Source organism: Patiria miniata, unplaced genomic scaffold, assembly GCF_015706575.1.
Source record: "Patiria miniata isolate m_02_andy unplaced genomic scaffold, ASM1570657v1 HiC_scaffold_20, whole genome shotgun sequence".
NCBI lineage: Eukaryota > Metazoa > Echinodermata > Asteroidea > Valvatida > Asterinidae > Patiria > Patiria miniata.
This window is the reverse complement of record NW_024037059.1, coordinates 11,587,331-11,659,419: the sequence shown is the minus strand read 5'-3', so window position 1 is coordinate 11,659,419 and position 72,089 is coordinate 11,587,331. Positions and strand designations below refer to the sequence as shown.

The 72,089-nt window shown below is 41.1% G+C and overlaps 2 protein-coding genes and 1 pseudogene across 2 annotated transcripts; 1 reads left to right on the top strand and 2 right to left on the bottom strand.

Annotated features, from left to right (window-relative positions):
* Window positions 1-10,345: 10,345 nt before the first annotated feature.
* On the top strand, window positions 10,346-26,872 carry LOC119727802. Its single transcript, XM_038199869.1, has 4 exons — window positions 10,346-10,451; window positions 13,089-13,377; window positions 14,699-14,826; window positions 26,794-26,872. Exons 2-4 carry the CDS (start codon window positions 13,201-13,203, stop codon window positions 26,870-26,872), a joined length of 384 nt encoding a protein of 127 aa, XP_038055797.1. The 5' UTR covers window positions 10,346-10,451; window positions 13,089-13,200.
* Window positions 21,037-21,970, bottom strand: LOC119729111 (annotated as a pseudogene).
* An 18,278-nt stretch (window positions 26,873-45,150) lies between the features above and the next one.
* Window positions 45,151-71,785, bottom strand: LOC119727801 (G-protein coupled receptor GRL101-like). Its single transcript, XM_038199867.1, has 3 exons — window positions 71,710-71,785; window positions 48,146-48,203; window positions 45,151-46,461 (listed from the first exon to the last, which is right to left on the bottom strand). The coding sequence occupies exons 1-3, from the start codon at window positions 71,783-71,785 to the stop codon at window positions 45,351-45,353; spliced, it is 1,245 nt and encodes a 414-aa protein (XP_038055795.1). The 3' UTR covers window positions 45,151-45,350.
* Between the last annotated feature and the right edge of the window lie 304 nt (window positions 71,786-72,089).

Below are 72,089 nucleotides of genomic sequence, written 5' to 3'. Positions count from 1 at the left end.
GAACAAAGAAACAAAGGGAGATGGCAAACCACAAGGGGTCTTGTGTAAACAGGGGAGGGACCAGAAAGGGGAAGGATCAAAGGTCACAGGGAGTGGGAACGGACAAAAGAGTGTGAGAGTGAAGGGATGATGTGGGGGGGGGGAACAGTATTGAGGTGGAAAGGGATGAAAGATGGGGGAAGATGGGTAAACACAAACAAGGAAGACCAGATGGATTATCTGTAACAGAAGACAATGGAGGAAGAAAAGGATTAGTCATTTCCAAGTTGGATGTTGAGACCATGTGGTTGAATAGTTCGAAGACGATTCATCCACACTTTCTCTCTGCTGAGGCGAACTGAGTCCTTGCGATGGCCAAGAGATTCAATGCCCCTGCAAAATCATATCAGAAATGGAGTGGTTAGGCAGGTTGAAGTGATGACCAACAGGGGTGTCTAGTTTCTTGGTGTTGACCGTTGACCGGTGGGAATAGAAACGCTTCTTGAGCGTATTCTTAGTCTCACCTACATACTGCACTCCACAGACCCTGCAAGAAATGAGATATATGACATTAGAGGTGTTACAAGTGATGTTACCAATGGTTCTGTGGGTAGTGACAGAAGAGTGGCCAGAAAAGGAGTCAGACTCCTGGATATGAATCTGGCAGTCAACACATCTGGAACTTCAGCTCGAACAATCAAGTCCCGTAGATTTCGAGGACGCCTGTAAGCCAATGTGGGGCCGTTGGGGATGGCGCGGGCAAGGCGATCTGAAGTATGGAGGATATGATGATTGGTATTAGTGATTTTGTGAAGGGGAGGGAGATTGGGGTGAAACGTGGTAACCAAGGGAATCATGGGTTTGGCCATGGCATCAGGGGCCTTTCCCGTCAGAGCTAGATTTCTGGGGATAGCTTTAGCTCTGGCAATGGCACGATGAACTTGGCGAGAGCTGTGACCTCTGGCCACCAAGTTGTTCCTCAGTATCTGTGTATGGCGGGAGAAATCGGAATCATCAGAACAAATTCTTCTGAGTCTGAGTGCCTGGCTACACGCTATGCCAGTTTTGCAGTGCCTGGGGTGACAGCTGGAGGAGTGGAGGTACTGGTGGGTGTCTGTGGGTTTGGAATACAGGTCAGTGGTTAGTGAGTTGCCTTGCTTGCGGACGGTGACATCCAGAAAGTGGGTTTGGTGAGCCGAGAACTCTGATGTGAATTTGATGGTTCGGTGGAAGGAATTGATGTGGTTAGTGAAGGTCAAGAGACTGTCCTCATCACTGGTCCAGATGAAAAAAACATCATCAATATATCTCCACCAGATCCAAGGGCGACATGGGGCCGAGGCAAGAATGCGTTCTTCGAGGTCGCCCATGAAGAGGCAAGCCATCGACGGGGCCATGCGAGTGCCCATTGCAGTGCCGTGTACCTGTAGATAGTGTTCACCAAGGAAGGAAAAATTGTTCTTCGTTAGTATAAGTCTCATGAGGGTGCCAACATCACTAATGGGAGGAGTCGTGTGTCCTGCCTTGGCCAGAGCCAAGGAGCAAGCACGAACACCCTCCTCATGTGGGATGTTGGTGTACAGAGATGAAACGTCGAAAGTCCCAATGATGGCTGTGCTGGGAATGTGGTCCTTGATTCCTTCAAGCTTGCGTAGAAAGTCTGGGGTGTCGTGAATGTATGACGAAATCTGTGGTACAAGGGGTTTGAGAAAACTGTCAATGAACAGGGAGATGCGTTCCGTGGGTGAGCCATTACTGGAGATGATGGGTCTACCGGGGTTGCCAGCCTTGTGAATCTTGGGTAGAAGGTAAAATCTGGCAGTCCTACAATCACAGGGAGAAAGAAATTTGTGAGCTTTCTTGGACAACTGGTCACGTGATCGCATATCGTCAAGTACCTGTTGTATATCTTGACAGAAAGTGCCTGTGGGGTCAGAGTCAAGGCGGGTATAGTTAGTGCGATTATCCAACTGGCGATGGGCCTCATCAATGTATTGCTGACGATCCATGATGACCACAGCTGAACCTTTATCTGCTGGCTTGATGATGATGTCGGTGCGAGAGCGCAAGGAGTTGAGAGCCAGGCGCTCCTCTCTGTGGAGATTATCATGAGTCCTGTGGGGGAAGTTGTCCGGGTTAGTGACTTGGGAATTGATAACTTGAACGTATGTCTCTATGGCTGGCACACGATTCTTGGGGGGTACCCATGAACTCTTGACTCGAAAAGGCTCTGGCTCGCACGGTTCACTGTCCAGAAAAAAACTCACGCAGACGGATTCTACGGTAGTATTCCGTGAGATCTTGGCTGAGCTGAACCTGGTTCACAGATCGGGGAGAGGGACAAAAATTGAGGCCCTTGGAGAGAAGTTTGTGCTCTGCGTCAGATATTGATGAGGAAGAAAGATTAACTACAGTGTTGACAGGGGGTTCTGGAGGTGGCGTGGTAGATGGGGACCTAGGACGTCTGAAACGTCTGTGTCTGCGTTGCTGTTGCTTGGCAAGCAAGCCACCAATCTTCTTGTTTCTCCTGTTGAGTAGGACAGAGTCAAGGTTAGACAAACCCCTTTCAATCTCATCATGGAGATTCCTGTACGTGGAGTCAGAACAACTGGATTTGAGTTGGGAGTCAAGGTGGGAAATGTTCTGATGGAGGTCCTCACGTGTAAATTGACACTGCTGAGAGAGAATATTGATGAGTTTAATAGAGGCACCATGTATAACTTGATTCCATCTCCTTTGAAGGTGTGGTGGGAGGTTTCCTAAGCAGGGAGTGTGAGACAGTTGCAAACCTTTGGGCATAAATCGAGAGAGGGAGTAAAAACTGTAGTTATCCTGATGGTAGGAAAAGCGTAAGGCCCTTTCCTTTGCCTTTCTGAGCTGTTGGAAAGTGTAAATGGTGTCACTCATATCTGTAGAAAGGGAGAGAATAAATGGTTAATACAATAAATCAGTGGAGGAACACGAAGACAAAAGGTACAAGTCAAATGGAGTTGCTCATGCCTTTTGAAGGGACAGAGCAAAACAAAATTGTAGGTACCTGTAGTGTGGAGAGAACAGTTTGATTAGTACATGATATAAAACGATCAAAAGAAGGAACAAAACAAAACACAATGAAACTTACATTATTTAAATATTACGAAACAAACTGATGGTAGGCCCTAAGTTGGACACGGTCCCCTATATATGAGGTGAGTTAAAACCAACGACCATTCTCAAGATGAGGATCTACGAAAATCTGAGCTAAAAAGAGAAGTATAAACAGAGGAGGTTATTTCTGTTGACCTTGTTTATCAATGGAGGTGCAGTATAAGCAGTGGGAAAGCACGATATTTGCAGTAACGCACTGAGCACGGGCGGGGGAAGAGTACACGCTTATCGGCATACAGGATCAGTCTACCTTTCATGCATTTCGTTCGTTTCCAATAGTAACACCGCTCAAAACCCAACGAAGACTGTTCCAAACCTAATCTGTTGAAGTTTCATCTCAGTGGAGATTCAGCTTTTTGAGACAACAGTGAAACTCCCCGCCTGCACAACCCTGATCACAAAATCGCGTCCACAGCATGCGCTCCGTGTTTCCAATAATCAGTCAATATTGAGTAATCGTTGGAATACATTGAGCCAAGCGGAATCATTTCACGGGGTGTTCAGTGCCAGTAGGATCTTTAATCCAAGTAAACCTTTGGATAATACATGTAATTCGGTAGATGGCTTTTACAGATAAATGCAAAGGATAACAGGATCAACTGTGTAAACACCTTCACTTCATCGCGGACTCCCTATTGTCCCTCTTTTGTTTATACTTATTTGGATGAAGATACCCCGTAAGATTTGTACACACACATCAAACGTGGACCTTCGGTCAACCCTATAGTCCTCTATTGTTCAAGGTCCACAATTTCAATGTGTATACATTATGTACACACCCACACACGTTTATATTACATACCCTATGTGGACATTCCTTTGTTTTCGCACAGTTAAGGAAAACCGGGGACAACCAATTTTTACTCACACTGTGAAAACTCTCTCAAACCATTTTTTTTTATCCTGATTTCCTTTGGTGTTCCTCTTTAATTTGCGACAAATGACCCTAACCCCAAAATACCTCTAAACCTGTTTTCCAGAGAGAGCAAATCCTTATGTGGACCTGGCTTAGTCCACATAGCATTCACACAACCTGCATTATGTGGACCTGTTTTGTTGTCAGGTCCACAAAGATGGTAAGGTTGGTACACCACCACTCCTCCATAAAAAAGTGACCAAAAAACAAACTGTAGTGTAAAAACAGAATCCCCCAAAAGTTGTTTTTGAATCCGCCGACGGTGCTCGCTCAGACAACGTAGTGCTGAACACAATAATAGGCCTTGTACGTGCCTATTTATGGGCCTTTCTAAAGTTCACTTTGAAGCTCATTTTTCACGTTTATTTTGCGGACAGGACTGGGCCTAAGTTTCCAACGCTTCAATCGTTCTCAGAAGAAAGAAAACAAGTTCACACACTGTTCAATTCAAGGCCCTCGATCAGTTCTTACAGTTTATGAGAAGCTCCTCTTAGGATCCCAATTGCTCCAAAACACGCAAATACCGATCCCTAAGTCGAGAGTAAGTCAAAAAGAAAGCTTAAAAGATGTCAAAAGGTTGAAAAAACTTTAGTCCTCCGCACGTCCTATCACTTGCCATCCCATAATATTAACAACAAACTTTTCTGTCAACAGAGGGCGCTAAAACTCTCTCAAGCGGTGAATTTGGCACTATTAAGCCTAGTGTGTGTTTTCCCCCATGATCCGAAACAGCTCTTTTTGTAAATTACAATCGATTCACCATGTGTTTGAAATATATAGATTGTGCAGCGTGGAAAGGCCTTCATCAAATTACATTCAATTCACTTATCCATGTTTCATAAGTTATATCACAAGTCAAAATACAACAGGTGTTTTCTCTCTTTCATACAATCTCTTTCATACAAAAGGCTCAGACCACGCTTTGTAAAATTGTAGGCCCTTTGGAAAGGTTAAATTTGTAAAGCTCATCCAAGGTCTTTTAATCCTGCAGTCATTCGCGTATATCAGTGGCGAGACGAAGGAAATCCAGCACCTAACACCCACACGTTACATGTTAACGCCCCCCGCCCCGAAAAAAAAATACAGAAAAAAAACACCAACAATCAAGATGTGCTACCTCTTCGGGAACATTTTGCCCCCCCCCCCCGACCCATATACCTGCAATCGGCCTTTAGCAAATTTCTCCATCACCTCTTCAGATAAAAGAAAACAGTTGGGGTTCATACCGATGTTCCCCAATACCGATGTTCCCGAAATCCTTAACCTAACCCTAACCCTAACCCAACCCTAACCCTAATCCTAAGGATTTCGGGGAACATCGGTGTTGGGGAACATAGGTATTGGGGAACATCGGGTAGAGTTGTAAAGGCCGTCAAAGATTTGAGTGACTGCATGATGCTGAAAATACAGGCCGATAGTGAGTATGGAACATTTATGGCTAAGTGGATTATTCTAATGCTGACTTTTGCCATGCTCAACCAATTTTGGTCACAAAAATGACAAATTCGTGCATGCTGAGTTAACCCATTAAACCTAGATACAGCGCTTGTGCTAATTCGGGCGATTCACAATGCAGTGCACCACCAAGAGTTTGCCCAGAGAGTTCATTTTTCCTCGTATGGTCGACAAATTCGCAGCGCGGGACATTTGAAATTGTTCGTTTTTCCGGTTAGTAGTTTCGTTAGCGTATAATTATGATTCGAGTATCTGTTTGCCCTTTTTCTTTTCTTTTATCAATATGGTGTTTCTTGTAAAGCAGCAGAACGCTATGCCCCAGTCTGTCACAATTAAGCTCAAGTTGTCTACTGACACTCATTCAAATGGGCCACGTTTTGTCGACCGTCGTAAACTTGAAAAAATGGATTCTCCATGGCAAACTCTTGGTGGCGCACTGCATTGTGAATCGCCCGAATTTCAACCTCGTCCCCAGGGTGTCGAGCAGTACGCGCCCACCACTACCTGCTCTCTCACCCTGGTATTGGATCATTTGCATGTGCAACATTTTTGCACACGTATGCAAATGAGGAACAGTCTGGTGCCTGGATATTATTATTATTATTATTTATTCATGCCAATTCTATTTCATCACATACAAGATGGGCATAGGAGAGGCAAAAGCGATAACAATCACTGTGGTCAAAGACCTGCCACTCCTCATCAAGTTATGTACAGAGTAAAAATATATATATAAAAATACTAATATAAAAAGGATATGCGTTACACATTAGCGTTTGTTTTTGTATGCGGTGTCTGGGGTAAAAACAGAGTCAATTCGTAGCAGCGCGAGCACGGCGTGAGTTACGAAAACACGATTTTTGAAATCAAACTGTTACGATCTTATCGAGACAACATGCAGTATCATATTTCATATTAATATGAGCAAATTAGAAAGGAAATTAGTATTTTCGAGAAGACGTGGACGAATGATCGCGAAAACACGTACTGCACGTTGTGAATAATAGCACTTGCAAGTACACGATAAAAATCCATAACTAGCCAATTGCGGTATCCAATCAGGATACAGGAAGAAAGTTTCCTATCCAGGGTTTACTATTGGAAACCGTGTTGGAAATAAAGTAAGCACTGGGGACGAGGTTGCCCGAATTTGCCAATAACGCGTGCGCGCCGTGCAAGCGCACCTTTCATAGAAAATGTAACAAGGGGCGATTTCTGCCCCCCCCCCAAACCCGGCCTTTTTAGGGTTAATGGGGTTCAAAACTGATCGGTCGGAACTGAGAACCACAAAAATAAAAAGGAGTGCCCAAAAAGGAAGTCAGGTTCATGTCACAGTGGATTCACATTTGACTTTTGTCGATATATTTTTCAGACGAACATAATTATGTTCGTCTGAAAAATATTGTTTTTCATAAGAAACACGGAAAATGAGCGGGAAAAAAGTGTACAAACAAGTTTGTAGATCATAACAAAAATATGTACACCGTGTAATCACGGTTATCATGGATTATATCAAGTATATTTCAGTGTTTAAATAGTAAAATTAACAATTGAAATAATTAAAAACTAACAACTAAAATTGATGCTGAGATCAGACCGTTCCTTTTGACAGATCGAGTATGGACAAAAGAAGTGATATCCAAAATATCAAAAATAGTTCAGTCGGAAAAGGGGGGTATCGTGCACCCTCGGAAATCAATTTCTAATCAACGTGTCTAGGTCAGAAAAAATGCGTAGAAAACGATTTGCTATGTTAAAAAATTCAAAAAATGTCCCACGTATTGTTTTTATGCAAATTAGTGCCGCCATTACCGAAAAATCTATTTTTAATTATATCTCAGCCAATATTGCTGATAACTGAACGAACTAGGTGTCTAAACCCATGTTTTCAAGGTCAGAGATCACAATAAAACTATTCTGGAAGTGACCACATGTGTCTGTGGCATAGGAATATGCAAATTAGTGCCGCAAATACCGGAAAGTCATGTTTTTGGCATATCTCGGCCAATATAGCACATAACTACACCAGTAAGGTGTCTAAACCCATGTTTTGAGGGTCAAGTATAATTAGAAGACCATTCACGAAGTAACAATGTGTGTCTTTGGCATGAAAATATGTAAATTATAAAGTGTCGGTTTATCCGATATTTGATTTTTAGCCAATATATCGGCCAATATTTCACATAACTACACAAATAAGGTGTCTAAACCCATGTTTTGAGGGTCAGGTATCATTAGAAGACCATTCACGAAGTAACTATGCGTGTCCTTGGCAGGTAAATATGTAAATTCAAAAGTGTCGATTTATCGTAAATTTGATTTTTAGCCAATATCTCGGCCAATATTGCAGCTAATGTTGACAGAAGGGTTTTTGATAAGCAATAATGATCAAAGTTTATTTTAAGCCATCATATTTAAAATAAACTGTACTATTGGCTGAAATTGAATATAATATTGGCTAAAAATCAATTTTTTGATAAACCGGCAAATTAGAATTTACATATTTTCATGCCAAAGACACACATAGTTACTTCGTAAATGGTCTTCTAATGATACCTGACCCTCAAAACATGGGTTTAGACACCTTATTGGTGTAGTTATGTGCAATATTGGCCGAGATATTGGCTAAAAATCAAATATCTGATAAACCGACACTTAATATTTTACATATTTTCATGCCAAAGACACACATAGTTACTTCGTGAATGGTCTTCTAATGATACTTGACCATCAAAACATGGGTTTAGACACCTTACTGGTGTAGTTATGTTCTATATTGGCCGAGATATGCCAAAAACATGATGTTCCGGTATTAGCGGCACTAATTTGCATATTCCTATGCCACAGACACATGTGGTGACTTCCAAAATAGTTTTATTGTGATCTCTGACCTTGAAAACATGGGTTTAGACACCTAGTTCGTTCAGTTATCTGCAATATTGGCTGAGATATAATTAAAAATAGATTTTTCGGTAATGGCGGCACTAATTTGCATAAAAACAATACGTGGGACATTTTTTGAATTTTTTAACATAGCAAATCGTTTTCTACGCATTTTTTCTGACCTAGACACGTTGATTAGAAATTGATTTCCGAGGGTGCACGATACCCCCCTTTTCCGACTAAACTAAAAGAGATGAAAGTGAATTATGGGGACGTCCCCTAGTCCGACGGCCATATTGGTCTCAGGCCCTGCGTCCCATTGGTCAATACGTCCCATTGGGCCGCCGACGTCCCATTGGTCCGACGGTTAGGGTTTGTGTTAGGTTTAGGGTTAGGGTCAGTCAACCTGAACCAGTCGACGTCGGACCAATGAGATGTCGGATTATAGAAACGTAACCATTATTAATTATTGGTTTATTAAAATTTCATGTGTGGTGGCCAAAATATTACCCTAAATTAAAATGTGGAATTTGCGCTGTCAACTTGAAGCGGTTTCAATCCTCTGGACTCGGGCTGGTAAATCATGTAAAAGATGGCGACCGTAGACTACTATACGTACTGATAGTGTAGTACATTTCTAATCGGTGTATCACGTGAGGACAGCTAATGTAATTAAAAACAGAACGGATACTGCACTAACCGATAATGTATATAAAAGGGGAAAAGGTGCAGATATTAATGTTCAAAGTGGCTTTATTTACATCACATTGCAATGAGCAACGACGTTGCAAGGGCGGACCCGGGGGGGATGCCCCCCCCCCCCCAATAAAGGCAGGCAATGAGTACACCACCATCTCCCCCCCCCCCCCCCCAAAAAAAAATTGCCTCAGATCGCACCACCGAGCATCTAGAATCCGGGGTCCGCTCATAAGTCCGACGCCTCATAGGTCCGACGCCTCATAAGTCCGACACCTCATAGCTCCGACGCCTCGTAAGTCCGACGCCTCGTAAGTCCGACAAATTAAACGCCTCGTTTTTCTGTTGTCGGACCTATGAGGCGTCGGACTTATGATACGGCCCCTTGAATCCAAACAAAATTCGGGGCCCTTAAGCGGGCCCCGAACCCCACGCCGTAATGTTTTTGACACACTATTTGGGGATCACAATTTTGTTTGCCCCCCAAAAATTGTGTTCTGGATCCAACCTTGCGACGTTGCTGCTCAAAATGGAACTTGACAAGCTTGGCTGGAAATTAATGAATGATTTTAGGGGTTGATGTAATGTTGACAATTCTGTTTATGTTTACACCATCATACACGGATACAATCCCAACCAAGATTATGTTCAGTATTGTTACCAGCTGAAAAGTTTTTAAAAACAATGTGCGTACAAATTTCTTGGTCAAGTGGTGGCGCTGTTGAAAGTTACTGGTTACTTTTTGTAAACAACCGCAGTCGAGACTCGAGAGTCCAGCTAGTTCGCGTGTGGCGGTACGGTGGTATGCGGCTCGAGTCCATGAAACCATGATGAAACTTATGTTCGTAAAATTCCTTCATGGTAAAATCGGAATTCGTTTGGTTTTCTTCCGTGGTTTTCCGATGCAGTTGCACATCTTGCGTTTGTGAGGTTTTCAGCGATGCCTTCTCGTAGATGTTCAAGATGTTCACTGTAGTGTGTACTCCTAGAACTATGAGGCTCCGCGTGAGCGGAGCCTCATAGTTCTAGGAGTATGTAGTGTGTAACTAGACCCGTGAACGTGGCGTTTTCACGGGTCTATAAAAGTTAACTAACTAATGTCGATACTAATGATCATGTTTCCCGACGAGCATGCATGATCGCTGCACGTGCCGTGTAGCTCCATTCTGTACATGGGCACGCACTGCAGCTGCAGAGAATGGGACACCCTGCCGTAGAGTGCTGGTCCAAGGAATCGACGCCATGTAATGCTGACTTGACTGTTGACGTCTAGGCCTGTGACCTTTCAGACTCTTGTCAGACAAATGCGGTCAAATGCGGGGTTCCCAAGCATCACTACCATGACTACTTTACAGTGAGATTCCCAAAACTGAAGGTGTGTGGTCTAATTTTTGAGTGTCGTGAATGGCAGATTCAGGCTTGTCAAAGGTGACTGTCTTTGAGGTTTACTCAGCTGGGGAGGGGGGTGGGGGAGGGGGGTGGGGGCTTGGATAGTCCCATAAATGTGACTGAAATGCTATTTAGCAGTCATACTAAAGCTGGGTTGATTTTCTGCTGACAAAATAATTTCGATCTTTAATTAATTTTCGGCTCCCCTAGCAACGGGAGGCTCCGCTCACAGGCCGTACGTGGCTCTGTGACTGATACACGGAGGTAATCCAGTATTTCAGTCACATTTATGGGACTAGGGCTTGGAAAGAATGCTGGATCCTGGTGCAACTTTTTTTTTTTTCATTGGTGAAGGTCAGTCGGGAGAGAATTCCATACACGGCCTCTACTCAGACCTCCTGCACAAAGTTTATGGGCCATGACAGAAAAAGTTAGCATAAAGTATTAATTATCAAAAGTATCACCTAATTTGGTGTTTCTTCATCAGATTTTCACTTTTTGGTACTTGTCATATTAAAGAATATGAGTGTAGAATCCCGGGACATACAGTTATTTCGTTTTACCGTTTTGGATTTTCTCAAAAACAAAAAACAGTAAACGAACCATTGACCGTTGTGTCATTTTACAGTTTTGTAAAACGGTCAAACGGTATTAAGATAAATACGGTTATTTCATTTTATCAGTTTAGTAAAATTTAATACAGCATAACGATCAGTGATTTTTGTTTTTCAGTTTTACACAAAAACTGCATAACGGTCAGTATTGAATACCTGTAGACGGTTTTTATTTTTTATTTCAGTGTCATAGTTAACAGTCCGTGGTGCATTTTGTGGTGGTGGGCAAGGGGGGAGGGTGGATGGGGACCATGCCGTGCACGAAGAAGTGTTATCTCGGCATAATTAATGCGTGGTGTGATTCCTGGCGTAACCCTGACCCCCATCTACATGTACTGACATTTTTGGCGGGGCTTAGAGAGTTGCAAGCAAAAATGGCGCTGGAAAATTTCAAGGAGGAAATTTCAGAAAGGATACAGGGTGGTAAGACGTATGAAGAAGTTGCAGATATTTTGAAGGAAATTGGAGTTTGGCGCGGCTCTTCAATAGCCAATATTCGCAAATTCTGTCGTGAGAACGACATAATTGTAAGAAGGGCAACTTCCCAGGCAGTGAATCGATCACAAGGACACATTAACATTCCAAGGTGCATTGCTTAATTGCCAAACCTGAATCCAAAAATGGTCGACAAGACTATTGACTGTTTTGTCATTGTCATGTTTTTGTAAAACAACACTCTAAAAGTAAAGCAACTAACTGTTTATCGCTTTTTACAATTTAAAAAATAACAAAAAGGTCATTGTTTTTTGTGACTTAATACCGTTTGACCGTTTAACAAAACTGTAAAACGACAAAAGAGTCAATGGTTCGTTAACTGTGTTTTTTTTGGAGAAAATCTAAAACGGTAAAACGAACTAACGGTATACATGTACCGGGTTTGTGTAGGCCGTGTATGGAATTCTTTCCGGCAGTCATTGCAAACATGTTGAAAAGACATGATCTGGGACTGAGAAACAATTGTTTGTTAGGAAATACTTTCAGAATGTTCTTGACTCTCCATAGACTTAATTTGTACACGGCGCTGCAGTGGCGTCTGGGTGGAGCTAAGGCAAAAAAAATAATATTTCTGCTTCCGGTTTCCCTACCTACCCTATTCTGACAGCCCCTACACTAATTTTTTACATGGGAAAAATGACAGGAAAAAACACCCAAAACTGTCAATTTCTACCGTTGACCCTTGACTATCACGCAGACGTCTCCATATGATTGTACACACCAAAAAATCCCTACCTACCTATTTTCGAATGCCATGTAATCGGAAGCAGAACTATTTTTTTTTTTTTTTGTGGCCTAATTGCAGCTTGTAACTTTTCGGGTATGATTCTGAGATGGAATGTTGAAGTATGTACCAGTATGTAATGAAATTTGAAAAAAATTCCGTACTGGCCACAAAGTTGCATTGCCGAGGTTTCCTGGATTCATCTTGGTTGAAATCACAAGGTAAGGTAAAAATTGGTGTGTTTGGCAGCAGGTTAGTGGTGGCCCAGTATGGAATTTTTTCCCCATCCGAGGTGGCAAGTTCAAACGTTTCTATCAGTGACCCGCACTTATATCTATATTCCAAAATAACCACATCAATGATATAGTCCTACCTCTCTAAGATTTTTCACAAGAGGGTTTCTATAATCTAGTGTGGAGAACTGGAGGTAAGCAATTCGCTATATTTCTACCTCATGCTGAAAGGTTGCAAGATTTTGCATAAAAAAGGCCTTCTGGAAAAGCTTTAAAACCCTAGATTTTGATTTTCAAACCTTTTTAAAAAACCTGTATTGATGAAGAGGGGCACTGTGAAGCCTGCATAGGGTTTAAGGTATAAAAGGGTACCTGCTTTCAAAAATATATTACTCACTACGAAAGGCTATCATTTTATTTTGACTTATGGTGATAAAACAAATAATTTCCCACCAATTGCATTTGTAAGTTTTGCCACCTCAGATGGTACTGACATTTGGTCTGGACCATGGACTATTTATTTGATTTAAACTCGGACTTTGTCATTTAATTTGCAGCTTTGAAGCCAGTGTTTTACAGGTCTCATTTCTGTTAGGACACCAGGCTTGAAGGCTAGATGCTCCCCTGCTCTATGATGAGATATGACACGCAACACGCCTCAGTTTGTCAATGCCTAGCCATGCACTCTCCAAGCCAGTCCCCAGGACCTACTCCACCGGCAGAACCTTCATCCACACTGCAGTCCATGTCTGGAACAGTCTCCCAGATTGTGAAGTGGGAGAGATGAAAGACAGTGGTGCTCCTTCAAACGTAGGGTGCATCAACATCTCCTGTCAACACATTGATGTGAGGCAAGCTCCTTGTTACCCTTCTAAGCTGCTGGGAACTAATATTGTGCATCGGGTCCGGTTGACCAGGCCAAACCGACCCGAAACATTGTAGAGATAAACAGAATCTGAACCGAAACTGATCTGAACTCCTCTAAACCGACGCGACCCGACCTGACAAAAATTCAAGCAAAAACTGACCTGAATTGACCCAAACTGAACCATCCCTGAAAACCCCCCAAATATCTGGCTTGGGCAACGTGTCCACTGTTCAGTTAAGGAGAACACACAAGAAAGTGTGGATTCGTAATTTAAGAATTCACGAGGTGCGAAGCGCCGAGTGAATTCGTAAATTAAGAATCTACACTTTCGAGTGTATTCTTCGACTTAAACCATTGCGTCAAAAGAAGTATTGGCATTAACAGTAAGTGGGGATGAAAAGACTTGGGAAAAATGTTGCAACCTGACGCCACTTCCGCGATTGTGTACAAAGTCTATGGAGAGTCAAGAAAAGGTATTTCCTGACAAAATTGGAAATATTTCTCAGTCCCAGATTCATGTCTTATCGTCATTTTTGCAATGAATGACCATCATTGAGATGACAAATGAAGAAAAAAGTGGCATCAGGTTGCAATATTTTTCCCGGCTCCTTCCATCGACATGTGGATAGTTCAGACGATGATTTCTTTCTGACTCGAAGTACGTTTTGCAGTGATCGACGGCAGAGAATCTGACAGTGAAGATGCATTGGTAATTTTGGAAGGAACGTTTTCACGCATATGGTCCTATTAATGCTCATTATGGAGAACAATTGTCAGACGTGTTCAAAGTGTGGATTCGTAATTCCGAATCCACACTTTACTGAAGATTCTGCATTCCAAATCCACACTTTTTGACCAGCGTAACAGATTTGTAGTTCCGAATCCACACTTTTAACAATAGTACATGTTATAGACTACGTGAAAAACTATAAATGTACATGAAACACGCTTACATGTAAGTTATGTGTGTTTTCCTTTGGTCCATGAACTTTAAGCTTCCAAATGCAAGTATGGCAAGGGACATTCCTGTTTAGGACTTGTGATGTTGCATCTTGGCCTATGTTTGCATGTTGTTCCTTCAATGCACGGCAGCTGATATCAGCTCACATTCAGTCCTCTACCCTCACAGGTATACCCATTCATACTGGGTGGACAGAGACAATTGTAGTTTAGTGTCTTGCCCATGGGCAGAAGCACCATTTTCCTGTTTAAGTAATTCTGTTCTTTACCTGTGTTAATTTTTTATGATGTTTAATTTGTTTGTTTGTTATCCCCTTCTTTTTTCAACATGTATTTCAGTTGCTGCATGCAAGTCCCTACATCTATCCAGTTCCTGTTCTGATGAAGCAGCTTTCCCAGCCCATGACTCTGTTCAGGTTTGGTGCATGTAACTCAGCCCTATCCCCTGTTTCCTTGCTTCAAGGCAGGTAAGTCTTGTTTGGAACTTGTAGTAGATGGTGATCTTTCAACTGAAAATTTACAAGCTTGCCCACAGTCATAGGAAAATAACACATCATTATTCGGTAAGACTTAGTTCTCCTAGTTCTCTTAGTTCATTCAACCCCCTCCCCCTCAAAAAAAAAGTGTTTGTCATAAAATTGTAATACTTTTGCGAATAGTTGAGCATGCATACAGGTATGTTACCATTATTCAAGCCCTTGATTTTTTGATGAGGCAACTTTATTGCAGTTTATTCTGAAACTACATTGTGTATTGTATGCAAATTAGCAAAGTACATGTACATGCATAGCTTCTTCGAGATGGGAACTGTGACTGAGTCTGCAGCACTTCTTGAATTAAGCTAACCTTAACCCTGCTGAATCCAACAGGATCCAACTTTACTCGATGGAGCCTGTTGGATTGAGCAGTAAACCCCTTGTGTACATTCCCCATGCAAAATGTTGGATTCAGCAGGCAACTGAATGGCATTAAAACGCCATGTTGGACTCCGTTGGATTCAGCAGACAACTGAAAATGAGGCACAGTGGATTGAGCAGGAAAGTCCGGTTGGACTCTGTTGGATTTAGCAGGATACCGGTAGTCCTGAGGAACTACTAGGGGGTTAGGGTTCGGAAGTTGATTACAGTGTTTCTGCATGGTCAATCTTGACTGGTAGTACCCCTGATAGTACTAGACATGTATTTCACACTATGACCTGACTTAGGATTCGCCCCTTTGTTCTGTGATTTACTTTGGGCATGCCTTTGATAATTCAAAATTCAAAATAAGATGATGTCCCTCATGTTATCATTTGAAATTTCTACAGTGCTTACCAGTCCCATAAAAGTTAGTGGGGGAATGTCTTGATACAGCTGTTGGGGCTACTTGGTTGGAGCATCAGTTACTGGCTCATTATGATGTTGGGGTTGTTCAGTTGAACCATTGGCTACTGACTGGTTGGGCTGACTCTGTTCGGCTGACCGTCATATCCAAGAACCCTAAGCATAATTAAAAGTTTTGAACATTTGCTCATCGCATCACTGGGTGTACACGCTCAGTATGGGTGCGCGTGCGTCGTTGAGAGACCAAAACAGGCATATCTTAAAAAATAGGCAACGTACAAATCTGGGGTGATCAGAACATGAAAGAAGACATCTTCAGCTTTCTATAGAGATGAAATTTGTCATTGACAGTGCTCGGCCAATAACGACCATTTTAGTTTGAAAAAACACATCCATGCTTTGTGCTCCTATTCAGTAGTGCACATCCACGAAGTGTAAACTAGTTTCTTAGCACCCATGTTCAGGCGTTTTTTACTACAGCGTCAAAACGAAAAGTTCAACAAGCTTGGGCTGACGACATTCATAAAGTTGATAAATTTCTTTAAACGCTGATCCTAATATAAGAAACAAAAATTCCGACGACCATTTTGGCTTGTAAAAAATATAGCCCGTCAGTGTTTGATTAGTTATTATGTACATTGTATATAAATGCGCGCCATTGTATATAGGCCTAAATGTGTGTAACGTGTGTTCTGTAGTGTGTGTATGCAGCGCCCCACGTACTTGAGCTTATGTTCGTTTGCCTATATCAACTTTTCATTATGAAAATACCCTGTACTTCTAGCAATTTTTTTTCCCGCTGTTGTTACTTACTGAAAGCCCCAATACTTTCGTCGGAGTCGTTTCCAGCCGCATGTGTCTTTGGTGAAGGGAGCTTCTTTGCTCTCGGGGTGCTTCCACTTCTGTTATAATCCCTTACGGGAGGCTGTTGGGAATCTTGTGCCATCCAGTCAGAATTCAGAATTCATGGATGGACAAGGGGCCGGGCGCATTGATCGCGTGCATTTACCTCGCTTATGGAATTCAATATGCAGCGATTGACAACACCGTTCAACATGTGGGCTGCCATTTAACTAACTTGAAAGTGTGTGTCTTCTCTGCAATAGCGATGGGCAGGAACTGAAGAACATTCCTTTTCCAAGTGTGTGTTAAGTTGGTGCAACTCCTGACCCAAGGATCTCAAGACTTTAAAACGTGCCGCTTGTTTTCTATGAAACTTGCCTCCTGTGTTATGATTGGTTGATCTGTCACATGATTGAAACTTATTTGAGACCGTCTTATAAGATTGAGCCGATCCCACTCTTTCAAAGCCTTTGAGCCTGTTGCACTCTTTTCTGAACTGCCTTCAAGTTCTGATTGGCTGAACCCTAGAATGTGCTTGCTTGGTTAATCTTTGTGATCATATGCCAACCGTTTACTTAAAGTCTTATGAACGACTTTTATTTGTGGTCAACCTTAAGTTTTCAACAAATAAATCACTTAGAAAATAATGCAAAACTTTAGTGAATTTTCTCTTACTTCTGCATCGTTTGTTTCTTTTTTCCCTTCAAGGTGACATGAGGTGGCATGATTTTTCAGAAAAACTGATTCTAGCATGTTCAGAAAAACAGAAACCTTTTCCATTCTGTAACGTGTTATGAAGTTGGCGGGTTTGTGTTCACCTTTAATATGTAACCATTACTTATGTTGGCCTACATGTATAAGATTTTCCCTGTTGAACTAACCTTGATCAAATTTGCTCGAATGTCAGCTTCACCTATTGTATGTCAGCTGGGTCAACGTTTTTGCCCGTCGTGGCGGCAAAAACAGAAGGACCATGTAACAAACTGCCCACCCGTCTTATATGGCTGCTCCTTAACCCTAAAGGGGCCGGGTTATTTTGACCATCTCTCAGCCGGGGGGGGGGCGGATTCGGCCCCCCCTAAGATCTCGGCCATCGAGTGACGAAAAATTTTGAAACTCGATACATGCATAGAGCAACTCTTCCTTGACATACCCAAGAAATGTCATGACTATAGGTCTAAGGGTTTTGGAATTATGGCTAATTAATTATTCATATGTACGAATGGCAATTCTGCTCTGTGTACACGACGTATATGCGAAAATTCAGTTTTCACGGCGCGTAGCGCCGGAAAATTTTTCGCTACGCGGCAACCCGTGGTCCGATTTTTATGTGTTTGGTATCAAAAGATGCGCAAAGCTCGAGGCTAAAAAGTCATAACAGCTCGGGTCGTGAAAAAATTTTTTTTAGAGGCTATCACGGAAAATGTTGAGGGGGGGGCGGATCCCCCCGGCCCTTTTAGGGTTAAGACGGTTCAAGTTGATTGTGAAGGTCATCCCCAATTTCACACCCTGGAAAACTCCCCCTGTAATCTTGACGTACTTCCAAGTCCTTCTATTCAAGATAGGATCTGACCCATTAATTAATGCATTCGTTGTAAGCATCCAGAAGAGAGCCGACACTTAACCATACATGTAGCAAGAAGTCTAAAGGAGTGATAGTCATACTTTGATACCCTGCAAACTTGAAGTAATCATTGACTTGTACAAAAGATTCTGTCGCTTTTTCCAAAATCACTGGCATGTTCAAAATCTCTTAAGAGTAAACGTGTACTCAATGTAGCGCAACTAGAATTGAAGAAAATGTCTTGACCCGTGCAAGATTGATGTTGGAGGCTGTGTGTTATTCTGCTTGTGGTTGCTTTAATCTCTGTTGTCGGACATACATGCACTCTCCCTGGCAAAGCGGGCAGTTTTTGTAGGCTTGCTGTAATCTGGTCCTTGGTAGATGGCAAACTTGGCTACGATATGCTTTAGCTGTTCCTTAACATACTGTGTAGGCTCCACAGTGTTAAGAGGGAAGAAGAAAAGTCTAACCTTTTGGAACAAGATCATGTTGCACTATCACTTGCTTCACATACTCTCTCCGAGTCAGTTGTCTCTTGAGGGATCTGATACTACAAAATAATACTACAAAGGGCTGAAGGCTATGAGGGTTGCCGCTGTTAGTGGTGATATTTACTTTCTTTTAGGAAGAGGGGTTGAATCTATTGTGTAACCACCATCATCTCGGTTTTACTTCCAAATGTTCCCTCGTTTAGAGACCTTAGTACATTTGTACATGACGATGCAACATGCAATGCCAACATATTGTGGCTGAACTGTTCAACGGTGGGATTGTCCCAGGATTCCCACGATCCCCCCTGCTTGCTGTTAGTACTCCTCCAGAGGATCTTGGTTCAGCTTCTCACTCAGCAGAAACTTGATGTTTGTGGATGACAGTAAGATGTTGGCAAGTTCTACGAAGAAGTGAACTATAGAGAGGAAAAGAAATTAAAGAGGAGGTTACAAACATAAAAGTTTAAGGCATGCAACTTCTCGTTGGACCAAAAAATTTGCCAGTTTTGTCGTTTTGACATACATGTGCCTAAAAAAAAATCTAGTTGGATACATGTGTGTCCTTGTCTGTCTCAAAAATGGGGAGTTACCAACATTTTTCTTTCAGCCAACATTCTTTCTGGGTATTTGACAACATTCAGTTCAAGTTCTAGCATGCGTGAAAAGGTGACATGCCTTTCTTTTGTGACTACCCCAAAACACAGATACTTTGTCAGAATAGGCCTCTTCCCATCAACACAGTGACAACACTGGGCCAAAAGAGGGCATTAAGAGGGGGAAATCGGAGGCATTATTTACCTGTTATGGTAAGACCATCCAAGGTTTCGGTACTCAGGCACATTTTTTTGCGTGTGATGTCATCTAGAATACATGTAGATCAGGAAGAGCTTTAACTTCATTCTGCCACTCCATCAGGAATCCAAGGAAGTCGTCCTTCAGCAACTGAAATGGTCATAAAAAAATACAGGTCAACAACAGTAGAGGGAGTAAATTATAAAATGTTTGATTTTGAAAAACAAAAACTTCCAACTTGGCTGTCCTACTGGTATTCTTATTCTTCAAATTCAAACACACCTGTCATCAAAATAAAATATTTTGAAACCCAATGTCATCATGTTGCAAACTTTTACATTCTGAAAGAAGTAAAAGACAGCATTATAATGCACAATTTCCTAACAAACTTGACTGTACAATATAACCAAATTTATAGCTCCATGACATTACCGAGACCAATTAATCTTTAAAATATTATCCAACATGTGAGCAGTGTAGAGTAAAACTCATCTTGACATGCCAATCATCCACACTTGTGTACGGTGCCAAAGCGGGCTTCCTGGTGCGCCTTCCCTGATTCAAGTTTGACAATCAAAAAACTGGTCGAGCATCCTGATGAACTTGACTGTTGATGCAGTTCCAACTTGACCAAAGGACTCCAAGACATTCGCCACAATGCTGCTGAGGACCTGCCAATCCAAAAAAAATTGAACCTTGATGAACATGAATTGTCAAGAGATTTTTTTTTTTCACTTTTGTGATAAGAAAAACTGCAGATGAGTTAAAAAAACACACCAAATTCCCAGCAATCCGTTACCTTTCAGTTTGTGAGCCCAAAAAGTCTTTCTTGAGCAGGGGTGTCTGACATTAGGATATAGTGGCAAATAAAATATATTAAATTAAAGGTTTTGCCCTTCATCGACGTTTTAACACTGTATACTCAGTGTGTTACCGCCCGAGTGAAAGTTGGAACAAATCACTCGGGTGGGACTCGAACCCACGACCTCCTGCTTTCTAGTGCAGATGTAAATAAAATGTACTTGTTGAGTTGTTGTTGTACCCCATATTCTCAAAATTGATGCGTTTTGTTTTGAGCAGATGCGGCACATCAAAGATGAAGAAAATTTTGCGACTTGGGTCATCGGGATTGGCTGTAGAGTAGATGAAGCTGGGTGACTTGTCGTGAAGGCATCCAGAATGAAACCTATAAAACTTTGTTTGATGAGGCCCCATCTGTTACAAATACCCGCACAGCCATCCCGGCTGTATCCACATATCAGACACATCCCCACAAGCAGGGATAAAAAACACTCATCTCAACTCGAGGCAGTCCAGCGCAGAGCCGCTAGATTTGTGACAAACCAATACACCAAGACCAATAGTGTGTCCTCCATGATTTCAAGGCTAAGTTGGAGACACGCAGAATGGTTGCACGCCTGTTTTTCCTTTACAAATCCATACATCACAGAGCAGCAGTAAATTCTGACCATCTTCATCATACCGCAAGCATGACGGGTGTACAAACTCGCACAACAGGATCAACATCCTTTGTACGACAACCGGCAAACAAGGACAGCCGCAAGTTCATGTACTCCTTCCTTCCAAGAACTACAGCAGAATGGAACCTCCTCCTAGTATCTGTGAGAGTGGCCCCTTCACTTGATACATTTAAGGATAATCTACGTAAACTAAACTTGTCAAGTATAAGAAGCAGAGCTTATTATTAGTGCCCCCAGCCACACACACCTGCAAACTATACATCCCATAACAGGAGATTACTTGCAGTATTGATCCAGATCCAGATACCGCTGCTCGCTGGTCACTCCAGTGGTGGGATACATGGCAACAGGAGAGTGAAGGGAGCTGTCAATTCCTCTTACCATGATAACAAGCACATGACTCACCAACTCGGACTCTTCCTCTCCCCTGCAGTGCTTCTCAAACCTACTGATCTCATTAGCAATGCCTCCGACATCAGTGAAGCCAACAATCTGGCCTGATCATACAGAATACACCAATCCAGATTTGACTTTCATTTTGTCAAATAACAGACAAACATTCTGCGACTGTTCTGGGTTGCCACTAATGGTTATCTCCGCCACAACTCTGTCCAGTAAAGCTGAATTAAATCCGATCTTTGGATCAGCGAAGTGTGTGTAACTGTGAAGTGTACTCGGATGTAGTAACTGCAGGAAACCAGAACCCCTCATCAAGTTGTAGGCCGACGCTGACCTTGAATGCATTGCAATGCACCACCTGGTGACAGCAGGGTGCCAGTGCATTTGTTTTCCCTTGGCAACAGCACTCTTCTGTTGATCCCAAAGAAGCCTCGCTGGGGTATCCTGCCCGAAAATGTCGTTGGTGAGGGTCTCATCTAAGTTGGCAAATTCCTGCTCCTCCATTCTCTTCTCCTGTAGAGGAGTAAGGTGAATGATTTCTGCTTCAATCATGGACGATATTTTGGTTTCCAGTGCAGCATTTCTTCGCAGTAAATTCCTTCTATCACTCTGGAGATCTACCACCTTCTCCTGTAGCTGCTGCTTTGACAGGGTAATATTTGGGGCATTGGATGATGCTGATCCACTGCGTTGTTGCTTCCCTATTAACTGGCTTGTAGCAGGTGAGAGATCACCCCTGTGTACTTTTACAGTACCATGAAGGAAAACTTCCCAGCCGTAGTGTGGTGATCATCTAAGGTCACAACGACTTCACCAGTGCACCTGTCACATGAACTGTTAGCGAAGATGGTGATTTTTATGTTGCAAATAGCTTTTTTACACTTTGTGCGGTTTTCTTTCCGTCTCCTTAGCTTCAGCTCACACGGCTTGCACACATAGGGAGGATAGATGCCTATCACATTGTCAGCTACAGCGATGTCAAAAGCAGCCTTGATGTCCACAGCAAACCGCTCTTTCAGCACAGGATTTCTATACTTCTGTTGGGCACGACTCTCACCACAAAGGCGACAAACTTCCAACAAGCAATCCTTGTGTTGATTCATCCGACTCTTGTTGATTCACAAGACATTTGTGACGGGCTCTACGAAAATGAGTCACTTGGGGGGCAAAATCTGCATTGAGTTTTATACATGGCTTGAAAGGGCGTTAATCAAGCTTTCTTTTGATACATGGTAGACATCTGTGCGATATTGCATTGAAAAGTTTTTAAATTTTGAAGAATTTTTATTTTCATAATGTGCACAATGCTTATTGGAGAAATTGCCTGTTCAGAAATTACTCAATCACCATTCGACGATACTTAGAAGTCCCTAGTTACCAGTATGTTCCTTAAATGCTACTGCCTCGAAATTTTCAGAAGTTCTTCCTAATGGTATTGACATCAATTTTCTTCTTTTTAAATCAAACAAAGTTATAATTATAACCCCTCATTTGCATATCTGAATAAATTAGCAACATTTGCCTCTTTTAAAAATTTAGTCCGTTGTTACTGAATACACACAACACTGCAAACACAAAGATATGATTCTGACCTGTTGAACTTAATCAACAATTTTAATGTCCCATAATTGCTACGGTTTAATTAAATTGTTAAATAACTATAAAAAAAAAACCTGTGAAAAAGGTGTTTTTTTTGTAAAAAAAAACTAGAAAACAAAAATCCCGAATTTTTGGGAATATGTTTCCCCCCATGAACAGTTCAACATAATTTGTCAATTAATACATCTCTTCACAAGCATTATAGATCATGAATGTTATTGAAAATTGTTTCAGGGTAAAAATAACAACAATTTTGTTCATTACTTCTTTAAGGCGGAATTTTTGTTTTTGATATTGCCAAAAAAATGCATGTTTTAGAGTAAAAAAAACAACACAACAAGCATTCAAGGTCCTGAAATGAACGTTTTCCCCAACTTTCAGTTTTACATGACCCAAAACAGTGCTTTAAAAACAAAAATTAGGAAACTATGGCTTAGGCATCTCTGGCATACATGTAGGGCACCCTGTATCTCTCGTGTCGACGCTACAGAACTCTCGGATTTTCTCGTAGAGATACATGTACCACTGCCGCTTGGCATCCAAGCCTGGGGGGGGGGGGGGATTTGGGGCTCTGGTAATTCCGCCGGTGGCAATCTGGCAGCTGACTTCAACAGCTGATAGGGTGTTTCAGGATCTGTCAAGGTCTTGCGTGCATATACAACTCCTGGTTCATCTGAAGAAAATCTGCAATAAAAAATGAAGTTTCAATAAGTTAAATTATTGGCTCATCGGATGGAAATGTGTTATTCAAAATGGATCTTTTATCAGTCTTATTCCATTCTAACACAACGGTCAAACTGGGATTGCATTTCTGCATTTATTATTACAAACAAATGTACTCACCGGAAGTGTTGATGACTTTTGATTCCAACGAGGGGCTTGAAGAAAGGCGACAGGAATTCCTGCCAGTCTTACTGGTTGACATTGATGTTGCCTGCCTCGTCACCTACCAGCTGGGGGATGTTGATCCCAGACGGGGTACTCTCTGTCACCACACCAACCATCTCCGCCAAGCTGGATACCGGGGTCTTCCTGTACCTCTGTTTAAGCAAACCAAAACACCAATCTGGTGCCAATTTGGTATGCCCAACCACCATGAAATGGAGCTCTACAGATGAGTGCAGCCCATGCATACATGTACACCTCCACAGGATGTACCACATCATCATACTGTTTTTATTCTGACCGCTGCAGTTATCACAGTGGAGATGTACATGTACCTTGGTCTCACCAAGACCATAACTGGCAAAAAAATGATGAATATAGCTGATAACAGCACTGCTCCCCTAGGAAATGGACACTGCCTCGTCCACTAGGTAGTTCACCTGCTTAGTAGTACCCTCACAGTGAACTCCAAAGATACCACACTTCCTCCCGGTCAAGAAGTAAACTGGCCCTTGCTGAAGTGGATCGGAAGGATAGTTGACTTGCTGGGCGAAATCAAAGGAGTAGTGCATCTCCATGTTGCGACTACAAGGAGCATTTCTGCCCAGACCTCTGATGCCCTGCTGTTCTGCTGAGGCCTTCGCTGTTCCTGACTGCTGCCTGTACAGGTCCCGCTCCATGGCTACCTTCTCCAGATGGTTTTGCTGTGCTCTGCAACGGTCAGACTTCTCCGCATCAGACAGATTCGCAGATTTGTATAGCAGACTATTGTTGTGCTGGCAAACCCAGCAAACATCTGACATTGGTTTGCAGCAGATGATGAAAGGGCTGGTCACGTTCCACAGCTTTCGAAAGGTTGACTTGCCGATTGATCTGAAATCTACGAACGAGAAACCAGAAAATGGATTAAATGTTATTAATTTTATTTCACATACATGAAGATATTATTAAAGCATGGTTCTAGGTATCCGTTGTAAATTACTGCTGCCTTTCTATCAGTTACAACACATAAACCTTTTTTGATTTTGTTCAATTAAAAAAGCAAACCATCTCTAAGAACCATCTCAATTGGCACTAAGAAATTTGCTTACCAGATTCCTCCATAGCTGCCTTGTATTTCCTCCATACATGTACATTAGCTTTCGTCTCATGGGATGGAAGCAGCTTGATGTCCCGTGCATAGCCTGGGATGCGACCAGGTAGCAGGGTGGCGTTCACTTTGGCATAATTCTTTATGAATGTCTGTGCCCTCAGACGGCCATCGTATGTCAAGTGATTCCTGAAGACGGCGCCCTGATTCTTGTGTCTTCGTGCAATGCAGCCATTCTCTTTGTAATGTTTAGACAGTGCAGTCAACTTGTTGACGCTCATGCTAAAATAAAAAATAAAATGTGCCTGTGTTTTTAATACAATGCCCTGGCACCGAGCAATTTACAATCATTACTTTAGCCTAATGTACTGTAGTTGGAAACAAGTCAACTATGCCCTTGCCTAAATAGAAGTTCTTGCAAAAATAGCAACTAGCAACATTAGGAAAAATCAGAAAATGTGGATAACTTTTGTGTGAAGCATTAAAGCAAGTGATGAAAACGATGTTTGTCCCCACCTCAACACATAGAATGATTTAAGATACATACCTTGATAGCTGTTTTTACTGTTGAGGAAGCTGATACTTCTTTGAGAAAGTCGCTGTGTTTTGTGTTTAGATGTGTTACTGTCACTTTATCTCCAAGTTTGACTAGGCTCTTTGCCTTATCGTTCCATAAGGCAACATTTATTTGTCCACTGTCGTCCTTTACTTTGATGTTCCTGACGGACTGGGTGTCTCTTACACGTCGTGGTAGTTCGTCCTGCATAAATATAATGTGAGACATTAGAAATCATCATAATGAAGGTATTAATAGTTGATAGTACACATGTACATGTACATGACATCAATACAATATACATGTAATTGAAATAAGTTAGGCTTTGAAGGTATTCTGATATTGATGATTGCATTTCAGATGGAAATATCTAACTGGATGGATGGTACACAAAAATGGTACTACAGTAAACTCTGGTCTGTTGTGTAGTCTAAGAGCTATGTTTTGCTTCATTGGAAATATGTGGAGACATTGAGAAAAGAGACTTAGCTGTAGTTCTAATAGTCTGTTTGGGATCATGCACGTACATGTAGTGTAGGCGTACTTTGATGTACATGTATAATATAAAGAGACATTAGTCAAACAGTGTGAGACTTGTTATTTAAGTCCTCTGAAAAGCTTCTGTTCTTTGTCTTTGTCCCCATCTGCACTGTCTTCTGACATGTCTGAATCATTGATGACCGTTTTATCGATGCAGTTGATAATTTCTTTCAACCTACATGTACATGCAAGTTCATCTGCACCTAGAGGCTGTCCTCCTGATGAAACAAAAAACAATGACCCTTTAACCAATCCGCGATTAACCGATTTATAGTACTTGATCAGGGAGAGGAGAGCTTTCTTGACAGAAGAATCACCTTCGTGTTGCTTGCTACTTATCAAGTCATCCACCTCCTCTGCCGACTTGCATATTGCACCGCAAATTTTGAGGACATTATCAGTATTGTCAATAGTCAAGGCAACTAGCTTTCGTTCTTTTTCCTCTTGTGCTTTCTTTCGTTCATCTACCTCCTTACGTCTTTGAATTTTAATTCCCTGTACCTTTTCCTGATACTGCTTTTGAATTTTTTTCCGATTTCTCGCAGCTTTGTAGATTATAGCGTCCTTTTCACTATCCGTACAGGTGTCCAGGAAGTCCAATGTTTTGTTTTGCGTCCACATGATGATCCCCTGCATTGCAAGCGCTGAAATGTTTGGACTTTTCCTTTTCAAGTAGTCCAGCCCTGCAAACACCCTTTCAGCAGGGACATTATCCTTAGGAAAAGACTTTGTCTCCTGATGAATACGATCTGGTTGGTGGAATTTTCCACCTGGCAGATGATCTTTCAGTTGTCTTACAATGCATACATACACATTGTGTAGAATAATTGATAGAGCTTGTCTTGTATTAAATTCTATCTCCTCTTCTACAGGCTCATACAGCGCTTGATGTACCTCGTCTCTTACAGGGACAAAATCCGCGAGCATGACAGCACTATTGTCCAACAGTAGCTGCGGATCCACCATCCATTGACTTATTGACGTATGAAGATCTGTGTGGTGGGCACTTTGTTTGTATCACAGAAATGTGTTCCGTGTCCAGCATCCGCATGATTGGTCGAGTTATGTGAGTGTTTATGATGCCTATGGCTCTGATACCGCCAATAATGATGGGGTCTTGCAGATCATACATTACTGACCGAGAGAGTTGATTGTTTTGTCGGTGGATAGGTAGAGATTGGTGTGTTCCTTTGATGTGGCCATGGTGGTGATGATAATATACCGCAGCCCCATTCTCAAAAGGAATATTAAATCTATTTCCGCGATAAGCTTAACTCAGTTAACAGGCCTTAACAATTACAAAAAATGTAAGTTTAATGGGTTATCAAACCGGTAACCGCCAGCATCAATGGAAAGGAGAAAGTTCTTTGTTACTTTTAATGGTACATTTCTGTAGATTTTGCCACCTACAAGGAACAAGACAATAAAAGGCAAATATTGGTTGCTTATTAGAAGGATACTGCTTCACGAATCAGGAATCCTCATCTATAGGTTGTTGTGAAATTACCTGATCTTTTCTTGCGAGGGTAGATTCCATTTTTGAGGTACATGTACAGGGTACCACTTCTTCAGGTTGGTTAGCTTGTCCTTTGAAATGCCCATCAGAAACAAAAAGGAGTTGACATATCCTCTTGTGTTCATAGTGGAACCATGTTATCCGAGTCAGCTTGCGCTCACGGTTGACTTTCTTGAGTCTCTGCGTGGCCTCAGGGGTGTTGATTCAGAGGTAATTCCCAGCAGAAAAAGATCCCTTTCAAAGCTTGTCATTTCACGTACATTCAACCTGAAAATACCCAAAAAAGAAGAAGATATATGGAGCATAAACAATTATTTGAAAATGTAACACACTGCACTCTAAACTCATTAATGTATTATATGCACAATGTGATGTTGTATATTCAAAGCTAGGTATAATGTTGCACACTGCAATGTGTGTTCGAAATTGAACAACTTTGTAGAGTCCAAAACATGGTGCATTTTATCATGGCAGGGGTTGTTTTGAATTGTTAACACAAAGATTACAAAGAAGTGGCATGTATTTTAGGAACAAAAATGTTGTCAGTGCACTATTAACAACAAACTAAGGGCCCACGCAATCTACAAGCAAACAAACCGGGGGGGGGGGGGGGGGTTCGGGGCAGGGCCCTTGTATGCTTTCTTAACTGAGATTGTTGACAATCGTGAAATCTTAGATTATTGTGAATGGCCCCTTTTTTTATTAACATGTTTTTTTAGGCCGACTGACGTTGCATGTGTTATGATAATCTGTGTTACCTTATGCTCTGTATCTCTTCTTCGTTAAACTGCTAAATACATAGGCCGCCTTCATAAAGTTTACACGTGCAATGACATGGTTTTTGGGTTAAACATCTGTGCCGCCATGTTCATGGCCACGTTCTCAGCATCATGTGTTGCACCTCCAGCAGGCCCGGGTCTAAGTGCTGGTTCAGCAGGGCCAAGGCCCCCCCCCCCCCCCCCCCCCCCCCCCCGGAAAAGCAAAAAAAAAGAAAAAGGGAGAAAAAAAAAACAAAGGCGCGAAGACAAAGTGGTGTAAATTTAATGAGTTGGGGGGAGGCAAAATGTCCCCGCCCCCCCCCCTAAAACTGATAAATCGAAAATGTGTTGAGAAATACAAGCATTTTTTGGCAAAAAAATGTTTTGCCCCCCTCTAGAAAAAATCCTGGCGACGCCCATGGAAGTAGTCTTCAATAACTTTGAGCATACCAGAGTCTTTCAACCCACACGTTGCGGCATCATTAACAAGTCTTGCGATCCTGTCTTCGCAATCTCGACAATCAGACTCGGAATCCATGATTGAAAACCATCCAACAAGGATAAAAGACTACACCAAATTGTAAAATGATCAAACCCGCAGAATAATTGCAAATTTCAGCCGATTATTAAACAACATCTATAAGAGTGTATCTTACCTAAACAGCAAATCTTTCATCTCAGGTTCACTGTCTAGACCAACAGAAATGTCCTACCATCCATACAATTTCTTTGAAAAGTGTCTATCCAAGTCCACTAATTCCACACAGACGACAAAATTTTCCACTTGCCCATGCCAGAATTGTCAGTCTCATTGATCAAGAACTAAAACTGTGGATGAAGTACCAACACATTCATGTTCACATCATTGAGTCACCAGCAATGAAGTCAGCTGCCAATGCAAAGGGGGACATGTCATAATCAGTTGCATTGTCATATGTCTCGCCCATAGACCAGTAGGCCACAACGAATGTTGGTCGTTTCGTACCCAAGTCGTTTCGTACCCAGGTCGTTTCGTACCCAGGTCGTTTCGCACCCAGGATTCATTGCACACGTGACAAAGGGTTCCAAATCCTTTTCTATTGAACAACAATGCTACTGTCAATCACTCTTGGTGGTTCACGGGACTTGTGTTGACGGCGCTGCGGTTTGTTTTGTCTGATTTTTGTAACCTGCCACTGCATGTTTTTTGTTCTTCTTGGAGCTTGGATTTTATCTACCCTGCGGTTTGTGGGTTTTTTTACCTTAGGTTAGATCGACGATGTTTGTCTTCTATATTGTAGCGTGATTTTCTTTGGTTGCTTTTTTTTTCGAAATTGTACTTTTTGTTATTAAATTTCATGTTGAATTTACGTAAACGTCTTCCGTCTTCTATAATTATCAAGTTTTGACTTTAATTTAAAACTATTGTAGGTCATAAAATGCAATTCAATTGTTTTTAAAATGTTCAATGTTTCAATCTACCCTGGTGTTAATGTTTTCACTCTTCTATAATTATCAAGGTTTGACTTCAATTCAAAAAACTGTTGTGAGTAATAATTAAAATGCAATTCACTAGTTTTGAAATGTTCAGTGTTTTTCAATGTGTTCAGTTTGGCATTGTTTTGGAGGTAATAAAAAAAAACAATTTCGCATTGTATAAAAAATTAGGCTCTTTTTCTAACCTGTGGAGAAAACGAAAAACATGTACAGTTTGTAATTTTTTATTAATCATTTATTTCCGTTTTTATTCTGCCTTTGATGCAAATCTTCAAGACAACTATCTCTTTTGTAGATATGTTGGTCCTGAAAAGGACCGGTTGTTTTGATGTTGACCGACGGGCTTGGTAGTCGTCCCACAACTTGAAAATCTTCCCTTGAACCTGCCGGTACATCCGCTGCTGGTTCCTGCAGAGTCGAGCTTCTTTGACCAGCCTTAGCTGGACGTTTACGTAGCTGGATTCTGTGTACAGGAGCTTGATGACGTTGTAGAATTGGACGGTGTGACGTCCTGCCCGCCCAATAAGTCTCCGATGCCAGCCCTCCACGTCGTTGTTCATACGGATACTCCGCATGAACACTGACCAGTCACGTGGGCTCCATGTTGAGTTCTCCAGCCACGTGGTGCGAAGGTAGCTGCACAGCTCGACCATGGCGGGTTGATCAGTCACCAGGCTGCTGAGTTCTTCAAAAGCTGGCCCGATATGTTCATTAGGCAAGAACGGGAGTGACAACAGCTGGCCGATGAAATCCCGAACTCCGTCGTTGGACATGTAGGGTACTGTCAAACCGAGTGCCTGACACTTTCTCCAGACTGCCTGTGTCCAATGGAACAGGCGGCAATTCACGGAAGCATCCGGAAAGACAGCTCGGATGGCACCCCACAGTCCAACTTTGAAGTCCACCACCAGCTCTTGAAGATTTGCAGCACGGGACGGCAGCTTTCTCCGCAGGGCCTTGAGCACCTTCTTATAGTCTTTCTTTGTCCGCCGAGTTATCAAGACAAAGGTCAGCGGAACCTGCTTCATCCCACCGGTGTCTCCCTTGACGAAGGCGTGAACTGAGAACAGTTGGGTGAACGGACGTTTCACCAACTTGAAAGTTCCATCCAAGTACCAGGTCTTGGCGCCATCCAGCACATGGAGTTGATCTGGTTTAAAAAACACAACATGGCGAGCACAACCAAGGTGAATGTCTTTCTGGAGGAAGTGTTCAGGGATGAAGCCTTGGTCAATTATAAAGTCAATGTCTCGTGGCTCGGGAGGGCACTGGCTCTGGCGGTGACGGTTTACAGCCCGGGACAGGTTGGTTGGATTAGGACAACTTGCAGCGGGTGCGTCAGTGGGGTGATGACATCCTCGACAATGGCCCCTGCTGTTTTGAAGATGTCAGCCTTGGCCTTGGACATCACCAACGCCTTCACTTGAACTGCGACGTCTGCCCCGGGATGCGCTGGGTGCGTATGCTTGGTGTGAAGTCCAGCATGAAAAAGGTTGCCATCTTGGTGAACAGACACGGCACACCGCTGCAACTTGCCCCGGACACTACACAGCCATGTGACTTTGGAAGAAGTGGAACCGGCCTTCTTCCACTTCTTCGTGTAGGTGTAGCCGTGACTATCAACCAAGATGACTTTACCCCGTTTCGTGCCGGACACCACCGTCTTGTAGGTAGTGATGTCCTCATCACCTAGGCCAGGGATTACAGCAGGTAGGGCAGCATCGGGGAGGGGGTTCTCGGCTACTTCAAGTGGTACATCAAAGTCAGTCTCGACGTTGAAACCACCGTCATCGGTAGGGACGTCTCCGTTCTCCTCGATGTCCATCGGGTCTTCCTCCTGTTCTTGGTCTTGACTTGTACAGGGTGCACAGATCCAAACGTCCAGCCTGGATGGATCGTCACGGATCTCCAGGTACTGCTGGTGACTAAAACCAGAGTTGCAGCCAACATGCTGCCATCCCTGGCAGCGCTCACACTGGAAAGCATGCTGGTTCGCACGAACAGACTTCTTACAGAAGAGGCAAGGATACTTGATTGGCATCTTGACCCAAAAAGTGCCCAAAATGTGACTTTAGAGAAATTTATAAGGCTTAAATTTTGACAACCGATAGAATATAAGAGTAGCTACCGATTTATGAATGAAATCTTTTTTTCGACCATGCATGCATTTTTTCGTTGTACAAAATGTAAGTACCGGTACCTTACATGTATCTCGAAAAGGCGTTTGCCGACTTCCGCCTGGTTTTGGGATGGCGGGTCACATTTGACATCATTCGGTTCAAGTTCTAGCATGCGTGAAAAGGTGACATGCCTTTCTTTTGTGACGACCCCAAAACACAGATACTTTGTCAGAATAGGCCTCTCCCCATCGACACAATGACAACACTGGGCCAAAAGCGAGCATTAAGAGGGGGAAATCGGTGCCAAAAGAGGGCATTAAGAGGGGGAAGTTGTAAGCGGACGTTGACCTTGAATGCTTTGCAATGCACCACCTGCAACAGCAGGGTGCCAGGGCATTTGTTTTCCCTTGGCAACAGCACTCTTCTTTTGATCCCAAAGAAGCCTCGCTGGGGTATTCTGTCCGAAAATGTCATTGGTGAGGGTCTCATCTAAGTTAGCAAATACCTCCTCCATTCCCTTCTCCTGTAGAGGAGTATAAAGGTGAATAATTTCTGCTTCCATCACGGATGATATTTTGGTTTCCAGTGCAGCATTTCTTCGCAGCAAATTCCTTCTATCACTCTGGAGATCTACCACCTCTCCTGAAGCTGCTGCTTTGACAAGGTAATATTTGGGGCTTTGGATGATGCTGATCCGCTGCGTTGTTGCTCCCCTATTAACTGGCTTGTAGCAGATGAGAGATCACCTTTGTGTACTTTACAGTAGTCACATCTTGTTCCACTTGATTGCACCAAAAGGAGACATTTCTTGTGCCGCACTTAACTGTCCCGTCCACAACGACATCATTGTTAGTGATCTTTGTTGGAACTTGACCTTCTGAGCCACACTTCGATGCCACCAGTTCAGGAAAGTCAGGATTTCCCAGACATGCATGCATCCCATCAAGCTTGCTGAACATGATGAAGATGTCTTCGGGACTCAGGAACTCCGGGACATCCTTGCACAATGGGTGATCACTATTACAAGTGATGCCACAAATATTAAGCACCCACGAAAAATTGGCCAGGATTGTGAAAAACACTATGGGATTGCCCATCTCATCAACTTTGACGATTCTTACTCTATTTTCCCCTTTCCAGACCATGAAGGAAAACTTCCCAGCTGTAGTGCGGTGATCATCCAAGGTCACAACGACTTCACCAGTGCACCTGTCACATGAACTAGTGAAAGTGGTGATTTTTATGTTGCAAACAGCTTTTTTACACTTTGCGCAGTTTTCTTTCCGTCTCCTTAGCTTGCACGGCTTGCACACATAGGGAGGATAGATGCCTATCACATTGTCAGCTACAGCGTTGTCAAAAGCAGCCTTGATGTCCACAGCAAACCGCTCTTTCAGCACAGGATTTCTATACTTCTGTTGGGCCTCTCACCAGAAAGGCGACAAACTTCCAACAAGCAATCCTTGTGTTGATTCATCCGACTCTGTTTAATAATAGAATAAAATGTTACATGTAATTAATAAGTGTTGAGACAATGCACCCATTACAAAAAAAAAAAAAAAATGTGTCAACTTAATGCAACAGATACAGGCAAATGAACCTGATTGTTTTAATTTCAACTGTTGGCATTGCATATTTACATGTTGTACAATTGCATTAATATTACTAGGGGAGGACTTCTAAGGTGTGTTTGCCGATAAATATTTTATATTTGAATACCTAAAGGCTTAACAAAATGGCGATGCGGTAGGCCTACAATGCGCTGTACAGGCATAATAACATGCATGAGTACAATTAGAGTAAATTTTTGAAATTACAAATTATACACAAAAACACGGCACATGTAAACAAAAACCAACACGAATTGACGAGAATGATTGGCTGGAGAAATGTTCAAAGTCAAAGGATAAGCAGATGGGTTTTGAGTAGAGTCTTGAAGACAGTTACAATGGTCCAGGCAAAGGTACCTTTTTTAGAAAATGATTTTAAATTTGCTATGTCACCAAAGTAACTGCCTAAAGAAGTTTTTCTGTAATTTGTAAAAAAAAACCTTTCTTTTCTGTATCGACAGGCTTTTGCAAGAATAGGAAGTTATTAAAAGTAACAACAATAAACCCCTCTTGAAAATAATCAAGTACATGTAATGCACTCTTCAGGTATCTTTGGTGGTTTGGTGAAAATTACGGAGTCCGTCCGTCCAGATGTCATTCAGGGTTCACGAAAACATGATAATTTTCTTGTAGAAACGTGACCATTTGCCTTGCCCATGTTGCCTGTGATGGTAGGCAGCTTCTTGGTCCTGAGCGTCTTCAAATCAATTTGGTCAAGCCCTCTGCTGCCGTTGATTTCATCGCATAGATCGTTAACCAGTTTTAAAAATTGTGTTTAATAGGAAGGGGCGTAATCATACATGTCGCCACTACATTTTAAGTTAAATGGAATGGAGTTTGGCCGCCACCATGCATTTAAGTTTTTATCAGACTTGTGTTTTCTTAAAAGGAAGTGGTTTTCTGGCTAGAAAAATAGCAAGGAAGAACCGGTTTTGTGCAGGCAAAATTCAGGAAATAATCTGTTGATATTAATAACTTGTTGGAAAGTTCCAAGGTCATTCCAAGAAGGTTGCCGCCGTGAATTAGGGTTAAAACATGGGAGGGGATGGGATTTGCTATCAGCATCAGCAGGGCCGTTCCTCATTCTTTTCTTTTTATGGGATGTATGATAACATTGGAGTACGAGGGGCTCTGCGAGCTGATGAATCTTTTTTTGAAAACATTGTGTTTGCAACCAGCTAGGGAAGATTTTCGTTTATTTAAAACTTACAAGCACTGGTATGGATACCTGTGTAGTTATATGACTAAACTGCTTAGAGCGTATTTGTTAAGGTTTTTTTTTTCCTTTTTTGGAAATTCAATACGCATATAGGGAGTAAGATCAGTTCCACTGCTGGGTTGCGGTAATGGGTGGGTTATAACTTGTCAACACATACCTCGCCAGCGGGCCCATTAGATTGGTGATAACCGGAGAGCGGGAGTTTCAAAAAAACTCATCCGGTGTATAGGCGACGCAGGGACTGGTTTGTGTACATGTGGTTTTTGTTTCTAGTTCACTTAATGTTTTGATTTATACCGGTGATAATATGCCGTCCCACCTGTTTTTCTTTTTTTGTGTGTCGGGGGAAACAGTGCATATTTTCTGTGCCCTTTTTACGCACTTCATCAGTCACCCTTTGTTTAATTCTTTTGTACGTATTTTCTTTATTGCTAATGATGGTAAAGAATATTTTACGCGTCAGCATTTCTTGTAATGATCAGACTAAGTGGATTCCTTATTTTTTATTTTTATTTCGAAATCCATGCCTAAATGACCATTCTGTTAGTTCTGTTCTTCAAGAAGTTCCAAAAGGATTTGAACGTTCTCCTCATCCAAGTTTTTTTCTTGGTTGGATGGTGGAGATGGGTTAATCCTTGATCGGACCAGGCCATCTTTTATGTTTTTTTGTCGTTTGTATGCCAGGATGGGTTGGGTCGCAAAGAGTGCACTGAGGAAATCATTATCGCTGATCAGATTCCAGTGTTTCAGGAGGGCCTGCTTAAGAGCTGGGTGTTTAATTTGTGGGTTGTAGGGTAAAACAAAGACCAGCGGGATATTCTTTTCGGTTTTTGCACGCTTTTTAGAGTTCACGCGAGTTTCGCCTTTTTGGGAAAGAAGGGCTAAATCTTCTTGGTTGTATCCGCGTTTTTGTAGTTTGTCTTTGAAGAATTCAACCTTCTCCTCAAATTCTGTTGAGTGTGCATATACGGTCATATCTCATTATTTCTCCCTTAATCAAACCGCCAAACACTGACTTAGGTTGGGCTGAATCTCGAGCAAGATACTGAAAGGTATCAGTTTTTTTGGTTGCTACTCGAGTATCCAGTTTCCCTTTTTTTTTGAACCGTTCGCCTTTGTAGATGACGAGGTCGAGGAAGCTGACTTGACTGTTTGAAATCTCTGACGTGAACTTGAGCGTGGGATGAATTTGGTTTAGAGTTTGGACGAGGTCACCGGCTTTGTCTTCGTTACCGTTAAATATTATTAAGACGTCGTCCCTGTATCTCATGTAACTCACAATTGAAGGATTGTGTGGGAGAATAATTTCTTGTTCATATTTGAACAGGGTTATATCGCATATTTCTGGACTGCATTCGCTTTCCATAGCCACGCCAATTTTCTGTCTGAAGAACTTTCCATTGAATTCAAATATGTTTCGATGCATGATAAGTTCCAGGAGACAGCGAGCGTGTTCTCTTGTAGGTTTGGGTATTGCGTACAGACTGTTATCGGCAACTTCAAGTGCATCACAGACTGATTCAATTGCCTCATCTTGTGGGCAATTCGTATACATGGACACAATATCCAATGTGATCAATAGGCTATCCTGCTTCAATGTCACGTTGTTTAGTTTTTCAAGCACATGCCCGGAATCGGGTGTATATGTGCTTTGTTGTTTGACAGTCGGAAGCAGAAAATAGTCTATGCATTTTGAAATTGATTGAGTCGGACCTCCGCAACCACTTATAATAGGCCTCCCCACAAACCGCGTTTCCATGGGTGCTTCTTTGTGAACTTTCGGTAAGAGGTAGAGGCAAGGAGTTTTGATGTCGTGGTTGTCATGGTTGAGAAACTCAAATGTTTTTTTGGATATTACTCCATCAATGTGAAGTCTGCGTATGGCTTGAGCGACCTGTTGCGCGGTTTCCCCAGTCAGATCCCTATCAATCTCTTCATAATGTGGGCCTGATAATTGTCGTAGCCCCTCATGTATATAGTCTTGTCTGTTTAGAACACATACACCGCGGCCATTATCGAATGGTCAATTTGTGTCAGATATTCCCTTTCAAAATAATGTAGTCTAGATTGCGGGGTACAGAAATACAGAATACAGTGTAATTTGGAGATTTATGATGATTTTACTGTCATATATGCCAAAAGTAGCAAATTCTCGTTTTTTGAGGTCATTGACCTCTAAAGGTCATCAGAGGTCAATTCCAAGATGGCTCTACATCTTAAAATAAAGTTTATGGTATGTACAGTCTGTGTACAGTGTAATTAGGAGATATATGATGATTTTATTGTCATATATGATGCCAAAAGTAGCAAATTCTCGTTTTCTGAGGTCATTGACCTCTAAAGGTCATCAGAGGTCAAATCCAAGATGGCTCTACATCTTAAAATAAAGTTTATGGTATGTACAGTCTGTGTACAATGTAATTTGGAGATTCATGATGATTTTATCATCATATATGATGCCAAAAGTAGCAAATTCTCGTTTTCTGAGGTCATTGACCTCTAAAGGTCATCGGAGGTCAAATCCAAGATGGCTCCACATCTGAAAAAAAAAATCATGGTATGTAGAATCTGTGTAGAAAATTTCATGCTTTTACCACAAAGTGCACAAAAAAATTGCTTATGAGCTGTACTATTAGTAATTCGTACGTACGAATTAGCAATTCGTATGTACGGTTTAGTAATTCGTACGTACGATTTAGTAATTCGTACGTACGGTTTAGTAATTCGTACGTACGGTTTAGTAATTCGTACGTACGAATTAGTATTTCGTACGTACGGTTTAGTAATTCGTACGTACGAATTAGTAATTCGTACGTACGAATTAGTATTTCGTACGTACGGTTTAGTAATTCATACGTACGAATTAGTAATTCGTACGTACGAATTAGTATTTCGTACGTACGAATTAGTATTTCGTACGTACGGTTTAGTAATTCGTACGTACGAATTAGTTTTATTTTTAACCATGTCCTATCTACACTTCCATAGAATCTTCATCGTGGATCGTTATTTTCTTCAAGGACCTGTGTAGTGGTTATGCCGGGCAAGGTTTGGGCGAGTCCTAAGTGGAATTAGTGTGTTTCGGTGACAAATGCACATTTTCAAATTCAATTTTCATATCTGCTAGTCCATGTTGAAAATATGTGAAGAAAAATTAGTCATTACATTTTTGGGAAAGAATTCCATACAACTTACAAGGCCACCATTTATATTCTTTAATTTTATTAATATGACCTGAAAAGTGCCACAAGTTGTATTTAGATCTGATGAAGAAACACTATTTTAGCGTGCAAATTTTTTTTTGATAATACTTTAACTTTTTCTGTAATGGCCCGTAGACTATGTGCAGGAGGTCTGAGTGTTGGCCTTGTATGGAATCAAATGAAAGTTGTACTGTAACTGGTACTCGGCCCCATAGATTCGTGCACACATTCACATACATGTAGCCTGGTTTGTTTGTCTTCCAATCCCAACATGCATTCGACTATTGAAAATGTTTCCATTGACCCTCCAAAAAACACAGGGCTAGAACTTAAAGTTAAAGCGCACACGAGTGCTTCCAATTCTAGAACTACATGTAGAGTAGAAGTAGGGTTTCCCAAGCGAATGACACATGGTTTTAATAATACATGTAGGCCTACCTTCAGTTTTGGGAGTTTCAATCCGATCGATGAGACTTCGAGTGCCCTGCATTTTCTAAAGAGCAATGGCCTGGGCGGCAATCTGCAGGTACAATGTAGGGTAAGCATGGGTATATGCGATCTGGGGGAGAATTCAACCGCCCGTTACTAATTGCAAAATAAAATGCGCCCGAGTCATTCACGAAGCTAATGATCGACTTGAATTAACAGACCACACAAAAAACAAATGTGAAATTTTCGTCTGGTGCGTTGTCGTGGAAAGCATTCTCGTTGTCTTGCTTTCCGCGACAACGCAGCCGTGACGAAAACTGAACCCACTTGTGGCGCCTGAAAGCGGTGTGGTACCCACATACACCGCGCGCGCAGATTGTTTTTCGATGTCATCATGTGATGCATGCATTTAACCAAACAAAATGGACGACAGCTGTTGGAACTGGACATTTCTTTACGGACAAGCCACCGAGATCGTCAAGATTTTTCACATTTTTATTTTTTTTGTGGTCTGTTTCAAGTCGATCAGTAGCTTCGTGAATGACTGCTGAATGTATGAGGTATGTAAATGAAATCTGCAGTGGGATATTAGAGGTGAAAAGGGACAATTTTTGGGAGGCCATTCCGGAAGGGTCCCTTGCTACCACACTCCAACTCCCTAGTTATGTCTCCAGCGCTACATGTGAATGAATACATGGAATATGAGCATGTCAGCTGGAGTTACTCAAGCTACATGTAGTCAACCAGGTGAAATAAAGGCAAGTGCTTAGCCTTAATCTTATGCTACAAAAAAATTGTCATCCATTTGGAGTTTGAGTTTCTTCCCCCTATTTTAAAATTTAATGGACCAAATTTCCCTTATCCAGTCGAATACTCCCGGCCTCTCTTACCAGCAGCACCAGCAGGTCAGCATATCGTCTTGAACACGTGGGCCCGTACGCGTCTCGGACCCGAGTCGGGCGAGTGTCACTTGACAGCTCCATGGGGCAATGAATGCCAATTGTTTTCTCGACATTAACGAAACTGACACTACCAGTTAGTTGGACAGAAACATCAACAGGCATGTAAACACATCAGCAAATCTCATTCTTTCCGTATCTTCTAGCTCTAACGTTAATTTAGGAACGCGACAAATATAGACGACGTTCCCCGACGCTCGCTCCACAAACTTTCCACACGTGCACGCTAGTAAAATTTTACGCAGCTGTAACTTGCAACAGCGCCACCACTTGACCAACCGTAAGAGTTTGTGGCTAAACAAAACACTGTAAGGCCAAAAAAAAAATAAGTCGGTCTCTGGTCAGCGCGCGCGTCGATTTTAATCATGCGCGTCAATCTTTTTTTTTCAAAAATGTTCCGCGGTAGTTCCAACAGCGCCCTCTATTGCCGCACCTGCTCAATTTTTTTTTTTACCAAAAAGCACCAAGGAATGGGAAATTGCACCAAGGCAAATGATCGAGAGCACCAAGGCAAATTATGGAGGACACCAATGTACATGAGGACACCAAAAAAGCAAAATAGTACCCCACCTTGTCTATACAATCCAAGCTTGAAGAAAAAAAAAAGCCCCCCCCCCCCCAAAAAAAAGCCGCATCCCTGCGTCAATTCCGGAACTTTGGTCTGACCAGAGACCGAAATTTTTTTGGGGGGCCTAATAGTGGACTTGTCTTTTTCTGCGCAGATTTTGTGGCTAAACAAAACACTGCCCGCCCGGGCATGACGGGCCCACGTGCTCAATGACGAAAGTCTGGATTTTTCAGCCGAACGTGTGGTTGCGAAGGCAGATTTCTAAAGGTTACGTGGCGTAATACTTTATTTTTAATGAAGCAACAAACACGTTCAACCCGGCTGGCGAAATCTTTGAAAATTCATTTCTCCCGTTTGGAAGACCATATCTTCAGGCGCGGTTCTTAGGGCCAAGGTGTAACACAAGCGTTTGCAACAACAAATTAAGCTGAAATACACTTAGATGATATGAGTGTTCAACTACTCGTGAAATAACAACTTGAGGAGATTTCTAGAAATTGACGTTAAGGTCAGTAACCCGAATTGTCGTTTCAGCATGGATGGCGGCGATTTTTTTTCACTGACATGCAGTGTAGCAGTGTAGAATTTAGATTTTCTTCCGTTACTATAATTTAACATTCCAATCAATACTAAGCATTTTTTTTTTTAGAAATTTTAGAAATGCAACGTTCAAAAGGCATGATGTTTTTTGGGGGTGCATGAATTTCACTGCTCCGTTATGGCGTCCAAGTACGTAATAGGATTAACTTTGTTGAGCAACGGCGACGCTTAGGCCTTCGCAACCACACGGATGCACGTTCCGATTCATCTCTTCGGGTCCATGCCCAGTGAGTCAGGCAGCTTAGTGAATGGATGTGGACATTCCGGACAAAAGCGCCAAATTGTCCATACATGCTCCTCAATGCCTTAGCTTTCAATTTTTGATAGGAACCAACTTATCCAATAACATTATGGCGGCCATCTTGGATCTAAAGATGGCGGCCATTAAAAACCTATATCTACCAATATCTCATCTTCAAAGCCACTTAGGATCAATGTTTTGGTGTCTAAACATACATTTTCAGGGTCAAGGAATAGAACTGTACCATTTTGGATAGTTTCAAATGGTTAGATTGTCCAAATACAGTATTGTGGCCATCTTGTATTTAAAACATGGCCGCCATTTAAAACCTAAATCTCCGAATGCGTGTATTGCATCTTTAAGCCACTAAGTCACGGTATCTTAATCTTGGTGTCTAAACATATATTTTCAGGGTCATGGAACACATTTAAACAATTTGGATTAGTACTACATGTATTTAGGATCGTGTCAAATGGTCAGTTTGTCCAGATAGGCTACTTAATATGGCGGCCATTATGGTTTGCCGTAAAAGGACCAACACTGGCCCGATTCAGGACTCGCTTACACAGACATAGAAGTGGCGTACTTTCTTTGTTCTCGTGAACTAAAATTGTGCAATGTCGCACACTAATTCCAAAATGCTCTTATTTTAACCAGAATTAATTTCCTGGGCTGAAATTCGGACTTAATATCCCTTTTCCAAAACTCTTCCATTTGCGACGGATCAGGCCACCTTGGAAACTCCTATATAGTTTTTGAGTAAAATCCATATATCTATTTCGTGAAAAACTTGTGGGGTACGTACCAAAACGGTACCACGCAAGTCGGTGGGCATTCCTTGTGGGGTACCTCCCATTGTTCCAGTACCCCATAAGGCAGTGTTTATACGTTCAGGATTACATGTAAATGTCTCCTGATGGGCACAAAAGCCTCCAGGTATTGAGACAGTGCATTCCTGATTCCCTCCCAGCTCTCTCCCCCCCCCCCCCTCTCTCTCTCTCTGTTACCGTTGAGGGGGTACTTGAGTACACCGTCCATGTACATAATGCTCTGTTCAAGAGGCCAATCAGCAGCTTTGGGCCCTCTCACAAATTCTTGGGGCAAAATTCAGTGGTAAATTTTTGTCATTGGAATGTACCAACATTTTTATCATCAAAGTGAACAAAATGTTATCCCATTTAAATTTTCATGTCAGATGCTGCTAATTGCCCTTTCGTCAAATTCATGACTCATCAGTTGAACTTGCATTGAACTTAGGAACTTATTGAACTTAGGAGGAAAAATGCAGAGAATTTTAAGTAGAATTGAAATGAAAAATGGAAGCTCATTGAAGTTCTTAAACATAACCAACTAGTCAAGTCATCATGAGCACTCACAGAACCAAATGATTCATCGTCATTTAGCCTCAGGTACTTTCCTGAAGATACGTCCTACAAAAAGTAGGAGAAGCTTATCCAGAAGACTGAAGATGATCAGTTGAAGAAGGCTGTATTTACATCGAAACGGTGCCTTGCTTGTCTAAAAGACAAGCCAAAACTTCTAGTCGGCAAGACTGTGGAACACAAACTGCGCAAAAATTCATTGAGTTTACCGAAATATTATCCCGAATCTGTCTTGGGAATAGACAAAATGTATGCAGTAACGTTCATCATTTGAATATTATCTCTTTTGAGTTGTGTGGTTCTGAGAAGAACCAGTTGTTAACTCGATATTTCGAGAGGTCATGTTGGAGGCCAAGGCGCAGTCTTGTTTTACATTACATTAATCACCGATCCTTCACGCATGTCATAGATGATAGATGCTTGCTGTGCAAGTGGCTAATAGCTTTAGCATTCTATTTATGATTGTTTGACCCAATGTACTAGAATCATAACATTAGTAAGCAGCGGACGGGGTGGGGGTGGGGGCGTGAGGGGTGGGGTGGGGTGGGGTGGGGGAAATGGGGGGTAAGGTTTCCACACCCACCCCCTTATATATGATGCCACTGGGCCTGCATTGTGGTCCACTTTGAACAGCGCTCCAGGCCCAGAACCTGTCCTGTATCCTAGCGTCCAGTTGTCCAGGTGAAACCCGCAAGCCCACCCCTCCCCCTCTCCAAACAAATTGGTCTGAGATGCCCCGCCCCTCACCCATCACTTATTCTACTTTCTCCCCTTAGGATTGAGAGCGGTTCAAATCATATTTACTGCCAGTTATTGGAGAATTCAAATATCATTATTTCTTTTTCTATTATGTTATTGTTATATTATGAAGACAGTTTTGATCTATCGGCTAATTCATTTTCCAATAATGCATTCTCCATTCATTTGTTAACTCTATTTAATAACCTCATCGTGTTGTGTCGTCGATTTCATTTGGGGTGAAAGCTTCCATTGCATTTCATGCAATATAGTCCTCATTTCCTTCATCTAAACGAGCTGAGACAGACATGTGAAGGCACACTTCATTTATGAATCTTACAATTTTCTTTTACATTTTACATACAACTTTTATTTTGAGAGCCACAATTTTTGTACATCTGCCTGACCTAGTAAATAAACGTGTTTCTTAATCAGCCAAGTTTGTTTTCGAATGTTTTCTCGTCATTGGTGTTGATTATGCTCTCACAGTCAAAAAGAAAGAAAGAATAAAAGCTACTACGGTACCAAGTGTTTAAACGCATCTTTAACGGAAGTGTACAACATTGCAAACCTCAAACAAGAAAACTACCAAAATTATTTTGAAATACCTTACTTGACTGAAGTGAATAATAGTCTCAAGCATCCTGTGCAATCATGGCACCTTGTGTGCTGTCATTTGCAAGAAAAGTGGAATTTTCATATCAATTTTCAAAGACGGTCAGCCGACCATCGTTGTGAAAACTGACCCCTTTTCAGATACTGCTTCCATTTAACCAAATTTAGGTAGTCCACATTTTGTTTGCAATCGGTTACACATCCGATAGGTGCAAGCCAGCTAGTCTGGTTCCCTGACCTGACAGTTTCCCGATAAATTGTTCCGTTTCGTCTGAAGTAAGGTCAGGAAACCAGACTGTACAAGAACAGCATATTTTTTTACAGCATCTGTGAACACAAAACTTTAATTAGGTCAGTGTAAAAATATTTGCTATAAAATATTAACCCCTAAATTCATCAATCTCTGAAAAGTACATCACAAGTAAACGTTATAAATTAGGCCTTTCTTGAACCATGCAATCACCTGCGGTCTTTTCCTTTTCCACTATAATGCTCAAATGAGTCGATACTAACACTGATTATAATGTCTCAATCCAAAAATGTATAGAATACTGTACAGTTAATATTGTCCGTTTACGGTACTTTTAAGCCACGCACATTAACAAATTATTAATATCGACATCTTAACAATAGCATTTGATACAGCAAAAGACTTACGTATACATGACACTGATTCTAAATTAACTAATCGACATGAAATTACATTTAATACAACATAACATGCGGCCTGTACTTCAAAATCCAATAATCATGCAAAATTTAGAAGGAAAAAATTCTCACAAACAATTCTCACAAGAGTTTAAAATTATGAATCTACTGTGTTTTTTTAGTATGTGAATATTCTTTTCTTTTTGCCGTATGCAAATATTTATATTATTATGCAAATAACTAATCGTAGAATGTATATTTACAGTGTTACAGTTGGATCAGCATTTCAACTTGTCTGATGCTTTGGTTTAGTGTTGCATCAATCCTCTGTATTAATTTATTTGTTGATTTAGTATCCGATAGCAAGTCAATGAGCTTTCTTTATGTACTGCATTTCTTTTTAAATTTATGGGCTACATTTTGGATTCATAGTCCTTAAAACTGTACAGTGTCGGCCCAAAGTGAAAGTACAGAAGCAGCGCCCTCAGTTGTTAGGACACACCATGGCCTTCTTAAAATTATAACAAGTAACATTATTATCGTACATTAATTAAGAGTAGAAGGATATTCAAAAAATGATTCAGCGTAAAATTCATCGCATGGCTCCTTTAGTAAATGTCTGCCATTTGTAAAATTTGAAGGTTTTTATTCAAACATATGAACTTACATCATCGAGAGATATACAACTGCGGTGTTATGGGTAGCCCTAAGACTATTTTGCAGAGCGCCCTCATTGAATGTTTCCTGAAGACACCTTTGAACGCCCCCCTCACTTTAATATAACCAACAATTGAAGCACAATCCTCAAAAACTCAACAAACACGACTGGCCAACAATCACGCGTGTAGTGCAGAATGCGAAGATTGTCACAACATGTGAACAACACACATCATGATAACATCTGTAAGGCTTTGATGCAAATCAATCGGGAAAAATCATTGTATAGTTATCGTCTTTAATAAGTTATTCGTCTTTAATTAGTTATTCACAGTATGTAATGAGCAGTTTGCTTTATCCTCAGTCAATGAACGAAATGGAAATGTTACACAATTTAGTCCGTGGATTGAAAAATATGCCGGTCTGGTCAGTACTGATACGAGAGTAAGTTAAGTTTTCGCCTTGGCTTTCGCACAGCTACTAGAAATCACTTTGAAATTTAAACAAACATCTGTATTATTATGTTGTGAGCCGAACCACTGCATTGTGTACGTTTGCAGGTACGGATCCAGTGTTGGCTCAAGGGGGAGGAGTATATCTGTCAAGGAGGGGGCGAAGCAGGCATGTGCTACCTATTGCTGGGGGCAAATAGACTACCCGCCTCAGCCTTTGTGTTTGTTGCACTTTGTTCTAATTTTGGTTTGTTTGATTCCTTTTCTGTGGTTTGGCCTTCGGTTTAGTCGCGCAACAAACTGTGAAGAAAGTGTAAAGGAAAGGATTGAGGGACGAGTTGATTGGAAGAACCAGAACCACAACCCATGCATACACCTCGGTGGACAGTGTGACTGTTCCCGTCTGAGACAGAATCCCCATGATGATTATTGGCATCCAACAGCAGAAATCCGTCATCACGATCAGCGCCATCTTGACCGCCATTTTGACTTCACGCTCCCTGTGGGCATTCACTCGGACGGCACTGGCCGTCCGCCTGACACTGATGAAGATGGCGACGTAGCAACACAGGACAAGAAGAAATGAAACCAGATTGACGCCAAGGAAGAGAACGATTGCCAGGATCCAAGATGCTTTCTTACCTGTGCCGTGGGAAATAAGCCAGTCACCAGACCTGATACCAAGGCGACGATTAAATGACGTGGTCACATCAGATGCCTTAGTTGTAAGAGGAAGGCCGATACAAACATCAGAAAGTCCATAAACATCAGAATCAGACCCAAATGAAAGTGTTGGCACGATACTCAGACAAAGTGCCAGAAACCATAGGACAACAATGATGACTGTTGTTGATTTTTTCCCGAGAGAGAAGTTTTTCAACGGAAACACAATGCCTAGGAAACAGTCCACGCTGATGAGTGTCACAAAAAACACCGAAGCCTCGCTGGACAAAACCGACAGAACTCCAGCAAGTTTACACATTATGCTGGAGCGCCACTCAGGGGCCACAAGAAAGTAGTCCTCGCCAAATGTAAGATCTGCAACAGCTATGATTAGCATGTACACACCCATCATGACGTCTGCGAGCGCCAGATTTCCAACCATAAGTGATAGCGTCTTTTTACCCCCTCCGACCCCTTTCTGCCTAAGCCTCCAAAACAGGACAGCCAAATTACCAATGAGGGCACTTATTCCCAATACCCACAACACCGCTCGTAGTATGTTATTTGGCATAAGGCTATCGCACAGAATCAAATCTGGTTGAGGCTTGGTGGTTGAACAACTGTGCTCGATAGAAAAGTGATGCAACTTGGATAAGGCACAGCAAAGACGGTAGTCATCAACGACTCTGAAAATGAAATGAATGTTTATTGAACACTATACGTGCAGTGCATTAACCCTGTCAGGACCTGGCTTTTTCGGACCTACGGGGACGTAGTGCCCCCCCCCCCCTCTATATTTTCAAAAGTGAATGACCGATTTTTTAAAAACTTGGTAGAAATTAACCTTTGACCAAACTCTACAGGTTGCCATTTTTTTCTCAAAAAATCGTCCATAGAGGGCGTTTTGGGGGACATTTTTGCCCATTTTTGGTCAAAAATAGTTTTTCCCCGTATTTTCCGTTTTCTTTGGCCAAAAAATATGTCATTAAATTTGGGAAACATGTTTGTCACGTGACACTTCTCAATCACCTATCTGATAAATAAATTAATAACAATGTGACAATTAGTTTTATAGTGTAGAAATAAATATTAAAACATTTAGTTTATTAAAATAACGTGAAAACTGGGAACCAATGTAAAACAAACGGTTGCTATGGCAACAACGAACCACCCAGGGGGGAGGGGGCTGGGGGGGGGGGGCGGGAAACTTGCCCCCTAGATTTACCCAAGTCCCCCTTTTGCGGACATCCGATGTGCCCCTTCGAGCATAAATGTGGCCCCTCGAGATGAAAACAAAACTGACCATAACATTTGGGATAATTTGTTTTCAGTTACCATTTCCCAAAATGGTATAAAGAGTTGTGATATGAACGAGGAATATAAAAACCAAGCCCCCAAACCCTTACAATGCGCCTTGAAAATGGGCACATCATGCGTAGTTTGCATAATGGCCGGTTTTGAAGAGCGCCCCCTATTTCGGAAGATAGTACCAGCCCCCCCCCCCCCCCCCCCCCCCCCCACACACGCACACACATACGTTTGTTTAATGTGTAAATCGAGGATTTTCCTATTGTTCCTCTTCCCTTTTCCTTTGTTTATACTCTAATTTGTTTGCAACAGCTCTCATTGGTTTTGTACACGTTTTCTAATCGAGGTCGTCCTCGATTTGGTTCCTGTCCTCAATTCATCGATGATGTTGCACGTGTGTGTGCTCGATTTACACCATAAACACGCACACACAGGCATGTTTGTTTTACATACCTAGTGCGGAGTAGACATTCATTTGTTTTAGTGTAGAACATCCAGTGAAAAAACTCATTTTACTCAAACTGTGAAACCTCTTTCAACCCAAATTTTTTTCTATGATTCCCTTTGCCACATTTTGCCACAAATAAACGTAACTCAAAAATGCCTCTAAACCTGTTTTCCAGAGAGGGAAAACCTTGTGTGAACGTGGGCAAGTCCACACAACGTCGCTGCTACCTGGTTTATGTGGACATCTTTTGTCGGAAGTCCACACAGTGAATGCAATGCTTGTACAAACACACACACACTATTTGATTTCACGGAGGCAAAGTGTCCGGTCAAAAAAACGTGTCGACATTTCAGCACGGATGTGCCAAACAATTTAAATGCTGTATACGCTGCTGCATCGACGCATGTTGCCTTTTTCTGAGCAAGTGCCCCTTTTTGGTGATCCCCCCCCCCCCCCCCCCCCCCCCAGTTTGAAAACCGTTCCGCCGCCGCTGTTTGATGCTCTCATTAATCGGTACGAATTGGTTACCGAAAAACATCACTTTCCTAAGCACCATTTGGGCATGATAAAACTATTACAATCGATTATACTTTAAGAACAACTAAATGACTTACGCTTCTTGCAAGGCTGGTAACCCATCAGAGGCGACTTTATCAAGCTTAGTCAACGTGCCTGATATATTAAGCAGGATACTGAAAAAGATCAGACGTTAAATATTGTCTTTACATTTTGCCAATGTAGGCCTAGGCCTTCTCGAAACCCATATATTCTAAGCAACCGGCATTCTATTTTCTTTCATGTTAACTGTCTTTCAAACATGTTCATGTGTTCAACCATTGATCCGTCGAGCCGCAGGCTCGTTATAAACAAATAGTAAAGTTGGCCAATTTATATTTAATAGCCTAAAAATTACCTTAAAACTAATGTTTGGACTCGATGGGAAACATCGACATTGTTTTTATAAGATTGCAGATATAAGTTTTGGGAAATCTTATTGGACATCTTTTATCATTTTTCTGGAATTGCCATCACTTATATTATTTTTGTATGATAGCAATACATTGTAAAAATCCTCATTCATGGGAATTGCAAAGTTTAAATGGCTTAATGACGAAGTTTTAACAAATATTTGTAGAATATCAGCCCAGCATACTAACTTACTGATAATAAAACGTACGTAAAATCCCAATTTCTAATTACACTCACTGATTCAGGCCTTTTTTGTTTAGCACAACGTGTCCCTTGGTCGATAATGTCTTTACCAAACCCTTTAAAACTCGCTGTGCTTGTGCAATATCTACATTTTGCAAACTATAATTAAAAAAGAAGCTGTAAAGACATTGCCACGTCCAAATTAAAAATATGATAAAAAAAAATTGCTTAAAAAAATCTCTTTTTTAGCATGAGATTTAAATATTGCTTAGTGTAAGATTGATTCTTGTTTAAATAGATTGAAATGTAAATTAAGCTTTTAGTGTCTCTTTTTGACATCAGCAACAATATCCAACTTACAGGGCGTCGAGACTGGAGAGTCCTTCGAGAGCACCAGCTTGGATCGACACGAGCGGAAGATTTACCATTTCCCTGTCGAATCACATGGAGAATAACAAAGCTGAAAAACACTACAAATATAAGTCTTTGCGAGAGTGAGATTGGTTCCTATTTAGATCCACATATGGCTTGCAGGATATATACTCTTCACCACAAAGAAGATACGAAGCATATCAAATTTACCGATATTCTAGATTGGAGAGTCCGTTAAATGTACCAGCTGGAATCGACACGAGCGGGCGATTTGTCATCCTACTATCAAATCAAATGGGGAATATAACAAGGCTGAAATACACTGCAAAATATGTAACTTTTAAATCTCTATTCAATTAAACTGCCTGTACGGCATGGACGTAAATTTCGGATTCTATTTTCATTAAAAAAATGGACAGATTATAACTGATTTATTTATAACTGATTTATTATAGATTCCGTTGAGTAACCTGAGTTTGCATGATTTGATAATTGTTAGTGTATATAAACTTAAGTATATATCAAATATTTCACATTTAGATTTGGTATTTAGAATGGGAAAACGTGTGCTTTTATATTCAGGGTTCTATTGTGGGTGACGAGCTGGCTGTCTAGTCTCCAGTCAAGGCTGTTGTAGGGCAGGACTCTAGTCCAGTGATCGACGGATCACAAGGGTACCCCTCATCAGGCAACTTGAAACCGTATATTGATATGCATTAGAAAAGTGTTTTGTTTTTAATGCGTGCAAATGAACAAATTGTTGAAAGTTTGGCAAAAAACTGTACTTTATACTCTACATATATTATGTAAGACATGCTTTTATGGGGGCATTAGGCAGTGGTGGATTGTGGGGATTGTTAGGGTGGTTAACCATCATCTTCCGTCCGGCCAAAGTCATTTGTGCTCAGATGTTAGGCTGGAAAATGCCAACTGGAGAAAAAATCCCAAGAATCCAAAACATTCGTTAAATAACACTCGTCATAAGATCTTGATTCATTTGCTTTGGACATTTGGTCCCTCTTATTAATTGTCTCTGTTTTGAAGTCAACACCCTCCGTCAACCCGCTTTAAAAAATCAAGGATCCGCCATTCACTCGGGTAGGCTTTTATCACCACCAAACGTTATATTTCTCATAAAATATGGCGTGAGAATTTGCCTAAGTAGGCCTATAATAAAGGTCCAATAATTCGGACCCATTGCATTACTTCATTTTTTTCGCAAAATCCATTGCGTTTCATTTCGCTAAAACTAAGGCGTTATTTCGCAATATTATTGAGTTATTTCGCGATAAAAAATATTGTGTTTCACTTAAAGCCTGGCACGAACAGGCTTCCATAAAACACAGCTTGCAGTATATAAACTCTTTAACACAAACTAGTTACAAAGCATGTCAAACTTACAGGTATTCGAGATTGGAGAGTGCGCTAAATGTACCCGGTAGAATCGACACTAGCGGAAGATTTGTCATCACACTATCAAATCAAATGGGGAATATAACAAAGCTGAAATACACTGCAAAATATGTAAACTTTAAATCTCTATTCAATTAAACTGCCTGTACGGCATGGACGTAAATTTCGCATTCATTTTCATTCAAAAATTGGACAGATTAAAACTGATTCATTTCTGCCATCGAGGCAGAAATGGACTCCGCGGAGTTGCTTGAGTTTGCATGATTTGAGAATTGTTAGTATATATAAAGTATATATCAAATATTTTGCATTTAGATTTGGTATTTAGAATGGGAAAACGTGTGCTTTTATATTCAGGGTTCTACTGTGGGTGACGGGCTGGCTGTCTAGTCTCCAGTCAAGGCTGTTGTAGGGCAGGACTCTAGTCCAGTGATCGACAGATCACAAGGGTACCCCTCATCAGGCAACTTGAAACCGTATATTGATATGCATTACAAAAGTGTTTTGTTTTTAATGCGTGCTGAAGAAATGAACGAATTGTTGAAAGTTTGTTAAAAAAAACTGTACTTTGTAATTTTCATATATTTTTTTTAAGACATGCTTTTATGGGGGCATTAGGCAGTAGTGGATTGTGGGGATTGTTAGGGTGGTTAACCATCATCTCCAGTCCGGCCAAAGTCATTTGTGTTCAGATGTTATTGATTAACAATCGTCATAAGATCTCGATTTGATTGCTTTGGATATTTGGTCCCTCTTATTAATTGTCTCTGTTTTAAAGTCAACACCCTCCGTCAACCCGCTTTAAAAAATCCAGGATCCGCCATTCACTCGGCCGGGTAGGCTTTTATCACCACAAAACGTTATATCTCTCATAATATATGGCGTGAGAATTTGCCTAAGTAGGCCTATAATAAAGGTCCAATAATTCGGACCCATTGCATTACTTCATTTTTTCACAAAAACCATTGCGTTTTATTTTGCAAAAACTAATGCGTTATTTCGCAATATTGAGTTATTTCGCGATACACAAATATGTTGTTTTACTTAAAGGCATGGACCTAAATTTCCCATTCCATTTTTATTCAATCATTGGACAGATTAGGACTGATTTTTTTCTGCCATCGAGGCATATAAATGTGTGCTCCATGAAGAGAGGCCATAAGGTTAACTCAAAGAAAAATCTAAAAATTAATGTGGCCTGACGTTGCGAACTTAGCAAGTTCTTCTTCAGAGGCTAAAACAGAAATGGCAGAGGTACATACATTAACATGGGGGTGCACACAAACATGCAGGGCTGAAAGAAGAAACACAAAAGGAGGATTAGGTGGGAAAGGTGTGGAAAGATGCAGGGAATGGTGGATGAGAGAACAAAGAAGATTCAATGCCCTGCAAAAACATATCAGAAATGGAGTGGTTAGGCAGGTTGAAGTGATGACCAACAGGGGTGTCTAGTTTCTTGGTGTTGACCGTTGACCGGTGGGCATAGAAACGCTTCTTGAGCGTATTCTTAGTCTCACCTACATACTGCACTCCACAGACCCTGCAAGAAATGAGATATATGACATTAGAGGTGTTACAAGTGATGTTACCAATGGTTCTGTGGGTAGTGACAGAAGAATGGCCAGAAAAGGAGTCAGACTCCTGGATATGAATCTGGCAGACAACACATCTGGAACTGCACTTGAAAGTACCATGCTGGGTGGGAGGGGATGCATCTAAGGATGGGACTTCAGCTCGAACAATCAAGTCCCGTAGATTTCGAGGACGCCTGTAAGCCAATGTGGGGCCGTTGGGGATGGCGCGGGCAAGGCGATCTGAAGTATGGAGGATATGATGATTGTCATTAGTGATTTTGCGAAGGGGAGGGAGGTTAGGGTGAAACGTGGTAACCAAGGGAATCATGGGTTTGGCCATGGCATCAGGGGCCTTACCCGTGAGAGCTAGATTTCTGGGGATAGCTTTAGCTCTGGCAATGGCACGATGAACTTGGCAAGAGCTGTGACCCCTGGCCACCAAGTTGTTCCTCAGTATCTGTGTATGGCGGGAGTAATCGGAATCATGAGAACAAATTCTTCTGAGTCTGAGTGCCTGGCTAAACGCTATGCCAGTTTTGCAGTGCCTGGGGTGACAGCTGGAGGAGTGGAGGTACTGGTGGGTGTCTGTGGGTTTGGAATACAGGTCAGTGGTTAGTGAGTTGCCTTGCTTGCGGACGGTGACATCCAGAAAGTGGGTTTGGTGAGCCGAGAACTCCGATGTGAATTTGATGGTTCTGTGGAAGGAATTGATGTGGTTAGTGAAGGTCAAGAGACTGTCCTCATCACTGGTCCAGATGAAAAAAAAACATCATCAATATATCTCCACCAGATCCAAGGGCGACATGGGGCCGAGGCAAGAATGAGTTCTTCGAGGTCAGCCATGAAGAGGCAAGCCATGGAAGGGGCCATGCGAGTGCCCATTGCAGTGCCGTGTACCTGTAGATAGTGTTCACCAAGGAAGGAAAATTGTTCTTCGTTAGTATAAGTCTCATGAGGGTGCCAACATCACTGATGGGAGGAGTCGTGTGTCCTGCCTTGGCCAGAGCCAAGGAGCAAGCACGAACACCCTCCTCGTGTGGGATGTTGGTGTACAGAGATGAGACGTCGAAAGTCCCAATGATGGCTGTGCTGGGAATCTGGTCATTGATTCCTTCAAGCTTGCGTAGGAAGTCTGGGGTGTCGTGAATGTATGACGAAATCTGTGGGACAAGGGGTTTGAGAAAACTGTCAATGAACAGGGAGATGCGTTCCGTGGGTGAGCCATTACCGGAGATGATGGGTCTACCGGGGTTCAACAGTTGAATGAGAAAATTAGAAATAACATGCATTGCTAAATCAAAAAGAAATAAACATAAAAAAAAAGATTACGTAGCACGACAGTGCTGGCAGTAAAGACAACACATGGAAGAAAAAAATAGGACACATAAAGAGAATACCTGATGATTAAAAACAAAATCGATAAGAAATTGCAATGAGCTGTTTTTTTTTCCAAGAGAGTTTTGTTGCAGATGCGTAGTATCTTCTGCGACTCTGAAATCGTGTTGTGGGGCTAGCACAGGGAAGATTCTTTACTACTTTGTACAGGGTATGAAAACCCATCGGACAGGGTCATCTTTGTGTGATTCCAGGTGGGATCAACCCGAGGCTTACATCACGAATATTGCTGTCAAATCAAACATAAACCTTATTTATGAGACAAAATTGTTGTGAAGCAATAGGGTGTGAAATGTACGAGGGACTATCACAAGTTTTATCCAGGTGACAAGCTTATTAATGGACAAATACATTTTTTTTGCGACACATCGTGCCACATTTTGGTGGGTCGTTTTGCACTTTGAGGAACAATGTCATACACTAGCTGTGATTTGCAAATAACAGAGATCACTTCAAAGACAGCAATTTTGATCACATGTATTTCTTCTTAAGGTGATATTTTTTTAAGCTCGTTATTGTAGGTTTCTTGGCAATGTCATAACAAAAATCGTTCAATTTGACGCGATTGTGTTTATACGTCGGTGAAGGGCAAAACCTTATTTGATAACATGTTTTTCTATTAAGCCCACAAAATTGTGACAAACATTTTTATTATCTGTTACAATTTTTAAAAATGCCTGATTACCTCCTGATTAAAGTCTTTGAGATTAACCAGCTACTTTAGGGAGTGTTACTCAAACTCGAAAAAAAAATGCTTAACGGTAACTTAGCGAGGAGTGCAGACGGTAACTTTGAATGCAGATATGTGAAAACTGTTTACCAGTTGATTAAATCCAATTCTTGATCAACCTCTTTCTGATACCTTCGACGAATTTGAATGAACGAAACGACTATTTGAATTTGAATGAACTTATTGATAGAAATACTGCTCTAATAATGAAATCGAACGACTCTGTTCGAATGCTCATTTAAGGGAGCATTCGTTCTAAAACGAATTTAAATGGGCTTCGTGTTAAATTGAACGATTTTTGTTAGGACTTTGCCAGGAAAGCTACATTAAAGAGCTTTAAAAAATCAGTTTACTTGCATATTCGTTACTGCAGCTATTCATCATCAACAACAAAGTGTGTGATGTTGGATCGAGCATGCAGCGACTTCATGCTCTTGGATAACTACCAAACACGAATCGAACCTAACAGATGACAGTGGCGGAGCCAGGAATTTTTCAGTGGGGGGGGGGGGGGGGGGGGGGGGGGTGGGGGGGCGCCGGGGGGGGGGGGCTGGAACATTTCATGGGGGGGGGGGCGTCATGTAGATCAATGATAGTGGGGGGGCGACTGGGGGCGACAACGTTTCGTGGGGGGGCTGTCGCCCCCCACGCCCCCTCCCCCACGCCCCCCCCCCCCCCCCGTGGCAACGCCACTGACAGATGAACTCGAAGAATGTCTTACAGCCAAAATTACTGTCTCATCAAGCTGAAGATTGTGCGATAGAATATGAGCAGCTATGTACACTAGCAGCTATTTGCAAACAACAGAGATCACTCCAAAGACAGCTATTTTGATCACACATAAGCCCTAACAAGTTCTGCGTTGGATCGTTTATGTAAATCGATTTGCGATGGGATTTCGAATATAGCAGCGTAGTGGAGACTGGAGAGCATCGACAACGTTCACGTTGAAATCGTCGACAGTGGTGATGTCAAGACGTTGGGATTCTCCTTGACCAGATCGCTATCGGCTGCTCTAGTTATGCGATAGAATATGAGCGTACACTAGCAGCGATTTGCAAACAACGGAGATCACTCAAAAGACAGCTATTTTGATCACATGTATTTCTATTAAGCCCACAGAAGTTTTACAATAACATTTGTAATATTTGTTAAATCAAAATATCAACAACAACAAAACTGATTACATCCTGATTAAAATTTTCTGGGATTAACAGCTACTCGAAAAAAAAACCGCTTAACGGTAACTTTGGAGAGAGTCGGATTGATGCCAAAGCTTATGATGCAAATACAGATTGCACTGTCAGCTGTGACATCGAAAACAAACAGGAACCGTATGAAACTTACAGCGTGAGGAGATTGATCAGCCCGCTAAATAAACCGTTGGGAATCCACTGCAGAGGAAGACTGTCCATCGTACTGTCAAGTCAAGCATAAACAGAGATGAAATGTAAATGTATGGTGCCCTCCATAAAAAGATAACACTAAAACATTGGGAAAATGTGACCAAAATATGTACTACTAATGACCATTATTATGGTTTTATCATAGACTTGGGAGCAGTAAGCTTATTTCCAATTATCTTGGAGGCGTTGCCCTGCGTGAAGCACTAAATCCGTACTTTATGATAAAACCATAATAATGGTCGTTAAGTTCATATCCTGTTGATATGATACCTTTTTTGTCTTTCTTAAAGACATCCTGTACAACAAACCATTTCTAATTTACACTTCAAGGACATAACATTGCAACATAATCATCTGAACCCACATTGTGGTGAATGTAACAGTTATTATGATCTGTTACATATATTCTTTTGCTTAAAAACAAAAAGAAAATTAACATTGTATTAAACTTCCAGATTGAACCCGTTATACCAATTTGCTCAGAAGAATAATGTCACTTCCCGATTGACGTAATATCAGTTTGCTCAGAAGAAAAGTAAAACAAAATTTCTGCTATAGGCCTACATTTTATTCATTTGGTTTACAGCTTCGTTATTCTAAGGATTGGCAGGATACCGGTACTTGTGTATCGAGAAACTTCAATACTCATGAGAAAGTTCGGCTTCTGTACATTGTCGGTTTGCACAGACTTGTTGGCGGGGAGTTGAGATGGGGCGGCGTCGTTTCAGATATTTTTCGGAATTGAAGAGCAGCTTATTCGTGGTGAGGTCCAAACCTCCGCGGATGATATGAAAAAAATAACTGTCTTGCTGATCTCCGATAAAGGTCGTGACGTCAGAGGTGCCGCAGATTTGGTGAGTTCTGGCATTGGTGTAGTGCAACTTGTGTTCCTCACCAAAATGCGCTGACTTAGCGAAATCCACCACGGACCACTCTGTGTAGAAAGTCCCTATACACAGCATCCAAATGTTGTCTTTTCCTCCTCAGTGGGTTCCAGTTTTGGCTGGAATAAGGTTAGTGTACTTTTAATCAGGCTACCAAGGTATGGAACTAGCAATGTCACATTATTTTATCCAATGATTTACTAACAGTGCCTTGTAAGGGGCGCAATTTGTGCGTGCGCTGTTGACCCGGTAGCTGATTTCGATGTCCCTGGTGTTGGGTTGGGCATGTGATATAATGTGCCCAGGTACTTGAATGTCTCGGTAGTTTTGATGTTCGTGTTTTTGATTTGGATAACCTAGGAGGGGTAGAGGGTGTTGGGGTTGATGGTTGTGAAGTTTGATATCATCGGCTCTGTCTTTAAGGTTGATCTTGAGATCGATATTGACGAAAACGTCGTTGAGGAGGGCGGCAGCGGTTTGGAGGTATGGCGTGCAGGTGCAGTGTTGAGGAAAAGGATGAAATCATCGGCATATACGGACCAGGAGAGTTCGCATGTCGTCGATGGAGCTTTTAGGCGGTCTTTTCATGTATGTTCATACCCATGCCTTTGTGCACCACTTAGTTTTTTTTCCGTATGCGTAATGGACCAAAAGATTCTGAAATCGTACAGACGACAGATGGCGCCATTTCGTACCCGTCGATCAGCCAAAAACAATGTCACATACCGGGTAATCATCCACAAGTTACAGACGACCTAAACTCATTAAAATTTGAGAACTTTAAATATGAAGTTTACAATCATGTCAAGAGCTGACATTGTCCAAATGTAAAAATTACTCTTAAAAAAAAAGAGATTTTATGAGAAAAATTCTTCCCCGCAAATTCTTCAAACCCTGCGAGAATCAATCGAATTTTAAAAATATTTCTCCAGTTTTCCTGGATAAATTAAAGACAATGCCATTGAGTAAAAAAATACATAAAAAATAATGATACTATTTCCGAGTTATTTCGAATAGGACAGTTCAAGAAAGAAAGAAGGACGTATCCGCCGAAAATACGGGTTTTTTTTCCGCTGACCCATAGGACAGCGTGATTTTCTGCATGGAGCAAGCTGGGCTAGTGCTCCATGTGGACGGTCCAACATGGCCTTCTGTGCACGGTGACATCGTTTTTGACGGCGCGCAGTTCGTACATGATGTATAACGTACGGACGGAAACTTCAAAAACAACACCCACCTAAGGAACGCAAACCTATTCGCAATAACTCGTAAATCCTGTAATAATATTTTTTAATATCTCATTCAAATGCTGTGGTAAGTGACATGTTTGAGGAAACTGGAGTACACAAAAAAAACTTAAGTTGGCCCTTTTGCTGATGATTGCATGGAAATGGAAAGCAAACAACGATCTAAAACGACATTTGTTTGAAGTATCGAATTTTTATCACAAAAAATATGACGAATAAAATAAAAAATAAACTCTTTCAATTTCATCCGGTGGCATTGTATTGCACTTGATAGCAAAATGAACGGGACGTTCGTTATATTTATTATTATTTCAGATGCAAATTGGTGTGTCTTTCCTCTCCGCGGCGCTGCCATTTCGACAGTCACCGGCATAGCCGAAATTTTGGCGCATGCGCACAAACTAAGTGGAAAGGATGAACATTCTGCAATTTGCTTAGTGGCCTAGATTTGCGGCGTCAGGTTGTAGATCGCGTCAATAGGGGCTGGGTTGATGTAGATGAATTTAAGAAATTCGGGAGGACTATTCTGACTTTCTTTATACGATTCTTGAGGCGTTTGAGGCATTCCTCAATTTCCATTTTGGAAAGGGGGTCATGGTTGATATCGGCTAAGATGTTGTATTTTCTTGGAGGAAGGTCGTTAACAACAATAGATGATCGAATTCCGCTGGGTGGAAGGTGGGTTGGATGGGATTGAAGCTGTTCTTGAAGTAGGCAAGAATTTGGTCTGGTATAGGCAGGTAATGCCAGTCTTGGTTCTAAATAGAGTCACTTGGAGTTTGGCAGTTGCGATCAGCCTTTTCTTTTGAAATGCTCATTAGTGAGCTGACGGGTTCTGATCAGGATAGGCCCGGACAGTTTTTTGGTTATTAGATCTCTCTGATTTTACTGAACGTCTGACTTCCTCCCGTTTTCGAAACAAGTTCTGCAACGTTGGATCGTTTATATCAATCGATTTTCGATGGGATTTCGATTTGCATGGCAGCGTAGCGGAGACTGGAGCGCATCGACAACGTTCACGTTGAAATCGTCGACAGTGGTGATATCAAGATGTTGAGCTTCTCCTTGACCAGCTCGCTATAGGCTGCTCTGGTATCTGGGTCTTTAGCTCATCTAGATCGAGTATTCGTGTTGGTTTAGATTGCATTGCGTTTCATGTCAGAAAAACTAATTGCGTAATTTCGTAATGCTATCTCGTTATTTCGCAATGTATTGGATTATTTCTCCATACATGTTGCGTAATTTCTCCATATATTGCATTATTTGTAATACTGTTGCGATATTTCGCAATACTATTGCACTATTTCGCAAAATTGCGTTTTTTCGCCAAATTATTGCGTTATTTCGCAAAAATAATTTGTTTCACTTTCAAAACCTGGCACGATCGGACTTCTGTAAAATGAACACAAACAAATAAACACAAACAAATAAACACAAACAAAATACAAAGCATTTCAAACTTACAGCCATGCCAGATTGGAGAGTCCGCTAAATGTAATAGCTGGAATCGACACGAGCGGAAGATTTCTCATCTCACTATCGAATCAAAAGGGGAAATATAACAAAACTGAAATACACTGCAAAATATATACATTTTAGATTGGTGTTAATAGTACTATTAAAGAATTATTTTCCTTTCAGTTTTTAATCTTTATCCAATTAAACGGCCTATAAGGCATGAACGTAAATTTGCCATTTCATTTTAATTTAACCATTGGGCAGATTAAGACCATTTTTCAAATAATCACTCGGGTGGGACTCGAACCCACGAACAGGAGGGCCTCGGTTCGAGTCCCACCCGAGTGATTTTTCACCAACTTTCACTCGGGAGGTTACACTGAGAATACAGTGTTTATATATCGGTGAAGGGCTAAACCTAATATTGATTTACATTACCCCGGCGCAAATATTCTTCCATCTTAATATGAATATTCAAATGCGGTACCCGCTGCTATGTACATCATATTCAAACCAGCCAACCGAGTCTTTAAGCTCGGAGGTCGAGTGGTAACACGTCTGCACTAGAAAGCAGGAGGTCGTGGGTTCAAGTCCCACCTGAACGATTTTTGGTATGACTTACATTAACGAGCTTTAAAAAATCGGTTTACTTGCATATTCGTTACTGCAGCTATTCATCAACGACAACAAAGTGTGTGATGTTGGATACAGCTTGCAGCGACTTCATGCTCTTGGATAACTACTAAACACGAAACGAATCTAACAGATGATCTCGAATGATGTCATACAGCCAATATTACTGTCTCATCAAGCTGAAGTTAGTTATGCGATAGAATATGAGCGTACACTAGCAGCAAATTGCTAACAACAGAGATCACTCCAAAGACAGCTATTTTTATCACATGTATTTCTAATAAGCACACAAAATTGTGACAATAACATGTGTATTATCTGTTCAATCAAAATATAAAAAATGACTGATTACATCCTGATTAATATTTTCTGGGCTTAACAGCTACTTTAAGGAATGTTACTCTTAACTCGAAAGAAAACGCTTAACGGTAACTTTGGAGAGAGTCGGATTGATGCTAATGCTTATGATGCAATTAGAGTTTGCACTGTCTGCTGTGACATCGAAAACAAACAGGAACCGTATCAAACTTACAGCGAGTAGAGATTGAACAGCCCGCTAAATAAACCGTTGGGAATCCACTGCAGAGGAAGACTGTCCATCGTACTGTCAAGTCAAGCATAAACAGAGATGAAATGTAAATGTATGGTGCCCTCCATAAAAAGATAACACTAAAACATTGGGAAAATGTGACCAAAATATGTACTACTAATGACCATTATTATGGTTTTATCATAGACTTGGGAGCAGTAAGCTTATTTCCAATTATCTTGGAGGCGTTGCCCTGCGTGAAGCACTAAATCCGTACTTCATGATAAAACCATAATAATGGTCGTTAAGTTCATATCCTGTTGATATGATACCTTTTTTGTCTTTCTTAAAGACATCCTGTACAACAAACCATTTCTAATTTACACTTCAAGGACATAACATTGCAACATAATCATCTGAACCCACATTGTGGTGAATGGAACAGTTATTATGATCTGTTACATACATTCTTTTGCTTAAAAACAAAAAGAAAATTAATATTGTATTAAACTTCCAGATTGAACCCGTTATATCAATTTGCTCAGAAGAATAATGTTACTTCCCGATTGACGTTATATCAGTTTGCTCAGAAAAAAAAAAATAAAACAAATTTTCTGCCATAGGCCTACATTTTATTCATTTGGTTTACTGCTTCGTTAATCCAACGATAGGTAGGATACCGGTACTTGTGTATCGAGAAACTTCAATGCTCATGAGAAAGTTCGGCTTCTGTACATTGTCGGTTTGCACAGGCTTGTTGGAGGAGAGTCGGGGTGGGGCAGCCTCGTTTCTGATATTTGTCGGAATTGAAGAGCAGCTTTTTCGTAGTGAGGTCTGAAACTCCACGGATGATATGACAACAGTAACTGTTTTCCTGATCTCCGATAAAGGTCGTGACGTCAGAGGTGCCGCAGATTTGGTGAATTCTCGCATTGGTGTAGTGAAACTTGTGTTCCTCGCCAAACTGCGCTGTCTTAGCGAAATCCACCACGGACCACTCTGCGTAGAAAGTCCCTATACACAGCATCTAAATGTTGTCTTTTCCTCCTCAGTGGGTTCCAGTTTTGGCTAGAATAGGTCAGTGTACTTTTAATCAGGATAATATGGAACTCGCAATGTCACATTATTTTATCCAATGATTTACTAACAAAGTTAGGGGCGCAATTTGAGCGTGCGATGTTGACCCGGTAGCTGATTTCGATGTCCCTGGTGTTGGGTTGGGCATGTGATATAATGTGCCCAGGTGCTTGAATGTCTCGGTGTTTTTGATGTTCATGTTGTTGATTTGGATAACCTAGGAGGGGTAGAGGGTGTTGGGGTTGATGGTTTTAAAGTTTGATATCATCGTCTCTGTCTTTAAGGTTGATCTTGAGATCGATATTGACGAAAACGTCGTTGAGGAGGGCGGCAGCGTTTTGGAGGTATGGCGTGCAGGTGCAGTGTTGAGGAAAAGGATGAAATCATCGGCATATCCGGACCAGGAGAGTTCGCATGTCGTCGATGGAGCTTTTAGGCGGTCTTTTCACGTATGTTTATGTCCATGCCTTTGTGCACCGATTAGTTTTTTTCCCGCAAGCGTAAGGGACCAAAAGATTCTGAAATCGTACAGACGACAGATGACGCCATTAATCCGCACCCGTCGATCAGCCGAAAACAATATCACATACCAGGTAATCATCCACAAGTTACATACGACCTAAACTCATGAACATTACTGAGAACATGATTTTTACAATCATGTTATGAGCTGAAATTGTCCAAATGTAAAAATTACTCTTAATAAAAGGGATTTTATGAGAAAAAGAATTTTTGACGGCACGCAGTTCGTTCATGTATAACGTACGGACGGAAACTTCAAAAACAATACCCACCTAAGAAACGCAAACCTATTCGCAATAACTCGTAAATCCTGTAATAATATTTTTTTAATATCTCATTCAAATGCTGTTATAAGTGGCATGTTTGGGGAAACTGGAAAACACTAAAAAAAAAACTTAAGTTGGCCCTTTTGCTGATGATTGCATGGAAATGGAAGGCAAACAACGATCTAAAACGACATTTTCTTGAGATACCGAATTTCTATCACAAAAATATGGCAAATAAAATAAAAATTAACTCATTTCATTTCATCCGGTTGCATTGTATTTCACATAATAGCAAAATGAAAAGGACGTTTTCAGATGAAAAACGGTGTGTCTTTCCTCTCCGCGGCGCTGCCATTTCGACAGTCACCGGCATTAGCCGAGATGTTGGCGCATGCGCACAAACTAAGTGGAAGGGATGAACATTCTGCAATTTGCTTGATGGTCCAGATTTGCGTCGTCAGGTTGTAGATCGCGTCAAAATGGGCTGGGTTGATGTAGATGGATTTAAGAAATTTGGAAGGACTATCTTTACTTTCCTTACGATTCTTGAAGTGTTTGAGGCATTCCTTAGTTTCCATTTTGGAAGGGGGGTCATGGTTGATATCGGCTTCGATGTTGTATTTTCTTGAAGGAAGGTCGTTAACAACAGTGGATGATCGAGTTCCGCCGGGTGGAAGGTGGGTTTGATGGGATTGAAGCGGTTCTTGAAGTGGGCAAGAATTTGGTCTGGTATAGGCAGGTAATGTCAGTCTTGGTTATAAGTAGAGTCACTTGGAGTTTGGCAGTTGCAATCAACTTTTCTATGTTCCGCTGGGTATTGAGTGAGCTTATGAGCTGAGTTTCTGCTTTGAAATGCTCATTTAGTGAGCTGACGGGTTCTGATCAGGATCAGCCTGGACATTTGTTTGCTTTAGATCCCTCTGATTCTCCCGAACGTCTGACTTCGTCCCGTTTGCGAAACAAGTTCTGCAACGTTGGATCGTTTATGTAAATCGATTTGCGATGGGATTTCGATTTGTATGGCAGCGTAGCGGAGGCTGGAGGGCATCAACAACGTTCACGTTGAAATCGTCGACAGTGGTGATGCCAAGACGTCGAGCTTCTCCTTGACCAGCTCGCAAAAGGCTGCTCTGGTGTCTGGGTCTTTAGCTCATCTAGATCGAGTGTTCGTGTTGGTTTGGAGTGACGTAGACGAAAACGCGCCTGCAAGTTCACTGATGCCTTCCATCAAGAAACACTCTTGAAACTTTGTTTTTAAAGTGTCGTGAAGAAAATGCAACGAATTTTTGAAAGTTCGGCCATATAACTGTACCTTTAGCCCTTCATTTGTTTTATAAGACATGCTAATATGGGGTTATTAGGCAGTGGTGGATTGTGGGGATTGTTAAGGTTGTTAACCATCATCTTCCGTCCAGCCAAAGTCATTTTTGTTCATTTTATGTTAGGCTGGAAAATGCCAACTGGAAAGAAAATCACAATGTTCCCGAAAAATAGTAACACTCGTCATAATATCACGATTCATTTGCTCCAGGCCTTTGGTCCCTCTTAGTAATTGTCTCTGTGTTGAATTCAATACCCTCCGTCAACCCCCTTCAAAAGCCTAGGATCCGCCACACACTCCGGTGGGCTTTTATTACTAAAAAAAAGTTTTATCTTTCATAAAATATGGCGTGAGAATTTGCCGAAGTATGCCTATTATAAAGGTTTTATCATTCGGACCCATTGCATGATATACTCTACTTATTTGCAAAAACCATTGCGTTTCATGTCCCAAAAACTAATTGTGTAATTGCGTAATGCTATCTCGTTATTTCGCAATGTATTGGATTATTTCTCTATACTACGTTGCGTAATTTCTCCATATATTGCATTAATTTACAATACTATTGCGTTATTTCGAAATACTACGGCGCTATTTCGCATAAGTATTGCGTTCTTTCCCAAAATTATTGCGTTATTTTGCAACAATATTTTGTTTCACTTTTAAAACCTGGCACGAACGGGCTTCCGTAAAATACAGCCTGAAGTAAATAAACTCCTGAGCACAAACAAGATACTAAGCAAATCAAACTTACAGGAATCGGAGATAGGAGAGTCCGCTAAATGAAGCAGCTGGAATCGACACGAGCGAAAGATTTACCATCTTACTATCGAATCAAAGAGGAAATATAACAAAACTGAAATACACTGCAAAATATACACATTTTAGATTGGTGTTAATAGTACTATTGAAGAATTATTTTCCTTTCAGATTTTAATCTTTATCCAATTAAACGGCCTATAAGGCATGAACGTCAAGTTACCATTTTATTTTAATTTAACCATTGGGCAGATTAAGACCATTTTTCAAATAATCACTCGGGTGGGACTCGAACCCACGAGCAGGAGGGCGTGGGTTCGAGTCCCACCGAGTGATTGTTTCCAACTTTCACTCGGGAGGTTACACTGAGTATACAGTGTTTATATATCGGTGAAGGGCAAAACCTAATATTGATTTACATTACCCCGGCGCAAATATTCTTCCATCTTAATATGAATAGTTAAATGCGGTACCCGCTGCTATGTACATCATATTCAAACCAGCCAACCGATCCTCTAAGCTCGGTGGTCGAGTGGTAACAGGTCTGCACTAGAAAGCAGGAGGTCGTGGGTTCGAGTCCCACCTGAACGATTTTTGTTATGACTTACATTAACGAGCTTTAAAAAAATTCAGTTTACTTGCATATTCGTTACCGCAGCTATTCATCAACGACAACAAAGTGTGTGATGTTGGATAGAGCTTGCAGCGACTTCATGCTCTTGAATAACTACTAAACACGAAACGAACCTGACAGATGATCTCGAAGAATGTCATACAGCCAAAATAACTGTCTCATCAAGCTGTTCAGTTTGTTATGTGATAAAGAATGGGAGCGTTCACTAGCAGCGATTTGCAAACAAACAGAGATCACTCCAAAGACAGCTTTTTTGATCACATGTATTTCTATTAAGCCCACAAAATTGTGACAATAACATTTGTATTATCTGCTAAATCAAAATATAATTTTCTGGGATTAACAGCTTCTTTAAGGAATGTTACTCTAACTCGAAAGAAAACACTTAACGGTAACTTCAGACAGAGTCGGATTGATGCCAAAGCTTATGATACAAATAGAGTTTGCACTGCCTGCTGTGACATCGAAAGCAAACAGGAACCGTATCAAACTTACAGCGAGTAGAGATTGAACAGCCCGCTTAATGTACCGTTACGAATCCACTGTAGAGGAAGACTGTCCATCGTACTGTCAAGTCAAGAATAAACAGAGATGAAATGTAAATGTATGGTGCCCTCCAAAAAAGATAACTCTAAAACACTGGGAAAATGTGACCAAAATATGTACTACTATGACGTTTATTATGGTTTTATCATAGACTTGGGAGCATAAGCTTATTTCCAATTATCTTGGAGGCGTTGCCCTGCATGAAGCACTCAATCCATACTTTATGATAAAACCATAATAAGGCCACACAAGAAAAGTCTCCGGTTTCTGGTATGCGCGCGCGTCGCCGTAGCCATGCGCGTGGGCAAATGAAAAAGTTTTTTTTTTCAATGAAAGATGATGTCTCAAAACCGCCAAACTCACTGGTTTGACTGGAATCCTGCTGCTGCACAATTTTAACGTGCTTTTAGATTGGGTTATGGTCGAGAATAAGCTTTATGTGGCCTCTCTGGACTCCCATATATTTGCACTAAGTTTAGTCGGGCACCATTTGCAGTCATCAGCCGACATTTGAAGCAAAAAAATCAGGTAAAAAAAAAAAAGCCGCGTCGCCGCACCACTTTTTGGGCAAGCTCCATACCAGAAACCGGAGCCTTTTTGGGGCCTAATGGTCGTTAAGTTCATATCCTGTTGATATGATACCTTTGTTTGTCTTTCTTATATACACCCTGTACAACAAAATATTTCTTATTTACATTCCAAAGACGTAACATTGCAACATAATCATCTGAACCCACATTGTGGTGAATGTAACAGTCATTATGATCTGTTACAAATATTGTTTTGCTTAAAAACAAAAAGAAAATTAATATTGTATGAAACTTCCAGATTGAACCCTCTGATTCTCCCGAACGTCTGACTTCGTCTTGCTTTCGAAACAAGTTCTGCAACGTTCGATTGTTTATGTAAATCGATTTGCGATGGGATTTCGATTTGCATGGCAGCGTAGCGGCAGACTGGAGCGCATCGACAACGTTCACGTTGAAATCGTCGACAGTGGTGATGTCAATTAAGACGTTGAGCTTCTCCTTGACCAGCTCGCTATAGGCTGCTCTGGTGTCTGGGTCTTTAGCTCATCTACATCGAGTGTTCGTGTTGGTTTGGAGCGACGTTGACGAAAACGCGCCTGCAAGTTCACTGATGCCTTGCATCAAGAAACACTCTTGAAAATTTGCTAAAGTGTCGTGAAGAAATTCAACTAATTTTTGAAAGTTCGGCCATATAACTGTACCTTTAGCCCTTCATTTGTTTTATAAGACATGCTTATATGGGGGTATTAGGCAGTGGTGGATTGTGGGGATTGTTAAGGTTGTTAACCATCATCTTCCGTCCGGCCAAAGTCATTTTTGTTCATTTTATGTGAGTCTTAAATATGCCACCTGGAGAGAAAATCACAATGTTCCCGAAAAAAATCGTTTAGGAACACTTGTCATAAGATCTTGATTCATTTGCTTCAGGCCTTTGGTCCCTCTAATTAATTGTCTGTGTGTTAACTTCAACACCCTCCGTCAACCCCCTTTAAAAGCACATGATCCGCCACACACTCGGGTGGGCTTTTTTCACCACACAAATTTTATCTCTCATAAAATATGGCGTGAGAATTTGCCGAAGTATGCCTATAATAAAGGTTTTATCATTCGGACCCATTGCATTATATACTCTACTTATTTGCAAAAACCATTGCGTTTCATGTCACAAAAACTAATTGTGTAATTGCGTAATGCTATCTCGTTTTTTCGCAATGTATTGGATTATCTCTCCATACTACGTTGCGTAATTTCTTCATATATTGCATTAATTTAAAATACTATTGCGTTATTTCGCAATACTACTGCGCTATTTCGCATAAGTATTGCGTTGTTTCCCAAAATTATTGCGTTATTATGCAACAATATTTTGTTTCACTTTTAAAACCTGGCACGAACGGGCTTCCGTAAAATACAGCCTGAAGTAAATAAACTCCTGAGCACAAACAAGATACTAGGCAAATCAAACTTACAGTAATCGGAGATTGGAGAGTCCGCTAAATGAAGCAGCTGGAATCGACACGAGCGAAAGATTTACCATCTTACTATCGAATCAAAAGGGGAATATAACGAAACTGAAATACACTGCCAAATATCTACATTTAGATTGGTGTTTATAGTACTATTAAAGTATGATTTTCCTTTCAGTTTTTTTTTTCATCTCTATTTAACTAAACTACCCATAAGGCATGAACGTAAATTTGCCATTTCATTTTAATTTAACCATTGGGCAGATTAAGACCATTTTTCAAATAATCACTCGGGTGGGACTCGAACCCACGAGCAGGAAGGCCTGGGTTCGAGTCCCACCGAGTGAATTTTTTTCAACTTTCACTCGGGAGATTACACTGAGTATACAGTGTTTATATATCGGTGAAGGGCAAAACCTAATATTGATTTACATTACCCCGGCGCAAATATTCTTCCATCTTAATATGAATAGTTAAATGCGGAACCCGCTGCTATATACATCATATTCAAACCAGCCAAAATATCCTCTAAGCTCGGTAGTCGAGTGGTAACAGGTCTGCACTAGAAAGCAGGAGGTCGTGGATTCGAGTCCCACCTGAACGATTTTTGTTATGACTTACATTAACGAGCTTTAAAAAAATTCAGTTTACTTGCATATTCGTTACCGCAGTATTCATCAACGACAACAAAGTGTGTGATGTTGGATAGAGCTTGCAGCGACTTCATGCTCTTGGATAACTTCTTAACACGAAACGAACCTAACAGATGATCTCGAAGAATGTCAAACAGCCAAAATTACTGTCTCATCAAGCTGTTCAGTTTGTTATGTGATAAAGAATGGGAGCGTTCACTAGCAGCGATTTGCAAACAACAGAGATCACTCCAAAGACAGCTATTTTGATCACATGTATTTCTATTAAGACAACAAAATTGTGACAATAACATTTGTATTATCTGCTAAATCAAAATATAAAATATGACTGATTACATCCTTATTATAATTTTCTGGGATTAACACCTTCTTTAAGGAATGTTACTCTAACTCGAAAGAAAACACTTAACGGTAACTTTAGACAGAGTCGGATTGATGCCAAAGCTTATGATGCAAATAGAGTTTGCACTGCCTGCTGTGACATCGAAAGCAAACAGGAACCGTATCAAACTTACAGGTCGACGAGATTGAACAGCCCGCTAAATGTACCGTTACGAATCCACTGTAGAGGAAGACTGTCCATCGTACTGTCAAGTCAAGAATAAACAGAGATGAAATGTAAATGTATGGTGCCCTCCAAAAAAGATAACTCTAAAACACTGGGAAAATGTGACCAAAATATGTACTACTATGACGTTTATTATGGTTTTATCATAGACTTGGGAGCATAAGCTTATTTCCAATTATCTTGGAGGCGTTGCCCTGCATGAAGCACTCAATCCATACTTTATGATAAAACCATAATAAGGCCACACAAGAAAAGTCTCCGGTTTCTGGTATGCGCGCGCGTCGCCGTAGCCATGCGCGTGGGCAAATGAAAAAGTTTTTTTTTTCAATGAAAGATGATGTCTCAAAACCGCCAGCGTAATTTTTTTTTCCTAGGAGGGTTAGGTGCAATGTCATGAATAATTCAGTTTTTCCTTTGAATCATTGCAAGGCTTAGGTTCTCGTTCTATTTTCCCCTTAATTTAAAATGATCTCAGTGATAAATTTGGAGAAGAAAAATAGCTGATGAAAATGAGCAGCGACGACGTGGATTCGATCCAGGGATCTTTGTATCCATAGCTCATCTCGCTATCCACTAGGCTACTGTGTGGTAGCTCGACGACAACTGTTCTTAAAAATGCTTTAATGTATTGTAACTAGTTGAGTAACTAACAACAATGCTGTTATGTCATTGTCCGTTCTCATGGATAAACATGAATTATTCATGACATTGCCCCTAACCCTCCTAGGAATAAAAATTACGCAAACCGCCAAACTCACTGGTTTGACTGGAATCCTGCTGCTGCACAATTTTAACGTGCTTTTAGATTGGGTTATGGTCGAGAATAAGCTTTATGTGGCCTCTCTGGACTCCCATGTATTTGCACTAAGTTTAGTCGGGCACCATTTGCAGTCATCAGCCGACATTTGAAGCAAAAAAATCAGGTAAAAAAAAAAAAAGCCGCCTCGCCGCACCACTTTTTGGGCAAGCTCCATACCAGAAACCGGAGCCTTTTTGGGGCCTAATGGTCGTTAAGTTCATATCCTGTTGATATGATACCTTTGTTTGTCTTTCTTATATACACCCTGTACAACAAAATATTTCTTATTTACATTCCAAAGACGTAACATTGCAACATAATCATCTGAACCCACATTGTGGCGAATGTAACAGTCATTATGATCTGTTACAAATATTGTTTTGCTTAAAAACAAAAAGAAAATTAATATTGTATTAAACTTCCAGATTGAACCCTCTGATTCTCCCGAACGTCTGACTTCGTCTTGCTTTCGAAACAAGTTCTGCAACGTTCGATTGTTTATGTAAATCGATTTGCGATGGGATTTCGATTTGCATGGCAGCGTAGCGGCAGACTGGAGCGCATCGACAACGTTCACGTTGAAATCGTCGACAGTGGTGATGTCAATTAAGACGTTGAGCTTCTCCTTGACCTGCTCGCTATAGGCTGCTCTGGTGTCTGGGTCTTTAGCTCATCTACATCGAGTGTTCGTGTTGGTTTGGAGCGACGTTGACGAAAACGCGCCTGCAAGTTCACTGATGCCTTGCATCAAGAAACACTCTTGAAAATTTGCTAAAGTGTCGTGAAGAAATTCAACTAATTTTTGAAAGTTCGGCCATATTACTGTACCTTTAGCCCTTCATTTGTTTTATAAGACATGCTTATATGGGGGTATTAGGCAGTGGTGGATTGTGGGGATTGTTAAGGTTGTTAACCATCATCTTCCGTCCGGCCAAAGTCATTTTTGTTCATTTTATGTGAGTCTTAAATATGCCACCTGGAGAGAAAATCACAATGTTCCCGAAAAAAATCGTTTAGGAACACTTGTCATAAGATCTTGATTCATTTGCTTCAGGCCTTTGGTCCCTCTAATTAATTGTCTGTGTGTTAACTTCAACACCCTCCGTCAACCCCCTTTAAAAGCACATGATCCGCCACGCACTCGGGTGGGCTTTTTTCACCACACAAATTTTATCTCTCATAAAATATGGCGTGAGAATTTGCCGAAGTATGCCTATAATAAAGGTTTTATCATTCGGACCCATTGCATTATATACTCTACTTATTTGCAAAAACCATTGCGTTTCATGTCACAAAAACTAATTCTGTAATTGCGTAATGCTATCTCGTTTTTTCGCAATGTATTGGATTATCTCTCCATACTACGTTGCGTAATTTCTTCATATATTGCATTAATTTAAAATACTATTGCGTTATTTCGCAATACTACTGCGCTATTTCGCATAAGTATTGCGTTGTTTCCCAAAATTATTGCGTTATTATGCAACAATATTTTGTTTCACTTTTAAAACCTGGCACGAACGGGCTTCCGTAAAATACAGCCTGAAGTAGATAAACTCCTGAGCACAAACAAGATACTAGGCATATCAAACTTACAGCCATCCGAGATTGGAGAGTGCGCTAAATGAAGCAGCTGGAATCGACACGAGCGAAAGATTTACCATTTTACTATCGAATCAAAAGGGGAATATAACGAAACTGAAATACACTGCCAAATATATACATTTAGATTGGTGTTTATAGTACTATTAAAGTATGATTTTCCTTTCAGTTTTTTTTTTTCATCTCTATTTAACTAAACTACCCATAAGGCATGAACGTAAATTTGCCATTTCATTTTAATTTAACCATTGGGCAGATTAAGACCATTTTTCAAATAATCACTCGGGTGGGACTGGAACCCACGAGCAGGAAGGCCTGGGTTCGAGTCCCACCGAGTGAAATTTTTCAACTTTCACTCGGGAGATTACACTGAGTATACAGTGTTTATATATCGGTGAAGGGCAAAACCTAATATTGATTTACATTACCCCGGTGCAAATATTCTTCCATCTTAATATGAATAGTTAAATGCGGAACCCGCTGCTATGTACATCATATTCAAACCAGCCAAAATATCCTCTAAGCTCGGTAGTCGAGTGGTAACAGGTCTGCACTAGAAAGCAGGAGGTCGTGGATTCGAGTCCCACCTGAACGATTTTTGTTATGACTTACATTAACGAGCTTTAAAAAAATTCAGTTTACTTGCATATTCGTTACCGCAGTATTCATCAACGACAACAAAGTGTGTGATGTTGGATAGAGCTTGCAGCGACTTCATGCTCTTGGATAACTACTTAACACGAAACGAACCTGACAGATGATCTCGAAGAATATTATACAGCCAAAATTACTGTCTCATCAAGCTGTTCAGTTTGTTATGTGATAAAGAATGGGAGCGTTCACTAGCAGTGATTTGCAAACAACAGAGATCACTCCAAAGACAGCTATTTTGATCACATGTATTTCTATTAAGCCCACAAAATTGTGACAATTACATTTGTATTATCTGTTAAATCAAAATATAATTTTTTTTTATTACATCCTGATTAAAATTATCTGGGATTAACAGCTACTTCAAGGAA

Coding starts and splice junctions, on each gene's coding strand:
- LOC119727802 (XM_038199869.1), top strand. CDS start 13,201: ATGCCTAGCCATGCACTCTCCAAGCCAGTCCCCAGGACCTACTCCACC. Junction 13,378..14,698: donor TCTCCTGTCAACACATTGAT/GTGAGGCAAGCT, acceptor CATGTATTTCAG/TTGCTGCATGCAAGTCCCTA. Junction 14,827..26,793: donor GTTTCCTTGCTTCAAGGCAG/GTAAGTCTTGTT, acceptor CCTCTTCTACAG/GCTCATACAGCGCTTGATGT.
- LOC119727801 (XM_038199867.1), bottom strand. CDS start 71,785: ATGAAGTCGCTGCAAGCTCTATCCAACATCACACACTTTGTTGTCGTT. Junction 48,204..71,709: donor CTGCGGTAACGAATATGCAA/GTAAACTGAATT, acceptor TTAATATATCAG/GCACGTTGACTAAGCTTGAT. Junction 46,462..48,145: donor TTACCAGCCTTGCAAGAAGC/GTAAGTCATTTA, acceptor TTTCATTTTCAG/AGTCGTTGATGACTACCGTC.